The sequence below is a fragment of the Thalassophryne amazonica genome, chromosome 22 (assembly GCF_902500255.1).
Source record: "Thalassophryne amazonica chromosome 22, fThaAma1.1, whole genome shotgun sequence".
NCBI lineage: Eukaryota > Metazoa > Chordata > Actinopteri > Batrachoidiformes > Batrachoididae > Thalassophryne > Thalassophryne amazonica.
In genome coordinates, this window is record NC_047124.1 from 37,779,315 (window position 1) to 37,851,403 (window position 72,089).

Below are 72,089 nucleotides of genomic sequence, written 5' to 3' on the forward strand. Positions count from 1 at the left end.
GAAAGGACTCAGAGCTGATCCTTGGTGTAATCCCACCTCCACCTTGAATGAGTCTGTCATTCCGACTGCGCATCTCACCGCTGTCACACTATTCTTGTACATGTCCTGCACTACCCTAACATACTTCTCTGCCACTCAGACTTCCTCATACAATACCACAACTCTTCTCTTGGCACCCTATCATAAGCTTTTTCTAAGTCCACAAACACACAATGTAACTCTTTCTGTCCTTCTCTGTACTTTTCCAACAGTATTCTCAGAGCAAACATTGCATCTGTAGTGCTCTTTCTGGCATGAAACCATATTGCTGCTCACAGATCTTCACCTGTTTTCTAAGCCTAGCTTCTACTACTCTTTCCCATAACTTCATGCTGTGGCTGATCAGCTTTATGCCTCTGTAGTTACTGCAGCTCTGCACATCACCCTTGTTCTTGAAATAGGAACCAGCACACTTCGTCTCCACTCCTCAGGCATGCTCTCACTTTCCAAGATTTTATTAAACAATCTGGTTACAAACTCTACTGCCATCTCTCCTAGACATTTCCATGCCTCCACTGGAATGTCATCTGGACCAACTGCCTTTCCACTCTTCATCCTCTTCATAGCAGCCCTCACTTCTTCCTTGCTAATCTCTTGTACTTCCTGATTTACTCCCACCACATCATCCAGCCTTTTCTCTCGCTCATTTTCTTTATTCATCACTCTGCAAAATATTCCCCTCCACCTTCTCAGCACACACTCCTCACTTGTCAGCACATTACCATGTGCATCTTTTACCACCCTAACCTGCTGCACATCCTTTCCAGCTCTGTCCCTTTGTCTGGCCAATCGGTACAAGTCCTTTTCTCCTTCCTTACTATTCAACTTCTTGTACAGCTTGCAATATGCCTTTTCCTTTACTTTTGCCACTTCTCTTTTCGCCTTACGCCGCATCTCCTTGTACTCCTGTCTACTTTCTTCATCTCTCCGACTATCCCAAAACTTTTTCGCCACCGTCTTTCTCCTTATGCTTTCCTGGACCTCTTCATTCCACCACCAAGTCTCCTTGTCTTCCTTCCACTGTCCAGATGTCATACCCAGTACTGTCCTAGCTGTCTCCCTCACCACATCTGCAGTACTTTTCCAGTTGTCCAAAATTGCTTCCCCTCCAACCAGTGCTTCTTTCACCTGCTCGCTAAATTTCACACAAGTCTTCCTCCTTCAGCTTCCACCATCTGATCCTTTGTTGAGCTCTCACTCTCTTCTTCTTCTTTACCTCTAAAGTCATCCTACAAACAACCATCATGTGCTGTCTAGTGACACTCTCTCCTGCTACCACCTTACAGTCTGTGATTTCTTTTAGCTTGCATCTCCTATAAAGAATGTAGTCCACCTGTGTGCACCTTATATGTGTCCACTCTTATATGTTACCCTGTGCTCCTCCCTTTTCTTAAAGTAGGTATTCACCACAGCCATTTCCATCCTTTTTGCAAAATCAACTACCATCTGTCCTTCCCCATTCCTATCCTTGATACCATATGTACCCATTACTTCCTCATCACCTCTGTTCCCTTCACCAACATGCCCATTGAAGTCTCGTCCTATCACCACTCTTTCATGATTGGGTTTACTCTCCACCACCTCATCTAACACACTCCAGAAATCTTTTTCTAAAACCTGACTGAAACTCTTCAAATAAACCATTCCTCTGCAGATGATCAGTTAGCTGTTTTACAACTACCCTTTCAAGAATTTTTGAGAGAAAAGGAAGGTTGGAGATTGGCCTATAATTAGCTAAGATAGCTGGGTCAAGTGATGGCTTTTTAAGTAATGGTTTAATTACTGCCACCTTTAAAGCCTGTGGTACATAGCCAACTAATAAAGATAGATTGATCATATTTAAGATCGAAGCATTAAATAATGGTAGGGCTTCCTTGAGCAGCCTGGTAGGAATGGGGTCTAATAGACATGTTGATGGTTTGGAGGAAGTGACTAATGAAAATAACTCAGAACAATCGGAGAGAAAGAGTCTAGCCAAATACTAGCATTACTGAAAGCAGCCGAACATAAAGATATGTCTTTGGGATGGTTATGAATAATTTTTTTCTCTAATAGTTAAAATTTGATTTTCAAAGAAAGTCATGAAGTCATTACTAATACTCGGCTCAATAGAGCTCTGACTCTTTGTCAGCCTGGCTACAGTGCTGAAAAGAAACCTGGGGTTGTTCTTATTTTCTTCAATTAGTGATGAATAGTAAGATGTCCTAGCTTTACGGAGAGCTTTTTATAGAGCAACAGACTCTTTTTCCAGGCTAAATGAAGATCTTCTAAATTAGTGAGCCGCCATTTCCTCTCCAACTTACAGGTTATCTGCTTTAAGCTGCGAGTTTGTGAGTTATACCACGGAGTCAGGCACTTCTGATTTAAGGCTCTCTTTTTCAGAGGAGCTACAGCATCCAAAGTTGTGCTCAATGAGGATGTAAAACTATTGACGAGATAATCCATCTCACAGAGTTTAGGTAGCTACTCTGCACTGTGTTGGTATATGATATTGAAGAACATAAAGAAGGAATCATATCCTTAAACCTAGTTACAGCGCTTTCCGAAAGACTTCTACTGTAATGAAACTTATTCCCCACTGCTGGGTAGTCCATTAAAGTAAATGTAAATGTTATTAAGAAATGATCAGACAGAAGGGGTTTTCAGGGAATACTGTTAAGTCTTCAATTTCTATGCCATATGTCAGAACAAGATCTAAAGTATGGTTAAAGTGGTGGGTGGACTCATTTACATTTTGAGCGAAGCCAACTGAGTCTAATAATAGATAAATGCAGTGTTGAGGCTGTCATTCTCAGCATGTGTGTGGATGTTAAAATCGCTCACTATAATTATCTTATCTGAGCTAAGCACTAAGTCAGACAAAAGGTCTGAAAATTCACAGAGAAACTCACAGTAACGACCAGGTGGACGATAGATAATAACAAATAAAACTGGTTTTTGAGACTTCCAATTTGGATGGACAAGACTAAGAGTCAAGCTTTCAAATGAATTAAAGCTCTGTCTGGGTTTTTGATTAATTAATAAGCTGGAGTGGAAGATTGCTGCTAATCCTCCCCCTCGGCCGTGCTACGAGCATTCTGACAGTTAGTGTGACTCGGGGGTGTTGACTCATTTAAACTAACATATTCATCCTGCTGTAACCAGGTTTCTGTAAGGCAGAATAAATCAATATGTTGATCAATTATTATACCATTTACTAACAGGGACTTAGAAGAGAGAGATCTAATGTTTAATAGACCACATTTAACTGTTTTAGTCTGTGGTGCAGTTGAAGGTGCTATATTATTTTTTATTTTTGAATTTTTATGCTTAAATAGATTTTTGCTGGTTATTGGTGGTCTGGGAGCAGGCACCGTCTCTACGGGGATGGGGTAATGAGGGGATGGCAGGGGGAGAGAAGCTGCAGAGAGGTGTGTAAGACTACAACTCTGCTTCCTGGTCCCAACCCTGGATAGTCATGGTTTGGAGGATTTAAGAAAATTGGCCAGATTTCTAGAAATGAGAGCTGCTCCATCCAAAGTGGGATGGATGCTGTCTCTCCTAACAAGACCAGGTTTTCCCCAGAAGCTTTGCCAATTATCTATGAAGCCCACCTCATTTTTTGGACACCACTGAGACAGCCAGCAATTCAAAGAGAACATGCGGCTAAGTATGTCACTCCCGGTCCGATTGGGGAGGGGCCCAGAGAAAACTACAGAGTTCAACATTGTTTTTGCAAAGTTACACACCGATTCAATGTTAATTTTAGTGACCTCCGATTGGCGTAACCGGGTGTCATTACTGCTGACGTGAATTACAATCTTACCAAATTTACGCTTAGCCAGCAGTTTCAAATTTCCTTCAATGTCGCCTGCTCTGGCCCCGGAAGACAACTGACTATGGTTGCTGGTGTCGTTAACTTCACATTTCTCAAAACAGAGTCGCCAATAACCAGAGTTTGATCCTCGGCGGGTGTGTCGCCGAGTGGGGAAAAACGGTTAGAGATGTGAACGGGTTGGTGGTGTACATGGGGCTTCTGTTTAGGACTACGCTTCCTCCTCACAGTCACCCAGTCGGCCTGCTTTCCCGGCTGCTCGGGATCTGCCAGAGGGAAACTAACGACGGCTAAGATACCTTGGTCCGCACCGACTACAGGGGCCTGGCTAGCTGTAGGATTTTCCAAGGTGCGGAGCCGAGTCTCCAATTCGCTCAGCCTGGCCTCCAAAGCTACGAACAAGCTACACTTATTACAAGTACCATTACTGCTAAAGGAGGCCGAGGAATAACTAAACATTTCACACCCAGAGCAGAGAAGTGCGGGAGAGACAGGAGAAGCTGCCATGCTAAACCGGCTAAGAGCTAATAGCTGCGCTGCGCTAAGCTTTTAGCTTTCAGATGTGTTAAATTCCAATTCCACAGATTCTTGTCCTTACTAAACTTTTCAAAGCATCTTTCTCACCATCTTCTGTGTCCGACGTCGCTCCGTGACACTAACATGCCGCAAAAGTCCTCTTTTTAAAAACTTGATGGCTCTAAACGTTTGTGATGTCAGCATCTTGGAGCAGCCACACAGTGTCACCGTAGCAACCAACCAGTCCCCCTTTACGACAGCTGTCGCAACAGCCAGGCTTTAAATGAGGCATTTTTCTCTGTGGAATTTTTCTCTGCGGATCAGATCAGATCAGATTAGTGTCCTTACTTATAAAACTTGCACGATGTCATAAAAAAAGAACACTTTGGGATAGGGATTTTAAAAACTCAGCGACGCTGACGATTACAGAGTACAACACTAACACCCCCCCAATGAAATCCGCAGAATTCCTTGGATCCGCAGTTTTCACAGCCCTGAAAAACTGTTGGGGTCTAAAGTTCTAAACACATTCTGGTTTCACACACCATTTCTACTCATTACAGAAACTCTGCATAATTTATTACCACCCTTGAAAAATGTCAGCTGCCTATTTTATAAAGACGACCCAATTTAGAGCCTATGGATCCCCATGGACAACACGCTAGTCTGCATTTATTTATTTATGCCTGTATATTAAAATGTCAACATAAAGATGTACCAACAGTTTTGTCCGCGTGCATAATCCCATGTGGGCTAATTAATCCTTGGACTGCCCAGGCCAGTCGGTCTGATCCGCCTGATGTTTCGTCTCCACAGTAAAAAAACAAAAATCTAACAAGGTCAACGTCCACTGGATTCTACGTCATGCTGTAAGGTGATAACTAAGGGAGACCTGTGGTGCAAACCAGCCCTCCTGAGAACCCCCAAGTGTGGTTGCCATCTTCCACAGTGTGTGCGTCCACCTGGTTTCTCTCCCCGTGTGTTCACAGCCCACTGTCGGTCCTCACACACCCATCTGTGGATAATCGTTGGATTAGGTCGAGCGATCGTCTGTGTAGGACTGTCGTTGGCGTAACGCTGCACCCGAGGTCCAGAGTTTTGTTGTGGATGCTGTGTCCTTCAGAGTGGCTGGGCCGTCTCTGACACCGAGGAGAGGTTTGTGGACCTTGACCTCGTGGACGGTGCTGTGATCTTTGTGGACTTAGTGGATTCTCTGGTTTCAGGACTTGAGAAGCTGAGTGAGGAATCAGAGCGTCTGGCTTTGTGATGGTCTTGATCTAGACTTCCTGGACTCGTCCATCAGACGTGTCTCTGTATGTGGTCAAAGTGTTTCAACTTGCAGATATTTACTGATGTTATGTCACCTGTAAAGACCTTATAAGGTCAGGAGGTCAAAGGTCAGAGGTGTTTGGTGATGCCGATACCTTTGCAAGACAACAATGGTCCAAATCTTTCGGGTCCTGGTGCTTCCTGTCTGGTTGTCAGACTTGGACTCCAACCAGTGACCCGAGGTGAGGACTGAATGTCTTTGTTCTCTTTGGGTCCCGCTGGAAGGACTTTGTGTCCAATAAGCAGTTACTTCGTGAGACTCACTGACACTGTGAGGGAACATCAGGCACCACACCGAGTCCATGTGGTGACTTTCTCCAGGACACAGGTGTCTCAGAGACTGGAGCAGGTGCAGATCAGTGGTTGGTTACCGTCCAGGACTCGTAGTGGTTCCATGGTGTGGTGGACACAGTTAAGACCATGAACTCAGAAGTATGAAGAAGAAAGGAACCCTCAACTTAAGCTCTGAATTTTTTTTTTTTATTGAATGAAGAATAAAAACACAAATGAAGTGGCGCTGTGTGGGCGGGGCAGTAAATCAGCGGCATCATGATGCTGCTGCTATAGTGATGACCTCTGACCTTCCAGTCAGCGGATGGACACAGGAAACGTGGATGGAACCGTCTCTGCAACAGGAAACAGTCAGTCAGTCAAACAAACAGCCAGGCGTTCAGCAGCATCAGGTCGCCGTGGAGACGGCGGTACCTCTTCATGGTGACCACAGTGTCCACGGTGTGATCCTCCTCTGCAGGCTGCAGGTCCCTCAGGACAATCTGCACACAAACACACAACAACAAATCTCTACACCGAACCCCATAATGACAAAAAAAGGACATCCGCAATACATCTTTACTCACAGGGAAGCCACATTCACGAGCACCGCCACAATTTTATTTTTTAATTTAAGGTGGGCAGCCACCTGAAATTCATTTTTCTTGAAAGTCGGTTCGATGCTCATCTTAAATTGTTTTTTTTTAACAGATTTTAATTTTGAAAAATTTTAATTTAGGGTGTGCATTTAAAGGACTTGAATTAAAGAAAAGCTTTAAACACCCACCTTAAATGAATAATTTTCAAATTAAAGTTGCTTAAACGCCCCCTAAATTAAATTTTTAAGTTCAAGTCTACGTCTACCCTAAATTAATTTTCCTTAAATGCCCGCTCCAAATTAAATTTTTTTTAATTTAAAGTGGCTTAAACACCCAACCTAAATAAAATTTTCTTTAAAGTCTGTTAAATGTTCCCATAATTAAATCAAAGTCTTTTAATTAAAGTCACTTAAACACCAACCCCAAATTAGATGATGGAATCCCTAAATTCCTGCAATTGAACGTTAACAAACATTGTTCTTAAACCGTTGGACTATTTTTTTCACGCAGTTGTTCACAATGTGGTGATCCTCACCCCATCTTGTGAATGGCTCAGACTTTTGGTGATGCTCCTTTTATACCCAATCATGAGTGTCCTCAGTTCCCAAACGCTTATTGAGTGTTGTTAGAAGGAAAGGTGATGTAACACAGTGGGAAACATACCACTGTCCCAGCTTTTTTGAAACATGTTGCAGGCATCCATTTCAAAATGAGCAAATATTTGCACAAAAAAAATAACGTTTATCAGTTTGAACATTAAATATCTTGTCTTTGTGGTGTATTCAATTGAATATAGGTTGAAGAGGATTTGCAAGTCATTGGATTCTGTTTTTAATTACATTTTACACAACGTCCCAACTTCATTGGAATTGGGGTTGTATTCGGAAACTTGGCAATAAATTTGATTCTGATTTTTATTATTACTGCACTTCGAATATGTGAAAAAGGAAGCGTGATGGCGTGTTTCTGTACCTGAGCGAGTCTCTCCGGCTGCTCAGTAAGAACTCTCTGGTACAGCTCCACACAGAGGGAAGAGAGTTCTCCTCCTCCTCTCAGGATGTGGTGCCGCCGAGCAGGAAGCGGGCTTCCCAAAGGAAGGAGGACAGTGAAGACATCTGCTCCCAGCTCATCCACTTCCTGTGACAGCAGACCAGAGGACAGGCGGTCACCATCTCTACAGGGAGTCAAAAACCAGCTTCAGCCTACACTGAGGGAACTGAGCGGCAGACCTTCACCAGGATGTCAGAGGCTGAAGCATCCACCAAGACGGAGTCTTCTTCAGAGACCAGATCTTCCCTGCTGACCAATAAACCGGCTTCTAGGGCCGCACCCACAGCAATGACCTCATCAGTAGGTGACGAGCTTAAGAGCTCCACGTCCGGAAACATTTCACGAATCATTTGCTGGAGACGAGGGATCCTGGCCGAACCGCCACACAGAACAACCTGAGACACACACCTGATTACTGCTGCTGGATCTGCACAGGTGCTCTCCCCCAAACCAACCACACGCACGCACGCACGCACGCACGCACGCACGCACGCACGCACACACACACACACACACACACACCGACCAAGCAAAGAAACTTTGTCTTTGTCTTCTACAAATGCAGCACTGACAGCTCGAGTCTGCTCCACATACCGTCCTGATGTCAGCCGTGGACAGACCCGCCTCCTCCAGGAGGGGTCTGATGGGCTGCACGCTCCTGCTGAACAGCGGCGAGCACAGCAGCTCAAATCGAGCTCTGCGGAAAGAGAAGGAGACGCTTTACTTATCAGTGCAGCGGAAACATGTTGCGTTACTTCAGCTGCAGGGTTGACGTCCATTAATCCCGCATGTCGGCGAGCAGCAGGGCCTGCTGTCACTCGTAGTTACCTGGCGTGATGGCGAGTGGCAGGGCCTGCTGTCGCTCATAGTTACCTGGCGTGTTGGCGAGTGGCGGGGCCTGAGCTGTTACTGGTTGTTTCCCCTGCGTGTTGGCGAGAGGCGGGGCCTGAGCCGTTACTGGTTGTTTCCCCTGCGTGTTGGCGAGAGGCGGGGCCTGAGCCGTTACTGGTTGTTTCCCCTGCGTGTCGGCAAGCGGCGGGGCCTGAGCCGTTACTGGTTGTTTCCCCTGCGTGTCGGCGAGCGGCGGGGCCTGAGCTGTTACTGGTTGTTGCCCCTACGCGTCGGAGAGCGGTGGGGCATGAGCTGTTACTGGTTGTTGCCCCTACGCGTCGGCGAGCGGCGGAGCATGAGCTGTTACTGGTTGTTGCCCCTACGCGTCGGCGAGCGGCGGGGCCTCAGGTGTTACTGGTGTTACCCCTGCGTGTCGAGGAGCAGCGGGGCCTGAGCTGTTACTGGTTGTTTCCCCTGCGTGTCGGCGAGCGGCGGGGCCTCAGCTGTTACTGGTTGTTTCCCCTGCGTGTTGGCGAGAGGTGGGGCCTGAGCCGTTACTGGTTGTTTCCCCTGCGTGTCGGCAAGCGGCGGGGCCTGAGCCGTTACTGGTTGTTTCCCCTGCGTGTCGGCGAGCGGCGGGGCCTGAGCTGTTACTGGTTGTTGCCCCTACGCGTCGGAGAGCGGTGGGGCATGAGCTGTTACTGGTTGTTGCCCCTACGCGTCGGCGAGCGGTGGGGCATGAGCTGTTACTGGTTGTTGCCCCTACGCGTCGGCGAGCGGCGGGGCCTCAGGTGTTACTGGTTGTTACCCCTGCGTGTCGAGGAGCGGCGGGGCCTGAGCTGTTACTGGTTGTTTCCCCTGCGTGTCGGCGAGCGGCGGGGCCTCAGCTGTTACTGGTTGTTTCCCCTGCGTGTTGGCGAGAGGCGGGGCCTGAGCCGTTACTGGTTGTTTCCCCTGCATGTTGGCGAGAGGCGGGGCCTGAGCCGTTACTGGTTGTTTCCCCTGCATGTCGGCGAACGGCGGGGCCTGAGCCGTTACTGGTTGTTTCCCCTGCGTGTCGGCAAGCGGCGGGGCCTGAGCCGTTACTGGTTGTTTCCCCTGCGTGTCGGCGAGCGGCGGGGCCTGAGCTGTTACTGGTTGTTGCCCCTATGCGTCGGAGAGCGGTGCGGCATGAGCTGTTACTGGTTGTTGCCCCTACGCGTTGGCGAGCGGCGGGGCCTCAGGTGTTACTGGTTGTTACCCCTGCGTGTCGAGGAGCGGCGGGGCCTGAGCTGTTACTGGTTGTTTCCCCTGCGTGTCGGCGAGCGGCGGGGCCTCAGCTGTTACTGGTTGTTACCCCCGCGTGTCAAGGAGCGGCAGGGCCTGAGCTGTTACTGGTTGTTTCCCCTGCGTGTCAGCGAGCAGCGGGGCCTGAGCTGTTACTGGTTGTTGCCCCTGTGTGTTGGCGAGTGGCGGGGCCTGAGCTGTTACTGGTTGTTGCCCCTGCGCTTCGGCGAGCGGCGGGGCATGAGCTGTTACTGATTGTTACCCCTGCGTGTCGGCGAGCAGCGGGGCCTCAGCTGTTACTGGTTGTTACCTCCGCGTGTCGAGGAGCGGCGGGGCCTGAGCTGTTAGTGGTTGTTTCCCCTGCGTGTCGGCGAGCGGCGGGGCCTCAGCTGTTACTGGTTGTTACCCCCGCGTGTCGAGGAGCGGCAGGGTCTGAGCTGTTACTGGTAGTTACCCCTGCGTGTTGGCAAGTGGTGGGGCCTGAGCTGTTACTGGTTGTTTCCCCTGCGTGTTGGCAAGCGGCCGGGCCTCAGCTGTTACTGGTTGTTACCCCCGCGTGTCGAGGAGCGGCGGGGCCTGAGCTGTTATTGGTAGTTACCCCTGCGTGTCGTAAGCAGCGGGGCCTAAACTGTCGCTGGTAGTTACCTGGCGCCTTGGCGAGTGGCGGGGCCTGCTGTCGCTCGTAGTTACTCCTGCATGTTGGCGGGCAGCGGGGCCCGCTGTCACCAGTCATTAACCCCTTGTGTTGGTATGTATGTATGACTCATCTTTTCATGAGGGTTACTGCAGTTTGTTCTTTTCTTAAATCCAGTGATTGTGTTTATGCAGTCCCCTCCCCCTCCCCTAAAGCAGAAGTTCTGCACTTAAGTGTTTCCTGCTCAAGAGTCATGTTCTGTGCTCTGACAGCGTACCTGGACACGGTGCACTCAAAGTCGATGCCGTCGTGGAGCGAGTCAACAAAGCAGTTGGCTGAACCCAGTGAAGACAAGGAGTGTTTGGCCATGTCTGCGCCGTTCATCAGCTTCAGCATGGCACGGGCGTTATCGCTCACATCGTGCCTGAAGGTCCTGATCCACAAACACACACAGACGCACTTCCTGACTGACAGAGGAACACAACAACATTCACAGGACACTACACTTTTGTTCCAAGTCTTGGACTTAGACACCTCTGTACAGTGGACCACCCCTCAGCACCGCCCCAATTCAATTCTATTTATTAATTAAACCTTCCTCTGCCCATGAGCAGCACACAGGAGATGTGATTATGGATTACAGGAAGAAATCTCCAGCAGACCAGACTCAGCAAGGTGACCATCTGCTTTGACCGGACTAATAAATAAACAATTGTGGCGAAACAACCACAAACAGTCCAGAGTTCACAGGGACAGACGGCCGCTGAGGACACGCAGAACTGACAACCCGGCTGAAGCATGCACCAGAAAATCAGTGATCCCACTGACACCAGATCAGTCACTGAAATTGGGACATTCCTGTGTTCTGTGTGGTAGGACGATACATATGATGACAGAAAAACATGATTTTAGTTTATGTTCCATCGTTTATTTTGTGGTGTCACACTCAATCGTATAAGATGCTCTCATGTTGGCCAATTAATCAAACTTCAGTGGGCAGCTTGGACTCAGATCAGAGGAGTGGAAGCAAAAATCTACAGTGAAACCTTCAATCACGTTCATTAAAAAAAATGAAGCTATGTTTTAGTTATAAAAGTTAATGTTAATGTTAATGTTGCTCTGTCAAATATATTTACCATAATAATTGTCTTAGTAATTGAATAATGGCATGGAAGAGAAGAGCACAGATAACTATGCTGAGCGGAGACGTTCATCAGTGCATGAAGGAAGAAGCAGAAAACGGTCTGAGACTGATTGTCTTATGCTATCAATGAATGATGAAAAACCAAGGAACGGACTTTGAGACTGACTGTCATACTATCAAATGATTTCATTCAGTGGACTTTAGCACATCTTGGGACTGTATTTAAGAGGCATGAAAACTGAATGGACTTGCATTTTGTCTTCAGACCTACACTCTGTATGACATCTACCTTTAAGGCTTTAAATAACAAAAAATCTTAGAAACTGAAACCTGTTTCCTCTGGTGTCTCATTTGTTGTTTGTGTCAGAGTGTTTAGGTCATTTTTCTTAAGGTGTGGTCTTAAAGGTGGGCTGCCATGTGTCTTTTACTAAGAAGTGGCTTCTGTCTGGACACTCTACCATACAGGCCTGATTGGTGGATTGCTGCAGAGATGATTGTCCTTCTGGAAGGTTCTTCTCTCTCCACAGAGGAATGCTGGTGCTTTGACAGAGTGACCTTCGGGTTCTTGGTCACCTCCCTGACTAAGGTCCTTCTCCCCTGATCACTCAGTTTAGACAATATGAATTGACTGAAGAAACGCAGCTGTGCCTTGTATATTGTTTTGTAACATGTCTGTGTGCAAATAAATTCAGGAGCAGAGTGGGCGGGCCCTTCAGAACGGACGAGGTTTGACGAAGGGTCGTTCGTTCTCTCCTGATCAGGAAATGAAATTCAGTCTCCAGCGTGATCATTCTTTCTGTTAGGTAACTGAGTTGGTTTTTTTTTTACAGATTTCAACTCTGACAGTCTCATTTCAGATAATAATGAGCCCACTACAGAGAAGAGGTCCAGCGGCTAATTCAGTGGTGTTCAGCCAACAATCTGAAACTGAACACAGGGAAGACCAAGGAGGTCATTGTGGCTTTTAGGAGGGCCAAGAAAACGGACCACGTCCCCCTCCTCATAGGTGGAGAAGTGGTGGAGCGTGTGGATCACATCAAATTTCTGGGCCTCCATATCACATCTGATCTGTCTTGGTCCATGAACACCTCCCATCTGGTGAAGAAGGCGCAACAAAGGCTCTGGCGCGGGTGGTGAGGACAGCACAGGGCATTGCTGGCTGCCCCTCCTAGACTTGGATTCCATTTACAAGGGTCATGTCAAGAAAAGGGCCAAATCTATCGCTGTGGACCCCAGTCACCCGCGCCACAGACTGTGTGTACCACTTCCACCAGGCAAGCAGTACAGAAATATAAGGGTCACTACAAACAGACACAGTTTTTCCCCTAGGGCTGTCAGGGCTATTAGCCCTTGACCCCCCCCCCCCCCCTTGCAGCTTCTCATATATACCCCACCACCCTCTGGAGTTATCGACACACACACACACACACACACACACACACACACACACACACACACACACACACACACACACACACACACACACACACACACACACAGCGACGCCACGTTAACTGAAGAGCTTGAAGGAGGAGGAAACGATTACCGTCTGAACTCGGCGGCCAGGTGCTGAGCCAGGGCCTGAGTGAAGCTCTCGCCGCCGATGCTGTGGTCAGTGTGCGTGTTGAGAACCCGGAACATGCCCCCGTTGACCTGGAGCGTCGTCACACTCAGAGAGGTGCCCCCGAGCTTGTACACCAGGACGTGGCTGCAAACACCATCCAGGTCCAGAACCCGCGGTTACGTCAGCACAGGCGAAACAGAAGGAAAAGGACATGTCACGATCACTGAGACCAAAGTACTCACTCAGCAGCATCATCACCTGACTGAAGATGATCAATATCACCACTGTAACAAATGATCACTGTAACACAGTTCAATTCCATTTGATCTGTTAGCACAACATCATGACGCACGTTCCTCCCAAGATCAGATTCCAACGCTCAGTGAGCTCGGATGGGTGGTCGCTACGGCAACAAGGACCAGCTCAAATTTGCAACAATGGACATCAGCAACAGAAGCACAAAGTGTGAAAAAAACAAAAAAACAAATAAAACTGAGGCTATAAAGTCAAGAATTAATACAGAAACAACACGTTGGAAGGGAGTGGGCGAAGCAGGAATAAAAAAAAAAACGCTGCTCTCATTTTAACTGTGCGCTAGCATATAGACGCTAATTTGCACAATTTGAAAACATGATTTCAAAAATCCAGAAGTCCAACATGAACTGTGGACAGCATAATGTGCAACAACAATGAGATTACGTCCACACTCACATTTCCACAGACAAACAGCAATTAATCCACAATTATTACTTGTTTACCGTAATAATGACACACATCAGAATTAAGACAACACATCTACATTTGACATTGTTTATGTGCACTAAACTTGAAACAGTCCATTTTTCAAATTGAGGCGATGTGAGTGTGTGATAGCCGCTGCAACTGGAGTCGCGCAGCCGCTAGCTTGGGGAGAACGGGGACCTGCCGCAGCTAAAACCAGACAGCCCCCAGAGGGGAAAGGGGTGGCGTGAACGGTGGCTGGGATGGGGTGTGTGATGGGGGACAGGGGGTGAGTTAGAAGGGAAAGTGGAGCATGCTTCAGTCTTTGTCCATGTGTGAGTCTGTCTGTCCTTGTGTACTGCAGTTAGAGAGATGAGGCAGCCAATCTTCCCAAGGCCGTAGAAACTGTTCTGGAGGAAAAACAATGGGCATTTTATCCTTGAGAGGCTGATAAGACTGGCGTGTTTGTGGCTGAGCAGTGAAAAACACTTTTCCAGCTTCACATGAACAAACCAGATCCCAATTATGAAAAATTCCCTGGCCTCTGAAATCTTCACCTTCTCCTGCAAAGTGTGCATTTGCTCCAAGATGTTATCCAATTTGCATCTAAGTTCAAGGGTTAACGCAGTCTGAGAATGCATGCCTTGCCCAACTCATTAATCATGACGGACAAGTGAGGGGTCAAGGTTTTGGCGGCAGCTGTCTTGCCAATCTTCCAGTAGGTCAGGGCAGCACATAAGCCAATAAGTACCAGCCCTCCTACTATGAATCCAAATCTGAATAAATCCTCGACGTCCTCCACAGAGAAAGGCGGAAAGCATGCGACCCGCCAAGTCTCCCAGGCATCGAGAACATAGCCCGCAGGGTAAGTTCCATCCGGGCACGCAGGGTCCCCCGGCCCTGATCTTCTTGTAGAAAATATGGTGTCAATAGAGTTCAGAGACAAGCTGATCAATTCCATTATTAATCCAATATACCGTATTTTCCGGACTATAAGTCGCACTTTTTTACATGTTTTGGCCGGGGGTGCGACCTATACTCCGGTGCGACTTATAAATGAAAAATATACCGGTAGGATCTCAATTAATTTACTGTAACAAAACAATTTTACGTGACAGAGTCGATCTATGTTTTAAAATGGCCACCGGAAAAGGAAATGCAATGCATCATGGGCACTGTAGTATGACGGCCATCCTATAGTTCACGCTGGTCGCGATAACCAATCAGAGAACAGAACTTTGGATGCGTATTCCTCACCCACAGCGTGTGAAGCTGACGAACACGGTGCTTGCTGTTATTCCAGCATGGCGAACAGAACAGCTTCAACCCTTGGATATCAGTGTGAGCAGAGTGTTTAAGTTGACGCTGAGAGCTGCGTGGGAGCACCGGGTGAGCGACGGTGGAGGATTAGCGTGTGCACTTGGAAGGAGCTGGCGTCGATGATTGTGAAAAGCGTTTGAAGCAGACGAACATGGTGTTTATTCCGGGACGGCTAACAAGACAGCTTCAACCCTTGGATATCAGTGTGAGCAGAGCTGACGCTGAGAGCTGCGTGGGAGCACCGGGTGAGCGACGGCGGAGGATTAGCGTCTGCACTTGGAAGGAGCTGTATTGACACCGCTGGGCGGTCATGAGCTGCGCAGGTAGGTGCTGCATGGTTCGGCTCGCAATGTGGTCCGCAAAATACAAACATATCAGTAGGTAAAATGCAGCTCACGAGAGGGCACTCGAGGCTTGTGTGACTGTTCCTGCGACTTCTGACTACCATAGAAAAATAAAAATTTTAACATTACTGATAACTTAACAAGACAACGGAGAAGGCCCGAAAAAATGCCACCAAAAAGAAAATCATACTCTGCAGATTACAAGTTGTGACTGGTGAATTATGCATCCGAAAACGGTAGCCGTCACAATATTATCATCTGAACTTTTCATGTTAACATACCTGTATGTCCATGGGACTTATAGTCCAGTGGACCTTATTTATGGTTTATTTTTCTTTATAATGGATAAAGTGGCTGGTGCGACTTATACTCCGGTGCGACTTATAGTCCGGAAAATACGGTAGTATGAAGAATTCACAGTCTGGTGAAGTAGGGACTTTGAAGGTTGGAGCAGAAAGGAGGAGATGTGACCGCCCTCGCCAGAGTCCACAGCTTAATCCCTTAATCTTGAAAGAGCTGCCACAGAAAGTGTCAGCAACTCTCCTAAATCGCAGACAGCTGTTATCTGGGCGTGACTGGGGCTTTAAATCGCAGACAGCTGTTATCTGGGCGTGACTGGGGCTTTATTTCGCAGACAGCCGTTATCTCGGCGTGACCGGGGCTTTAAATCGCAGACAGCCGTTATCTCGGCGTGACCGGGGCTTTAAATCGCAGACAGCCGTTATCTCGGCGTGACCGGGGCTTTAAATCGCAGACAGCCGTTATTTCGGCGTGACCGGGGCTTTAAATCGCAGACAGCCGTTATTTCGGCCCGGGCTTGGGCTTTAAATCGCAGACAGCCGTTATCTCGGCGTGACCGGGGCTTTAAATCGCAGACAGCCGTTATCTTGGCGTGACCGGGGCTTTAAATCGCAGACAGCCATTATCTGGGCGTGACTGGGCTTTAAATCGCAGACAGCAGTTATTTCGGCGTGACCGGGGCTTTAAATCGCAGACAGCCGTTATCTTGGCGTGACTGGGGCTTTATTTCGCAGACAGCCGTTATCTCGGTGTGACCGGGGCTTTATTTCGCAGACAGCCGTTATCTGGGCGTGACTGGGCTTTAAATCGCAGACAGCCGTTATCTCGGCGTGACCGGGGCTTTAAATCGCAGACAGCAGTTATTTCGGCGTGACCGGGGCTTTAAATCGCAGACAGCCGTTATCTTGGCGTGACTGGGGTTTCAAATCGCAGACAGCCGTTATCTTGGCGTGACCGGGGTTTCAAATCGCAGACAGCCGTTATCTTGGCGTGACCGGGGTTTTAAATCGCAGACAGCCGTTATCTCGGAGTGACCGGGGCTTTATATCGCAGACAGCCGTTATCTCGGAGTGACCGGGGCTTTATATCGCAGACAGCCGTTATCTCGGAGTGACCGGGGCTTTATATCGCAGACAGCCGTTATCTCGGAGTGACCGGGGCTTTAAATCGCAGACAGCCGTTATCTCGGAGTGACCGGGGCTTTATATCGCAGACAGCCGTTATCTCGGAGTGACCGGGGCTTTAAATCGCAGACAGCTTAATCCTTCACAGACGGACTGAAGGGTCATCTTTTCTGTCCCTCACATTCATAGCAGTTCTCACTGTGTACTTGATTTTTACTCAAGGCCGTCAAATATGGCCATCGGGTATTGCGAAGGCTTTGCGTCCATCCGTCCGTCTGTCTGTCCTCAGCATAGGTCCAGTCCTGTTACTGCCAGACTCTTCAAATACACAGGGAACATTCTTTGGACACAGACCTTGGACATGTTCAAATATGGCTAAACTTGACCTATTTTAAGAGGTTAAAAAGTCCCATTCTGTTTCAATCTGTTCCCCTTGTTTTTGAGTGGCGGGTGTGACAGCCAATCAGAGTAGAGCTGCACCATGACATCAGTGGCTGGTTTCTCACTTTGTTTATATCTGGATCACCTCTTCCATGGCCTAAAGTCTATCTGTGGAGCAATTTTTGTCACAATGTGTGCAGTAGTTTTCCTGTAATCTTGCTAACAGACAGACTAAACATCAATGATTTTGTTACGTTCTTGTTGGACGTAATTTAAACAACTGAAAATGATAAAGAACACACAGCCGAGGGCAGTTCAGGATTGTGTTACACTGTGATTTTAACTGCACAGTGAGAGCTGTCAAGAAGTATCTGATGATACTTTCCAGCAGAGCAGAATATTAACAGTGCACAGGAAGTCCACGTGGACGCTCCATCTTAAACCACCTGAATGCCGAAATATTTAAAAGTGTCCAGCTGATCAATCACCTCGTCATTAATGATTATCAGGTCGTGGCCCATCACCTCTATTTGATCTAGGATCAAATATGATGTCCTTCATCTTGTTAACATTGAAAATGAGATGGTGAGAGTCACAGCAGGCTTTAAAAGTGGTGATGTCCTCCTGGTACACAGACGGACAAAGGTCCCCAACAGCAGACTGAAGACACCGTGTCACCTGACAAATCAGCCTGTGCCACGGACAACCTGCTCCTTCTGCAAGAACAGATGAGGGGGACGTACCTTTTGCCAGAGGGACAGTCCTGTCCGAGGTTGTAGGCCAGTAGAGCAGCAGCGGGCTCGTGGATCAGCCTCAGCACGTTGAACCCGCCGGCTTCAGCAGCCTCCCTGCACACGACCACACCGCAGAGAAAGTGATTAACGCTCCTCACCGGAGGAAAAACAAACACCTCCACCAAACAGTTTTTAACTCCTTTAAAACAGTGCTGCAGTGACCACACGGTACCGCCCACAGTACAAACTCACTTACAGGCTCTTTCACGTGGTGCAACCTGAAAACATCTTCACTGTGGAAACAAGCACAACTATTCCTCAAGGACAGTGTTTCCCAAGCCTGGTCTCCGGGATCCGAAGTCCTGCATGTGTGTCCCTGAAATAATCAGATCTGACAGCTGTCCTGATGACCAGGACTAGGACCAGGGGCCTCACGTACAAAGTGGACTTTCTACTAAAACTTGGTGTACACCAAAACCCTGAATATGGCGTAAACACAAATATACTCAGATGTATGAAAGTGTGCGTAGGCATGAATCCACACACGTTCCGTTTGTACATCCCACTGAATGTGGAACCATTTAAATATGCAATTCCATGTAAATAGGCCCTTTGAGCAGAGATTCCCCACGACGTCACGTCAGACAACATGAACACAGGAAAGAAATGATACCAAAGGATGAGTGGAAATGACACACAGGGACAGTTTATTCAGGACGCTGTTAAACGGATTCATCAAGAAACTGGAAACATGTTCATGGGAGCTACAGAGCGCGCGTGTGTATGAGGCTGACACACAGAACAGCACACACACACACACACACACACAGAATAAATAAGTTCTTCGTTCACTGCAGTGCACTTTGGACTTTTTGCTGTTTAATTAAATGTTTGTTAATCAGCAGCCAGTTCTGTTCTGTGTGAGTCTGAGCTCAGCAGTGCCGGACCTGGTTAGTACCTGGATGGGAGACCTCTTCACAGACCACCAGCGCCCGTTTTGACTATCATAAGTTCATTACAAGACACAAACAGCACTGTACTAGTAAACTAGAGCCAAGAAGGAGTTTTCACAGTTAGTTTCAAGATCTCTGTTCAGTTGTAAGGCTGAAATAAAATATCTTATTCCAACAAAATATTAAGCCAATTTTCGGTTGTTCCATTGCAGGTTTTTGTTTTGTTTTTTTTTTGCTTATTACAAGCAAAAAATTCTTGTATTAATTTTGTTTAACTTATTTTTGAAGTGACTGTTTTCCAGTGTAAATCATGACTTTTTTGGACCTTGCACGTTCTTGCAGAGTTCCTGAGTCCGCTGGTTTGCGGGTCAGGAGCTGCAGATCTGTACGAGGACAGTGTGAGCGCCGCTGTAGGCGTGGCTTACCTCAGGGCACGTTTCTGGGCGTGTGCGAACTCAAACGGGACCGTAATGACGGCTTCTCTGACATCGGAGCCCAGAGCAGACTGAGCGGTTTCTGCAAAAAAAGACAGGACGGTCCGTGAGCTTGGACCCCTGCAGCTGTGGGCAGAACTTTACAGACAGTCAGGAGATCTGAACGGTTCCTTTTCTTTAACAGAAAAATCAAGACTCTGACGCCCAAGTTTGATTTTGTGTTTTCCGAAAACGACACATCACAAAAATGTGTTTTAATTCAATTTGTTGGTTTTCTGTTCCAGACCCGCCACCTACAAACACGGTCCACATGGTTCTGATCAGGCTGAGGTCAAAGGCAAAGCACAGTGTGGCCCCAAAGATCACCCCAAGAGTTTTCACGTCACCGTACTAAAGTGAAAACTAAAGTGAAAACATGAATCCAAGGTTAAAGGTCAAACTGCTGCCTGTGTCTCACAGGACCAATGTCCATCACCCCTGTCTCCTCAGAGTTTACTGGACATCCATTTTTCCACTGAAGCTGGGCAGTCCTCTAACGTCCTCATGTGGGTCAGAGTACTGACAGGTCCAACTGACTGTCGGCGTAACAATGAAAAGTAACCCAAAACATCACAGTATCTCCCTGAGGAGTGCCATACAGAGGGAGAAGAGCAGAGTGCCTAAAACAGAACCCTGCGGTACCCCATATTTTAATGGAACAACATTTGAAGTAGTATTATTGTAAAGGATACACAGAGTGACTACGTAAATAAGACTAAAATAGTTGAACCCTGCACACGTGAAGCTAACAGACGAAATGAAGCTGAGCTACACCTGAAATGGGTTTTATCCTGGATGAAGACGTGGAAGACATACAGACGTTTTATTCTTCGCTACAAGAGTCAAGACAGACGTCAGACTACCAGAGCAAGAATTTTAGCTGAGGAAGCTTCTGCGATTTGAAGCGAAACGTCCTCGCGTCAAGCAACCCAGTCCAGTCGAAGATTCAAGCTTCTCTACATGGAAGACAACTACAACTGGACTTTTGTTTCATTGTAGTTCTGTAGGTTTGAAGACTCCTTGTTGCTTTGTGGTGGGACGTCTTGCTGGGGTCTGGGTACGGATCTGGGTCTGCTTGAGTTTTTCCTGACCAGCGTCACCTACATCCTCAGGTTTGCCTGAGGATGTAGGTTGCCTGAGGATGCCTGAGGCGGCTCGTGAACTGAATTCACACAAGCCCAAAGTAAATGAAATAAATCCTCTGGAAATAAACAGCAACAATATCTGGATTAAAGAGTTAAATAAACCTTAGTTGGTTGTAGAAGTTTAACTGAAGCTTCTCTAACCCGCCCCCCGCCTTGCCTCCTCCCAGTGTCCCCACACTGATTTTACACACTGAGACCCCCATTTGCATCGGAAGAGAGTCTACGACTCCTGGATGGCTGCCGGTCCGATGCAGCCGAAGCCACGACCCACTTCCAGCTGGGTGGACCGAGACCGTGTGGAATCAACGTGTCGTCCAAGGACACAGACATTTAGCATGAGCAGGATTCAAACCCAGGTCTATATCAGGACAGGCCGGCTCCTAACCCGCTGAGATACCTACTTCTGCACTGTTTTGTCCGTTCTCAGCTCTGTGAGGGACAGGATTTGTGTCTGTGGTCTTTTTTTGGTTGTATGCGCTTCCAAGACCAAGTGTTCTGATCAGCTGTCACCCAGGACCAAAACAAACGTGTTCCACCCAAAGCCAGTTCAGACCGAGAGCGCCGAAGCAGGAGACACACACACACACACACATGCACACACGTGCGTCCTGTGGAATGTTCTCCCTGCAGAGATAAATTGTGTCAGATTCCGTGGAGACCTGTGTGGGTCCCGTCCCCTGACCTGGACGTCATCACAGCCCACTGCCGTATTATTATTATCATCATGTGTTACATACAAGTTCAGCAAGACAGGAAGAGTTCGGTGCACGTTCAATTACAAGTCCAGTCTGGGAGCGTGCGCGACACCACGTGGATGACGCACTCATGAGACACCGTGCACAAAATAACCCATATCAGACACACGTTCTCTTCTTTAACGGAAAGACTAAAAACGACCTGAGCTCCACCCTGAGACATGGATCCTGCTCCCACTCTGCTAAAGCTGTCTGATCTCTTTGAAATGTTACTGGGAGTAAAGGTCATGGCCACTCATCATCCAACCTTAGACCTTCAAGGGGTGCACTCACGCTGCTAATTTAGTCAACTTGTCTCAAACGTATGAAAAGTTATCGAGACGACAGAATTTTGGACAAACTGTCTCATTTTAATAACAACCCATAAAGTGCAGCGTTTTCTCAGAGTGGGCACTGCGGGTTTTTGGATTAAAAACCCAGCAACTAATTTCACTGATGAATTCGGGAGTGGTCGACCTCCTTGTGGCAGAGCTGAAGACGCGCATGTCTGAGTGTGTTTTCATACCTCTCATCTTGTGGAAGATATGTTTGGCCACGTCTTCTGGTGAGACATAGTTGGTGTGCTCTCCGGCTGTGATTTCATAAAGCGGCTTCCCTCCTCGGTTCACCACCTGGAAGCAGCGTCACCGGTCAGACGACTTCAGCACAGAACCCAAAGCAAACCAAAGCCATGTCAACACAACGGGGCTGTGGGTCACTGCTTTCAAAATTAAATATGCATCATTATTAATCACAGCTGAACACTGCACCTTCAACAATGTGAAGACACAGACAAGTTAAATCAGCAAAGTAACGTGAAATCAACAGAACGGGCACAGATTTTAAACGTACGTACAGGTCAAACCAAGAAAGTAGCGCAATCAATAGAACACACATATATATATATATATATATATATATATATATATATATATATATATAATATATAATATATATATATATATTATATATTATTATATATATTATATATTCACTTTATACATGCTTCCCTTGGGCAGTATTATTAGACGGTATTGCTTAAATTTTCATTGTTACGCAGATGATACCCAGCTTTATCTATCCATGAAGCCAGAGGATACACACCAATTAGCTAAACTGCAGGATTGTCTTACAGACATAAAGACATGGATGACCTCTAATTTCCTGCTTTTAAACTCAGATAAAACTGAAGTTATTGTACTTGGCCCCACAAATCTTGGAAGCATGGTGTCTAACCAGATCGTTACTCTGGATGGCATTTCCCTGATCTCTGGTAATACTGTGAGAAATCTTGGAGTTATTTTTGATCAGGATATGTCATTCAAAGCGCATATTAAACAAATATGTAGGACTGCCTTTTTTCATTTATGCAATATCTCTAAAATCAGAAAGGTCTTGTCTTAGAGTGATGCTGAAAAACTAATTCATGCATTTATTTCCTCTAGGCTGGACATTATTATCAGGTTGTCCTAAAAGTTCCCTAAAAAGCCTTCAGTTGGTTCAGAATGCTGCAGCTAGAGTACTGACAGGGGACTAGCAGGAGAGAGCATATCTCACCCATATTGGCCTCTCTTCATTGGCTTCCTGTTAATTCTAGAATAGAATTTAAAATTCTTCTTCTTACTTATAAGGTTTTGAATAATCAGGTCCCATCTTATCTTAGGGACCTCGTAGTACCATATTACCCCATTAGAGCGCTTCGCTCTCAGACTGCGGGCTTACTTGTAGTTCCTAGGGTTTGTAAGAGTAGAATGGGAGGCAGAGCCTTCAGCTTTCAGGCTCCTCTCCTGTGGAACCAGCTCCCAATTCAGATCAGGGAGACAGATACCCTCTCTACTTTTAAGATTAGGCTTAAAACTTTCCTTTTCGCTAAGGCTTATAGTTAGGGCTGGATCAGGTGACCCTGAACCATCCCTTAGTTATGTTGCTTTAGACGTAGACTGTGGGGGGGTTCCCATGATGCACTGTTTCTTTCTTTTTTTGCTCCGTATGCATCACTCTGCATTTAATCATTAGTGATCGATCTCTGCTCCCCTCCACAGCATGTCTTTTTCCTGGTTCTTTCCCTCAGCCCCAACCAGTCCCAGCAGAAGACTGCCCCTCCCTGAGCCTGGTTCTGCTGGAGGTTTCTTCCTGTTAAAAGGGAGTTTTTCCTTCCCACTGTGGCCAAGTGCTTGCTCATAGGGGGTCGTTTTGACCGTTGGGGTTTTTCATGGTTATTGTATGGCCTTGCCTTGCAATATGGAGCGCCTTGGGGCAGCTGTTTGTTGTGATTTGGCGCTATATAAGAAAAAAGTTGATTGATTGATTGATATATATGTGTGTGTATTTGAACATTTAAACTTAAGTACAAGTGACAAAACATGGTCACGTTTTACCTGGCCAAGGACGTGCCCGCGTTTTACCTGGCCAAGGACGCGCCCGCGTTTTACCTGGCCAAGGACGCGCCCGCGTTTTACCTCGCCTAGGACGTGCCCGTGTTTCACCGGGCTGCAGCGGATGGCCTGTCTGTGGAGGTGGTGACTGATTAGTTTTATCCGTGGATGCAGTTAAATACAGACCAGTCAGGGTTCCCAGACTCAACTTGAGACTCCCAGTGGACTAAAGATTCCATCCATCCATTTTCTTCCGCTTTATGCAGAGTCGGGTTGCAGGGGCAGCGGCTCAAGCAAAGCCAACCTCCTGATCCACACACACCTCCCCCAACTCCTCCGGGGGAACCCCGAGGCGTAGCTTAAAAAGAAGCTGGAGGTCGTAACAGCAACATCACCACTGTGTTCTGCACGTTTATCCAACATGTCATTTAAACCCAACACATGGGTCAAATACAGAAAGAGTCGAGCTGTCACCCCAAAACCAACAGACGGGGCACTCCAACTCCATGCCCTCACAATAAAGAAAAAAAAAAAATAATAAAAAAAAAATATATATATATATATATATATATATATATATTTTCATAATTTACAGTGTGTTTTAACTTAGTGTGCTCTTAATTTGTCATCAGCTTCTAATTTCCCGTTTGTCAGCTGCATCATTTATTTCAGCCACACATTTAAAATAAGTTTAATCACCAGCAATCAGATTTGACAAATCCATCATCAATGAGTTCAGTGACCAAACGTGTCAATAATCAAGGGACAAGTGTCATCGTGAGAATAAGACAAACAGTGGACGTGTTGGGGACAGACTCACCGAGCACTTGTTCTCTGTTTTGTGCATCTGTGTCTGCGGATCGTCAAAGCTGAGACACAAAAAAGACAAATCACAGTTCAAAACTCGTCTTTAATAATGCATTTAAAGGACGTGTCGCATGTTTTTAACATCCCAGTTAATAACACAAGTCTGTCTGCACACACAGGCTCATAGTTAGTGCTCTCTGATGTTCTTTATTGCTCTCGCTGAGCGAGTTAACAGGTGCATTTCCAGAAAACATTTCACTCTGCATTTCTCGGCCTGTGACGTACGTATTAGCAAAACAGAAACATCTGATGGCCGACAGACGGAGCGAACAAATGCAGTTATGTCTGATAACGAAGCTCTGGAGCTTTTCTTTGAAAGTGATGCTCAGATTCCCAGAGGAGACGACACACTTCACCCTGAAACTCTTAACTTCTTCAGAGTCTGTTGGATTTTGGAACCTAAAGTGCGGTGATGCCGCTGTTCGTGCCACAGGATGCTGGTTTACTGCTTCTGTGATCATGATGGATGTGGACTGTCTCCACCACACTGTTTTTACAGGCTGCCTGGACACGCAGATCTATGTCTCATATTGGAAAAACTCAGAAGACGCTGTTTTCAGGAATGTGCCACAGTCCTGACAATCGGACATTATGCACGCGCGATCAGAACCTGAGGGCAAGTGGACCTGGACATTATTCTGTCTGGCCCGCCGTCTGTACCTGAGTACCAGTAGAACCTGAAAATGATTTCTGGCTGTCGAGCCAAGTGAGGACTCGTGGACCTTTAATCAACTGGCTGGCAGCTGTGCGCGCGTGTGCTCGTGATGCGTGTGTGTGTGTAGGGGGCTTCTTTCATGCTGTGGACTTATTATTTGGAAATCTTTTCAACTGGGTGAGTAGCAAGTTCCTATTTGTCTTTTGATTTATGTTACTTTCAATGGAGCTTTCATCCATCCATTTTCTTCCGCTTTATCCGGAGTCGGGTCGCGGGGGCAGCAGCTCAAGCAAAGCCGCCCAGACCTCCCGATCCACACACACCTCCCCCAGTTCCTCCAGGGGAACCCCAAGGCGTTCCCAAGCCAGCCGAGAGATGTAGTCCCTCCAGCATGTCCTGGGTCTTCCCCGGGGCCTCCTCCCATGAAAGTAAAATTTTAGTTGTTAATTTGGATGTGAATGTGTGTGTACATCAGGCTTAATGCACAGCTCAGCTGTTAACTGTGGCTTTGTACATGACGTGAAATGTCATTTCACGTACAGCTGCATGCTGCATGTCAGCTGGCAGGTCGCCATGACATTGTTTTTCACAGGCAGCATGATGACACACACACACACACACACACACACACACACACACACACACACACACACACACACACACACACACACACACACACACACACACACACACACACATTATATCCAGGTTTTCCTATCTACAAAGAATGGAGAGGTCTGTCATTTTTTATCGTAGGTACACTTCAACTGTGAGACAGAATCTAAATGACGATTTTTAAATAATTAATTTGCACTTTATTGCATAAAATAAGTATTTGATCACCTACCAACCAGCAAGAATTCTGTCTCTCACAGACCTGTTAATTTTTCTTTAAGAAGCCCTCTTATTCTGCACTCTTTACCTGTATTAATTGCACCTGTTTGAACTTGTTACCTGTATAAAAGACACCTGTTCACACACTCAATCAATCACACTCCAACCTGTCCACCATAGCCAAGACCAAAGAGCTGTCTAAGGACACCAGGGACAAAACTGTAGACCTGCACAAGGCTGGGATGGACTACAGGACAACAGGCAAGCAGCTTGGTAGAAGACAACAACTGTTATGGCCAGGCATCTGGACTTTCCTGTCTCTGTCTGAGATACAAAAACCTAGAGGTGTCCAGAGTTCATTGGGTGGATACACGTACAGCTAGTTTGGTGGTTCCTGTGGTCAGCAGACAGGGGGCGTAGGAGACCTGTTCCTACCACTACAGTCAGTGATCTCAGTGAACTCAGACTTCGACATTGTTATTTTTTCTGTGGCCTGAGTCGACCCTCCAGCCACGGTGAGTGATGCCAGCTTGACTGGATGATGGGTCACTACGGTCCCATGTGGCTGGCTGTGAGGACTATGGGTCTTCAGATAGAGTCATTTTCCATTCACAGGACACAGCGGTCTAGCCATGAGGCAGACGTCCTGAAAAGGAAAGCAGGTTTGACTTATGGTTTTGATTTTATAAATCTAATTAATCCGGATAGTTTAACTACACTAATGCCAAGTAGGTCATTTGTACAAAGTGAAAATAGAACACATATCTTTTAAATTTAAAATAATGCACTAAATCTGAAGTTTTGAACATTAACACACAGATGCCAAACTGCATTATGGGTAAACTGAGCCACAATTTCAATTCAATTTATTCATTTGATATAGCGCCAAATCACAAGAGAGTCGCCTCAAGGCACTTCACATAAAACAATTCAGAAAACAAAATAAAATGAATTGAAATTAAAATGAATTTGGCTGAATCACAACTTACAAATACAAATTTATTTGTACAAACCAACACACACATTAAGTTTTGTGTTGGTTAAATGAATCAACCAATCAGTGATCGCAGGCTCAGTTTACCCATAATGCAGTTTGGCATTTGTGTGTTAATGTCCAAAACTTCAGAATTAGTGCATTATTTGAAAATGAAAAGGTATGTGTTATATTTTCACTTTGTACAAATGACAAGACTTCACATTAATGTAGTTAAACTACCTGGATTAATTTGGTTTACAAATCAAAACCATAAGTCAAGCCTGCTTTCCTTTTGAGGACTTTGGCCTTACGGCTGGACCACTGTTATGTTGTAAAGGATAATGACTTTTGGGTTTTTTTTCTGTAGCAGCCTGGTGGCCAGGCCCATTCTGCTGGGGTAGAGTTGAGCTCAGCTACTCTTAGCTGCCTCACTGCTGCAAAATACATAGCAGACAGGAGCCAACAGGGTTCAGAAATGTTTTTCACCGTTACTAATTATGTAAAAAAACGTAACCAGTCTAAAAGTTACGGGAACTAAATTTATTGGAAGCTAATTGGTCTGCTGATGGTTTTTGAAGTTAGCTGAAATGCTAATCCACTAACAAACAAGTTAGCTTTGATAACTGGCGGATTAGTGGAACTGTGCCCACGACCGAATCTTCCCACAGTGCCCCCGCAGCAACGCACATAAAGAGGAAAACCGGCAGACATTCCGATGATTTTAGAGCCACACGCTGCTTTAAAAAGAAAAATTTAATTACCAATGACAATAAATGATCCAAAAACTGCAGTTCAATGTTCAGAGACATCAGAACGACCGGTTTCCAGGTTTCACTCAGTCCATAATGTGAGCTGATGTCTGACTTATTTGTGTACTTTCTGAGTGGAATAAAGTTGTTAATGATTCTCCTCAGTTATTTTAAAGGCATAATTCAATGTTTCACATTCAAACTGTCCAGATGTAAGTTTGAAAACAGTTACTGTGTTTTCTGGACTATAAGTCGGCTTTATTTTGATTTCATTAGTTTGGAAGGTCATGCGACTCGTAGGCCAGTGCGACTTACAGTCCGGTGAGACTATCTATGGGTAATTCCTGCACCTCCAGGAATAAGTGTGAAGGCAGGTTTCCAGGGGCGGCACTACAAGATTGTGATTTTTGAGGGGGGAAGGGGGGCTGTACTATTAAATAACATTTAAACAATAAAACTGAAAATTATAGCTGTAGACTGTAATAATAACAGCAGTACAATATTACTGAAATTCTTAAGAGTTTGTTTTGTTTAGTGCTTTGATTCTTGGGAATTAATGATACAGTTCTTATAAAAAAACAAACGTAATTTTTTTTGTGTTAAAAAAAAATCCTGAAAATACGGTAATCTTATTTTTGCTCTGAAAAGACAGCAGAAGGTATCTTCAGACACACAGGAACTCTAAATCCCCCCCGGCAGTCTCCCCTACTAAGTCCTTTGGTGTTCACCAGGGCCACCCAAAAAAACCCGGTCTGGATTGCCCCGTTTAACAGACCCGTGGAGTCTGGAGCCAAAAAGAAAAACCAGAGATGGCAAGTGGCATCATTCAGCTCACCTTCTGCCCAGAACCTGCTTGACCTTGACGACTGTGTTGGCGGCGTTCCGGACGCGTCCCTGCTTGGCTGCTATTCCCACAAGCTGCAAAGAACAAAAGGGATACAGTGTCCTTCATCTGATCAAACTGGACACACAACTAAACTGGGTATGTGGACACTCTGGGTCTCTGATTCACTATTTGTCAAGTTAAGAACAAAGTTATTCAGATGGACATATATTAGTTTAGTTTTTTTTTTTTTTTAACTGTGCCTCGTTGACACAGGCAGAAGCGCTGTGGAGGGATTATATTTCCCAGCTGGTTTAGGTGCGCTTCAGGATCCCACGGAAAGAGTTAGAGGACTTGGCCAAGGATAGGGAAGTGTGGGATGAGCTGCTTGGTCTGCTTTTTACATGCAATTAAGGCCTTAAGGCGAAGGGCAAGTACCTAGGCCCGACAATACAGGAAGTGCTTATGGAATACAGCATAATCAATAGTCCAAGACTTTAGACTCCTGGTGCTGGTTCTGGGACTTTGACTTGAACCACTGTCCTGAAGCCATGACTGGATGTCTTTAGTTCGAGGTTTCTTTGGGTACAGCTGGAATGACTGTGTCAAATGAACCATCAATTAGTGAGACTCGTTTTCAGTTCCTGTTTGCACTGAAGGGGAACATCAGGTCCAACGTTTTGGACGTCAGTACAGAGGACCCCAGCAACTACCAACAGCAAGGGGACACGCTTCAGGTGGGGACGGACCAGGTGCCTGTCAGGATGATTCCCACCCAGGATCTAAGGGAGCTCCATAGTGCGGTGGATTTGCTGCCCGTTTGCTGCTGTCTGACGCTAAAGGGATCAGGTCAGGGAGCGTGGGCTGGTGCCGCACGTCACCACACTACGGAACCACCCTGGGTCCTGGATGACAAACACCCAGGCAGACCAGGGCCGCAGAATAACTTTTTCAGGACGCTGTTATGTTATCAATATATTTTAAATGCAGGTCAGATTTTCTTAATATATATATATGGAACTGTTCATTTGGCGCCACCTTCTGACATTTAGAAAATCCTGCAGAAATGATGTCTCTTTTTGATGATGTCATCTGTTCCGATGTGAGCGTATGAGCTACTCTTGTCACTGTGTCATAAATTTCAAGCGTATTTCTGCCAATAAACACCGTTTAACTTTTGAAACTGACTAGCTTGTAGCGAACATATCTGACTGATGTGACATTACTGCTGTTAACACTTCTGAGCACGACGTTTAGTTTCTCACGTTTACTCCAATCACCATGTAAAGAGAGCAAACCTGAATCCTCTTGTTGTTTGGGGGAGGAGTTTAACTTGACGGTCAACTCCAGCGAGGTCTCAGGGGGGGACACGCACTGTTGTCCCTCACTGAAAATTTGAGGAACTCAAGTAGAAAATTATGGGGTGCAAACCATAAAACTTCCAGCAGCGTAATTATTTGCATGTTTGCACTTTTGCGGTCTCACTGACACACACTTTGGTAATAAAGAACTTTCTGTCAGAAACACTGTTTTCTTGTGATCACAATGATGAGACTCAAATATAAAGTTTACACGTGAATATCAGTAATTTGGAAAATAAGTTGGTCGTTGTGGCAACCCCTCGGTGGTAAGAAAGACTGTCTCCTGATCAAATCCTGGATAAGATGATGGATGCAGGAAAAAACCCATGTCCATCCAGGGTGGATCTGGAGACGTCGGTCTGTGGGTTTGTTTTATGTTGGAATGCCGTTGCCTGCAGACAAACACACGGTCCTTGACACATCCTTAACCTGGTCTGATGCCTGGGAAATCTCATCAGGGTCTGGGGATCTGCTGCAGTTCATCCACCTTCACAGCTGTTGGGTTACAAACCATCACCGTCCTCCACCTGATCCACCGCTCAGGACTTCTTGTTTTACCAGAGTCCCGTTAGCCGTCTGGTGTTCAGGGTTCCCGTTAGGGCTTTATGGTTACCATGGAAGCCACAGGGGCACACAAGGTCCCCACTGTATTCCACCCCAACAGGATACTTGATCCATTACCCAGGTGTCCTGACACGGACGAGGGGCTGGATTTTGACATGCTTATTGAGGCTTCTTAGATTTGATCCGCAACTGCAGTTATGATTGAAGAGGGATTGTTTTGCCTTTAAAAAACAAAGAACTCCACCTCTTATTCTTGCAGCTGGCAGGACTGTGAACAGAGCTGTGTTGCCTCTCCTGAAAGCGTGGATCGGGACGAGATGTTTCTTTTGGCCGCTGTCACTGAGATGACATGTCGCCCCTCTCACACACTATACTGGGAGCCTGTGCGCCTCAGAGAAACCCACACAAGCTCATCCATGTGTTTATAAGTGTGACCACAAAGAGTCAGTAAGAATCTGACAGTGAACAGGTTTGTTTCCAATCTTAATGTGGGCACAAGACCAGCTCATGCCTCAAAACTGAGAAATCCAATATGGCCACAGTCACCATGCCAAAATCTAATTAAGCATTTTTGACTAATAAACAAGATAAACACCTGAATGTACTGTGACTTTATATATAGTGAATACAATGCCATGCTGGAGATTTAAAGTAAAAGAAAACTCAGTGATAAAATGCACCTGGGGAGACGGACTGTGCTATAAACTAACGACTGATGGGTGTAAATGAAAATAAGGAGCTCTTACAACTGAAATATACACCATCGAAAATCAGATGATTTCATTAATGCCACCATTGACACAATTTTAACCAATCAGAAGAAATCCCCCGAATCACTTGTGGAATGCTGTGACGTAGCATGAGCAATGAACGGTAAATACCGTAATTTCTGGACTATAAGCCGCTACTTTTTTCACATGCTTTGAACACTGCGGCTTAAACAACAATGCGGCTAATTTATGGATTTTTACAGGCTTTCTCATAAGTCGAAATATGTCAATCGATGCTGTCCATTAATTGTCTGAAAGCTGCGTCCTCATGTGGTGTAAATTCACACACACAGTAAGTAGAAAGTCTTACCTGTTAGTTGAAGTGGATTCATCAACACTTCCTGCAGAAAACGACATCTGAAAACAATTAAATTCTTGTTGTGGATGAAGTCCCTCTGGCACTTTGTGCTGCAGTCGGGCTCCCGTTAGCTCAGTCAGCTGAGTCCCCCCCGCCGTGTCTTTGCGCAATGAATTGAAAACGTCACAGCACCTTAAAATCTCATTTACCTCAGACACCAGGAGATCCCGCCTGCACAATGATATTATCTCATGATGCACAAAGAAAAAAGTAAAATTACCAGGACTCAGTTTTGCGCGTGGAGCGGATCAGATGCCGCGAGACACCATGTGCACGCTGGATGACGTCCGCCTCAGAAAAACACCATTTACAGTACGTATTTAATTAAAAGTTAAAAAAAAAAATCTTTCTCTCAAACTGATTCCAGAAAGGGCCGAGAGGGTGCAGGTTTTCTTTGCACCCACCTGCTCCAGCAGGTGAGTTGACTGATTAACTGATTCCACCTGCTCACAGTGATGTTAATCAGTGAAATCAGCTGCTGGGGCGTGTGGGGGCAAAGAACACCTGCACCCTCTCGGCCCTTTCTGGAATCAGTTTGAGACCTCTAACATCTGTGCCCCTTCTATACTGCAGGGAGACGCTGGCGGAGTTTTGAACCTCTGTGCCCACGTGACGTCACACATCGCTGTTCTAGCAGACAGTGTGCCCGCCTGCTGGTGGCTTTAGACCAGCCACACAAAAACACTCTTAACTTTAACATAAGTGATCACACAAACCTACATCATCTCATATGGGCTCTCAATATCATAATCTACCAACCCAATCATAAATTATCAGTGGGTTTTTGTTTTTTTAAGATCAAAAAGAGAAGAAAATGCTTAAAACTCATATACAGTCATGGGCAGAATGACTGGTGCTCCTATATTTTATGTACACATTTTAAAATATAGTCAATCCTGCCTAGTCTACCATAGACACCCATGTTAAACTGCTGAACGCTACAGCAGAAATAAAAACGTTTGGTACCAAAACAGTTTTGGTCTCTATCGCTGGTCTCCCTTTCACTGAGGCCCGTCGGTGCTGGATTCTGTAGTGTCAAGTGAATGAGAGTCTACGTCCCGCTCTGGACAAGACACCAGTCCAACACAGGTTACTGCCCAGCTGGGGCTGGTACCCATTTCCAGCTGGGCAGAGGGAGACAATGCAGATTAAGTGTCTGTGTCCAAGGACACAGAGAAGTAGCACAAGTAAGACTTGAACACAGGTTTCCATATTGGCAGGCCGGTTCCTGATCCATTCAGGATCAGGAACCAGCTTCTGTTCCTCTATCCAACCGAAACAGAGGATAGTTCAAACAAAACCTACCTGCTTCAAATTTGCAGTTTAAAACATGAGGATTAGTATTACAGAGGTGGTCTTTAATTCTCCTCGTCTTTAAAACTCCTTTGGTGTTTCTATCTTAAATAAATAAATAAAAAATTCCATGTTTTTGAAATGACTTTTTTCATGAACTAAAACCTCATTGATGGCTACAAGACTAAAGTGCGAATGAACATAGGAGTGTCGTCGTACCTGCTCAGTGTCTCTGTAGGCCACCACAGCTGGAGTCACCCTGTCTCCGGCGTCATTAGCCACCACCTCCGCGCGGCCATCCTGAAGAAAAACAAACACGTTCACTATAAACTGCACTGCATTTACCCTGAGGAACAAAACCGAAGCTAACGTTGATCTTGACGCTTTAAATGAAACACGCCTGAAGCCACAGCTGGAGCAGTGTGTGTGTCTGCATCCTGCTCTGCATTCCAGGACGCTGGGACGGAGCTCAGCTGCAAACAGAAGCACATGATCCGACATTGTGTGGAGATCTGTGCACACATTGGTGGATCCACCTGCTGTGGTTCTTCGTCCAGAACAACAGAGGGATCATCTCATTCATCATCAGAATCCTCACTGTCCGGTTCAGACTCAGACAACACACTGCACACTCCGTTGCTCCAATTAAAAAAACAAAACAAAAAAACCCCAAACAAAAACAGAAGTGCACAACATTCCTAAGACGCCTCATTTTTACAAAAAAAAAAAAAAAAAAAAAAAAAACACCACATTAACCACACACACTAAATATTCCACCAAAGTGTGTGTGTGTGTGTGTGTATATATATATATATATATATATATATATATATATATATATTAGGGCTGGGCAACGTTAACGAGCTAACGTTGCGTTAATTATTGAGGTCATTATCGCAGACAATTTTGTTCCTCCCCTTAACGCTGCGTTTTTTTGTTGTTGTTTTTTTTGCCTTTTATGACTGTTGCTCGTTGCCTTTTATTTTGAAAGCGTCAGTCGGGGGCGAGCTTATGCTGCTGCTTCCTGCTGATAGCTGAGTTCACACAGAAAACGACACGAGGATCAAGAAAAGTACAGGCTATGCAATGCACAACAAAACAAAATGCAGAAAGACGCCGAACTTTTGAAGGGACATTTTCAGTACAAAGTTCTACAGGATCAGGCCCGGATCCAGACCGGTTTGGAATTTGGAATTTTTTTTTACGCATCGTTCGTCATCGGTAAAAAAAAAAAAAAAAAATCTTAAATAATCTCGAATAGCCGAACGTGTCCCCGCGGTGAACACAGCTTTTCGGTGGTTTTCATGTCAACCTATAGTCCGTAAATGATACAGATTTTTCCGAGTTTCAGAGTCATACGGACGTACAAATAAAGTCGGATATTAAGGGTTTGGTCTGTAATAAACCATTTCTGCAGCGCGGCTCCACTTTGAAACCATGAACCATTGAAGCAATGCTTCGATCCAGTAGCTCGTTGGTTCTTTGATTCACTGCTCTTCAGAAACGGCAAGACGCTTCTTAACCCCTCGCAAAGCCATTAAAATATCGTCAGTCACTTTTGTGTGGATTAAAGTCACTAACTGGGACTCTTGTCTTGTTGCTGTCAAGAAACGGGAATCGTCCTCCGTTCCGTTCACACAGCTCGAAACGCTGTCCGGTCGGAATTAATAACTTCAAAATGAATCGCCGCTTTAAATAAAATGACAGCTCTTTCCAAATGTAATACAGACAAGAAACTACAATCGACTAAAACGTTTTTTTTTCCTCCCAAAATGAAACGTGCTGTGTTTTCTTTTCAAATTCCATCCTGACGTGCAGCACAGCAGCTGTAAGCTCAGCTCAGATATATGGAAACACATTCATGCCAATAAAGTCTGAAAGGAAATGCTTTAGACAAAAACTACAGATTTTGTTTATTCCTATTTATGTCCAGAGATCAAGGATTCACCATGTAGAGTTCATTATGTAGAAAGTTTAAGGATCCAGTGACCAAATTCATATTTATTTACTTTAAGACTCAATAAAATGTTCAATTTCAATTCAATTTCAATTCAGTTTAATCGGCTTATAAAGTGCCAAATCACAACAAAATCTAAATATATTAAAACAAATACATCACAGTTGTACACATATCAAATTGTGGTATGTGTACAACTGTGACATATTTGTTTTAGTACATTTAGTCATGGACATGAATATTGTTATTTTGATATGAAACAGGATAACAAATGACCTGCCAGTGGTTTTATATTTGATTTCATTAGTGTGTTTCAGTTGAAATTTACATTTTCAAATTTAGGCAATGTTCATTTACATTTTCAAATAAAACTGTGCTTTTAAGCGGCTTTTGAATTCATTTTTGGGTTTCACATATACCATGCGATTAATCATGATTAATCACAGAAAGTCATTGAGTTAATGCGATTAAGATTTTTTATGTTTGCCCACCCCTTATATATATATACACACACACACTCAACAAAAATATAAACGCAACACTTTTGGTTTTGCTCCCATTTTGTATGAGATGAACTCAAAGATCTAAAACTTTTTCCACATACACAATATCACCATTTCCCTCAAATATTGTTCACAAACCAGTCTAAATCTGTGATAGTGAGCACTTCTCCTTTGCTGAGATAATCCATCCCACCTCACAGGTGTGCCATACCAAGATGCTGATTAGACACCATGATTAGTGCACAGGTGTGCCTTAGACTGCCCACAATAAAAGGCCACTCTGAAAGGTGCAGTTTTATCACACAGCACAATGCCACAGATGTCGCAAGATTTGAGGGAGCATGCAATTGGCATGCTGACAGCAGGAATGTCAACCAGAGCTGTTGCTCGTGTATTGAATGTTCATTTCTCTACCATAAGCCGTCTCCAAAGTCGTTTCAGAGAATTTGGCAGTACATCCAACCAGCCTCACAACCGCAGACCACGTGTAACCACACCAGCCCAGGACCTCCACATCCAGCATGTTCACCTCCAAGATCGTCTGAGACCAGCCACTCGGACAGGTGCTGAAACAATCGGTTTGCATAACCAAAGAATTTCTGCACAAACTGTCAGAAACCGTCTCAGGGAAGCTCATCTGCATGCTCGTCGTCCTCATCGGGGTCTCGACCTGACTCCAGTTCGTCGTCGTAACCGACTTCAGTGGGCAAATGCTCACATTCACTGGCGTTTGGCACGTTGGAGAGGTGTTCTCTTCACGGATGAATCCCGGTTCACACTGTCCAGGGCAGATGGCAGACAGCGTGTGTGGCGTCGTGTGGGTGAGCGGTTTTCTGATGTCAGTGTTGTGGATCGAGTGGCCCATGGTGGCGGTGGGGTTATGGTATGGGCAGGCGTCTGTTATGGACAAAGAACACAGGTGCATTTTATTGATGGCATTTTGAATGCACAGAGATACCGTGATGAGATCCTGAGGCCCATTGTTGTGCCATACATCCAAGAACATCACCTCATGTTGCAGCAAGATAATGCACGGCCCCATGTTGCAAGGATCTGTACACAATTCTTGGAGCTGAAAATGTCCCAGTTCTTGCATGGCCGGCATACTCACCGTACATGTCACCCATTGAGCATGTTTGGGATGCTCTGGACCGGCGTATACGACAGCGTGTACCAGTTCCTGCCAATATCCAGCAACTTCGCACAGCCATTGAAGAGGAGTGGACCAACATTCCACAGGCCACAATTGACAACCTGATCAACTCTATGCGAAGGAGATGTGTTGCACTGCATGAGGCAAATGGTGGTCACACCAGATACTGACTGGTATCCCCCCCAATAAAACAAAACTGCACCTTTCAGAGTGGCCTTTTATTGTGGGCAGTCTAAGGCACACCTGTGCACTAATCATGGTGTCTAATCAGCATCTTGATATAACACACCTGTGAGGTGGGATGGATTATCTCAGCAAAGGAGAAGTGCTCACTATCACAGATTTAGACTGGTTTGTGAACAATATCTGAGGGAAATGGTGATATTGTGTATGTGGAAAAAGTTTTAGATCTTTGAGTTCATCTCATACAAAATGGGAGCAAAACCAAAAGTGTTGCGTTTATATTTTTGTTGAGTGTATATATATCCAACAGAGCATTTAAAAAAATGTCCTGTTGGATATAGATGGTAGAAACGCTCCATTTCCCACAACTGGCCTACTTCTTCATAGGAATACCCCACCTCTTATTTTCTTCTGGACCAAGTTCCATATTTTCAGTGTGCGTTTTATCCACCTGTTGTTGATTTAAATTTTTCTCTGTGACTGCAGACTAAGAAATGGCAGAACAGATAGATAGGGGCATCCCACACATTGAGTATTGTTCAACAGAAACCCATTCAGTGTCTGGATCCCCAACCACCCACAGTGCTACTGCACGTAGCTGAGCTGCCCAGTAATAAAGCCTTAAATTCGGTCGACCTAAACCTCCTTTCTCCTTTGTGGACATGAGCACTTTCAATCTTATTCTGGGTCTGCTGTTTTGCCAGATAAATTGTGAAATTAATTTTTCAAGAGATTGAAATACCTGTCTTGGTAGTGGGATAGGGAGGGACTGAAAGAGGAATAAGTCTTGGCAACACATTCATTCTTACAGGTTCTATTCTACCAAATAAAGACAAAGGGAACAGGTGCCATTTATTTACGTCTTTCTTTAACTCTACAATCATAATTAAGGAGGAGTAACTGTGAGAAAAATACTGAGATATCTAAAACCCTGCTTGGATTGTCCAAAGGTCATCTAGTTGGGAGGGCCAGTCTCCTATGATCATCATGGCTTCTGATTTGGTTATGTTAACCTTGTAACCAGACACCTTACTATACTTGTTTAGATTATCTAAGAGAGCTGGGACAGACACAGGAGGGTTTTCCAAAAATAATAATATATAGTTTATATTAAGGGGGTAGAAAATATAAGTCTTACTTCATCCTACTCCCTTTGAGCAATGTACAGACTCTAAAAGACAAATGTGCCTGATGTATATATGTTTTTAACTTGCTCAAATAAAGAAAATGAAATCGTCTGCAAAAAGTGCCAGCTTATGTTGCATATCACCGTCATCCCGTATCCCAGAATACGGGGGTTGGATCTTATTAATTCAGCTAATGGCTCTATGCTGAGCACCAAGAGGGAGGGTGACGATGCGTCTCCCTGGTGTGTGCCAAACCCCAGGGGAAAAAATTCAGAGCAATGTCCTTTTATTCTAACTTTGGACCTCTGACTTTTACAGAATATTTGTATCCACTTAACAAAAAGTCATTAAAGCCCAAACAGCTAAGCGTCTGTTCCAGAAAAGTCCAGTCAAGGTGATCGAATGCCTTCTCAGCATCTAAAGTGAGGAGCATCGATGGGACATCTCTCCCTGCTGCAGCTGGTTGAAGCTTTAAGGCTCTTCTCATATTCCCAAACTCACAGTACTTTCTATTTGTAACCCTTAATGCTCCCTCTACTTTGTATGTCAGTAGTTCATCTAGCTGAAGGTCCTGTCACACCTTGACGATTTAGCCTGCGTATGCCGACAGCCCCGTTTCCACCCAGTGGTTCGGGTCGGTACTGCACGATGTGGTGTGCATCAGAAACAGAGAAATTTAACATTTTAATTTTCTTTCGTCTTTCTGATCAGGTCATCAGAGACCTGAATAATGAAACGCTGTGATGATTTAAACTTTTAAAGAGCCAGTCAACCGCGATCAGGTGTGATCTGAATGAAGTCGATAATCACCGACAGTGGCGGCACTTTAAATGTTTAAACAGCACATTAATTATGCGTGATCACCCTGATCAATCGATCAGATCATCTGATGATCACACCACAGCGACGGCGCTTTAAAAGCTTAAATCATCACAGCGCTTCTGTGTGGTCAGAGCGCGACACCTGGAGCAGAAAAAAAACAGAGGGACTTTCTTTAAAACGCTGCATTTCCAGCCACGAATTCAAGGATTTTCAGAGGTCATTTTCAAACATCAGGAGCTTTATGTGGATTCATGTCCGTCTGTGATAGTGAATTGGAATGAAACAAACAGGTCAGATTTACTCTGTGTGTGAGTGAAACAGTCTGTCTGCATGAGGACACAGCTTTCAGCCAATCAGTGGCCAGCAATAATGGATGGATTTAGACTTATGAGTAAATTACAAGAAACGTGTGTCAACAATCACATAACTTACCTACAACTGATGTCCCGTATGTGCAGGACGTGCGAGTCACACGCTGGCATGCGTTAAAAATTTTCAGCATGTCCAAAATCTTTTGAGGAGCTCAGCTTATGTTTCAACTTTGTTCTTAAGTTATAAAAAATATAACCTTAACTTACTGGACTTATGGCAGCGTTTTTTAATACGGTTGGCACACGCTAGCTAAAATCGACAAGGTGTGACAGGACCTTTGTGTCTCTTTAAGTGATACAAGTACTTCCTGTTTTTTTTTTAACGGCTGATAATCTATCTGTAGGTTTTTTTATTTCTGTTTCCAATCTGTTTTGTTGGGCTAGCCTCTATTTATGAATGTGGTCTATTAAACATTAGGTCTCTCTCTTCTAAGTCCCTGTTGGTAAATGATATAATAATTGATCAACGTATTGATTTATTCTGCCTTACAGAAACCTGGTTACAGCAGGATGAATATGTTAGTTTAAATGAGTCAACACCCCCGAGTCACACTAACTGTCAGAATGCTCGTAGCACGGGCCGGGGCGGAGGATTAGCAGCAATCTTCCATTCCAGCTTATTAATTAATCAAAAACCCAGACAGAGCTTTAATTCATTTGAAAGCTTGTCTCTTAGTCCATCCAAATTGGAAGTCCCAAAAACCAGTTTTATTTGTTATTATCTATCGTCCACCTGGTCGTTACTGTGAGTTTCTCTGTGAATTTTCAGACTTTTTGTCTGACTTAGTGCTTAGCTCAGATAAGATAATTATAGTGGGCGATTTTAACATCCACACAGATGCTGAGAATGACAGCCTCAACACTGCATTTAATCTATTATTAGATTCTATTGGCTTTGCTCAAAAAGTAAATGAGTCCACCCACCACTTTAATCATATTTTAGATCTTGTTCTGACTTATGGTATGGAAATAGAAGACTTAACAGTATTCCCTGAAAACTCCCTTTTGTCTGATCATTTTTTAATAACATTTACATTTACCCTGATGGACTACCCTGCAGTGGGGAATAAGTTTCATTACACTAGAAGTCTTTCAGAAAGCGCTGTAACTAGGTTTAAGGATATGATTCCTTCTTTATGTTCTCTAATGTCATATACCAACACAGAGCAGAGTAGCTACCTAAACTCTGTAAGGGAGTTAGAGTATCTTGTCAATAGTTTTACATCCTCATTGAAGACAACTTTGGATGCTGTAGCTCCTCTGAAAAAGAGAGCTTTAAATCAGAAGTGTCTGACTCCGTGGTATAACTCACAAACTCGTAGCTTAAAGCTGATAACCCGTAAGTTGGAGAGGAAATGGCGTCTCACTAATTTAGAAGATCTTCACTTAGCCTGGAAAAAGAGTTTGTTGCTCTATAAAAAAGCCCTCCGTAAAGCTAAGACATCTTTCTACTCATCACTAATTGAAGAAAATAAGAACAACCCCAGGTTTCTTTTCAGCACTGTAGCCAGGCTGACAAAGAGTCAGAGCTCTATTGAGCTGAGTATTCCATTAACTTTAACTAGTAATGACTTCATGACTTTCTTTGCTAACAAAATTTTGACTATTAGAGAAAAAATTACTCATAACCATCCCAAAGATGTATTGTTATCTTTGGCTGCTTTCAGTGATGCCGGTATTTGGTTAGACTCTTTCTCTCCGATTGTTCTGTCTGAGTTATTTTCATTAGTTACTTCATCCAAACCATCAACATGTTTATTAGACCCCATTCCTGCCAGGCTGCTCAAGGAAGTCCTACCATTATTCAGTGCTTCAATCTTAAATATGATCAATCTATCTTTGTTAGTTGGTTATGTACCACAGGCCTTTAAGGTGGCAGTAATTAAACCATTACTTAAAAAGCCATCACTTGACCCAGCTATCTTAGCTAATTATAGGCCAATCTCCAACCTTCCTTTTCTCTCAAAAATTCTTGAAAGGGTAGTTGTAAAACAGCTAACTGATCATCTGCAGAGGAATGGTCTATTTGAAGAGTTTCAGTCAGGTTTTAGAATTCATCATAGTACAGAAACAGCATTAGTGAAGGTTACAAATGATCTTCTTATGACCTCGGACAGTGGACTCATCTCTGTGCTTGTTCTGTTAGACCTCAGTGCTGCTTTTGATACTGTTGACCATAAAATTTTATTACAGAGATTAGAGCATGCCATAGGTATTAAAGGCACTGCGCTGCGGTGGTTTGAATCATATTTGTCTAATAGATTACAATTTGTTCATGTAAATGGGGAATCTTCTTCACAGACTAAAGTTAATTATGGAGTTCCACAAGGTTCTGTGCTAGGACCAATTTTATTCACTTTATATATGCTTCCCTTAGGCAGTATTATTAGACGGTATTGCTTAAATTTTCATTGTTACGCAGATGATACCCAGCTTTATCTATCCATGAAGCCAGACGACACACACCAATTAGCTAAACTGCAGGATTGTCTTACAGACATAAAGACATGGATGACCTCTAATTTCCTGCTTTTAAACTCAGATAAAACTGAAGTTATTGTACTTGGCCCCACAAATCTTAGAAACATGGTGTCTAACCAGATCGTTACTCTGGATGGCATTTCCCTGATCTCTAGTAATACTGTGAGAAATCTTGGAGTCATTTTTGATCAGGATATGTCATTCAAAGCGCATATTAAACAAATATGTAGGACTGCCTTTTTGCATTTACGCAATATCTCTAAAATCAGAAAGGTCTTGTCTCAGAGTGATGCTGAAAAATTAATTCATGCATTTATTTCCTCTAGGCTGGACTATTGTAATTCATTATTATCAGGTTGTCCTAAAAGTTCCCTAAAAAGCCTTCAGTTGGTTCAGAATGCTGCAGCTAGAGTACTGACGGGGACTAGCAGGAGAGAGCATATCTCACCCATATTGGCCTCTCTTCATTGGCTTCCTGTTAATTCTAGAATAGAATTTAAAATTCTTCTTCTTACTTATAAGGTTTTGAATAATCAGGTCCCATCTTATCTTAGGGACCTCGTAGTACCATATCACCCCAATAGAGCGCTTTGCTCTCAGACTGCAGGCTTACTTGTAGTTCCTAGGGTTTGTAAGAGTAGAATGGGAGGCAGAGCCTTCAGCTTTCAGGCTCCTCTCCTGTGGAACCAGCTCCCAATTCAGATCAGGGAGATAGACACCCTCTCTACTTTTAAGATTAGGCTTAAAACTTTCCTTTTTGCTAAAGCTTATAGTTAGGGCTGGATCAGGTGACCCTGAACCATCCCTTAGTTATGCTGCTATAGACGTAGACTGCTGGGGGGTTCCCATGATGCACTGTTTCTTTCTCTTTTTGCTCTGTATGCACCACTCTGCATTTAATCATTAGTGATCGATCTCTACTCCCCTCCACAGCATGTCTTTTTCCTGGTTCTTTCCCTCAGCCCCAACCAGTCCCAGCAGAAGACTGCCCCTCCCTGAGCCTGGTTCTGCTGGAGGTTTCTTCCTGTTAAAAGGGAGTTTTTCCTTCCCACTGTCGCCAAGTGCTTGCTCATAGGGGGTCGTTTTGACCGTTGGGGTTTTTCATAATTATTGTATGGCCTTGCCTTACAATATAAAGCGCCTTGGGGCAACTGTTTGTTGTGATTTGGCGCTATATAAGAAAAAAGTTGATTGATTGATTGATTATGATATTATTTATGATATTAGCCCTCATCACTGCTCTGGTTCCCTCCCACGGAGTAGAGATGGAGGCCATGTGGTTATGGTTGGATTTGAGGTTATTGAGAATTTCTTGTGTAATATTTTCATTGTTAAGCAGCAAGATGTTCAATCTCCAATATTTAAACCGTGCAGATGGTCCCATCTTTATTTTCAGTGTGACGGGGCGTGATGTTGACGTTGTTACACTCACTAGTTCTGCTAACATCTGTTCTTCTTCATACCAAAATCAAATCTAGTGTAGAGTGGCAGCTGTGTACCTGTGACACAGAGGGGAAGTCCTTTCCTTTTTTTTTTTTAAAAGCTTCTCCACCCTCAAATCTCTTACACGTGAAATATATACAAAAACAAAAATGCAGCATGATGACAAAACTCTAAACACTGAACAAATAACATTAAACTGGCAAAAATGAACTTCCACATTGTCCAACTGGGCGCTTCAAGTACTTCAAACCTGAACTAATACCAGACCCCGGTGTCAGCTGGGCAGAGGAGGGTGACTGCTCCTCTGTGGGAATCACGTGCTGCCGGCGCCGGCTCCTGGCCGAGCCGCTGCCACACGGTGTGCGAGTAAAGTTCCGTCCAATACAGAAGCAGACTTTATGTTAACATCCTAACAGCTGGGTTTTTTTTTTGGATCCAAATTCAGCATTACTCATCTCCGTTGATAAAAGCCTCAACATCTCCAGCTCGTAGTTCCTCCACCTTCTTTCCTCATCTGCGGCACATCTCGCTCTCCACCTGCTCCCTGACATGAACCCCCAGCTCCTTCGGCCCCGGGACGCCTCCGTGATTGTCGGGGACGTCTTCTGTCCGTTCTCCAGGAAAACTGGTAGCTGTGCGGGTAAACGCGTTTGGCTCAGATGTTTTTCTGCTTCAGTTGTTTGATGACATCCTGCACCTGTGTTCTCCTTTTCTGCAGCTCTGGGCAGTAATGGTGGTCAAAGAATACTGGAGCTTCGTGATAGAGTCTTGGCCCCAGACCTGTCTCAGGACAGCTTCTCTAACTGAAAAGTCCACAGATTTGATCATCAGCGATCTTGGGGTTTGGTGTAGTAATGATCGGTGCGCCCTCTCTACCCGTACATTTACTTTGGGCGTTGGTTTGAGGACTGATTGCAGGAGGTCTTTTACAAACGCCTTCATATCCTCTCCCTCACTCCCACCGGACACTCTGTAGATCCTCAGGTTGTTCCGTCGTGACCTGTAGGTCTTCACACCTGGTTCTCTGTGCAGCAGATACTGTATAGATCTAGCATGTAGCTTATCGGTGTCCTTCGCGACGTTGATACGGCCCTCAGCCTCCGTGGTTCGTTTTGCCCCGCGTGGTTATTTGGTCTTTGAGCTCCTGCGTTGATGTTTCCAGTTTTTCCGGTGACGGCCCGGTCTGGCTGTGACCTTGTACATTTTCTTTTCTCAGTTTCTCCAGTTCAGCTAATATTTTAGCTCCTGAGTCACGTGCTCGTTTCAGCCATGGCGTCACCTGTCAATATTAAAGTTGCCTGCTTCAAATCATCTCCTCTGTACTTTGGGCTGAGTTCCTGCATTTGAACCTTTGCTGCCATATTGAGTTTACAGAGTTTCTGATGTTTTTGTTGGGAAAGTTTAAGTTTCACGGACAGAATTATAGTTTTAGGCCGCCGCCTCCAACATGATGTCACCAGAAGTTCCCCAATACAGTTCCTATTTATTTTTTCACGTCGTTCCGAGTTTGGAGGTTGACCCGTCGGGCCGGACAGCACACAGCTGAGCTGTGGATTATTAAGTTCACTTCAGGGTGATTTTTGTGTAACGTGATTTGTTTCTTGATTTTTAAAGTGATTCAGGCAGCACGTGCAGAGAGAGACTGCAGCCTGTGGAAAAAACAGCCTCATGGGGGCGCTGTGGAGTGCAGCTTAGACCCCCCCCCCCCCCCCCACACACACACACACACACACACACACTTTGTAACCATTTTAAAGACATTTTTGCACGAATCAGATTCTAAAACTGTGAAAAATGACACTGCTGCATATATTATTAAACTTACTGTTTGTACTATTTCAGAATAAATGATTTTCTTCTAAACACAGTAAGTATGTTGTGTGTTATGTTGAGGTTCGGCTCTATAATCAATCAAGGGATGGATCGATGAGTGAGCACATTACGAACATCCTGTGAACCGCCGCTCTAAACAACAAACAACAACAACAAACAACGGAAACACAAAGTTTCACCTTAAACGTGGCCACGCACGCGCTCGTGTACCCGAAATGAACGCCGATCGCCGCCATGCTGCCGCCTGCCAGTCACGTGACCCTCCTCCTCCTCCTCCTTCTTCTGACAGTCGGCAAACAGCATTAAAGCGCATTAGCGCCACCTTGTGCTCGGAGAACTGAACCACTAAACAAACAAAAAACAAAAATACAAACAAAACATGAACAGTCGAACATCTTGTAGACACGTTAGAGACACAAACGCTGATTATTTTCACAAATGAAGAATCTGATGATTCTTTTCTCGATTATTCGGTCAATTCTCAGGTCCATAAAATGGTGAAAAATGTCAAATCTGTGTTTTTTTTTATTTTCAACCCAAAAATATTGAACTAATTGTCTAAGAGAATAAAAAAATAACAAGGAAACCAGAAAATCTTTATATTTAAGAAGCTGAAATCAGAGATTTTGTTCTTATGAAGAACTTACTCAAAACAACAAAGTGAATATGAAAAACAGTTTTGTTGAAGCTGACATGAACAGACTGAACAAACTCATCAGGAGAGCCGGTCTGTCCTGGGGGCGGAGTCTGTGTCAGAGAGGAGGATGCTGAGGAAAGTGCTCAGGATCCGGGACAGCACCTCCCAGCCCTGCATGGCACACTGAGGTCCTGTCAGAGCACCTTCAGCCACAGACTGAGACCACACAGCACCACAGTCTGTGGCAGTCAGACTGTGGAACTCCTCCCCTTTTTTGCAGGACTAATACATAACAGCCCTTACCAAAAAGTAGTATATGCAAGTATGTTTCAAGTATACTTCTAGTTTACTTTTTATATACTTATAAGTACTATTTTTTGGTAAGGGAGAGATCTGCAGAGTTATGTGCAAACATCTTGGGCAAATGTCTTCCAGTGATTTTGCGTAATGTTGTTAGTTGACCTTTATCTTTAAAAGTAATTTAAGAATCACTTAATTCATTGAAGCTTTACTCAAAATACCAACACCAGAACAAAGTGTCAACGATGGTTGTTGTCAACACAAAGTGACAACATGAATCCATCTGGCGAGATGTCATGTGACAAAGAGACTTTATCCAAAGGTCCAAACAGGAGCCCAGAAACATTGATAGGCCCACCAAGGAACCGCCACAATAAAACTAGAGCTCCTCCTTCTTTAAAATGCTACTTGCCACATCAAACTCTGTTCATGTTAGTTTGTAGCCCAGGTGCTAAATAAGCTGTGCTTGTCAGGAGACACTGCTGTCCTTCTGTCTCTACGGCCAAACTTTCAGCCTCCTAAAATATTTATACATTAATACTGGGAGATCAAAGTTTCACACCTTTTTGACATTCGGGAATGTCTGGTTTCCTGAATTTTGGGTTTCAAGTAGGAAGTGTACCAGAAGCTCTGAAATGCTCACCTCACTTGCTAGATGGCGACAAAAGCTGCTCAAATGTGTGGCAACATCTCAGCTGAATTTGAGAAGTTAACTTTTCCTGAAAATAAGACGGACTGACAGCCTAAAGTCAACTGACAGTTGTGTCCCTGAACTTATCTGGTTGTTAAGTGCTGACATAATGCATCACGTGATAAATCTGTTTCCGGGTCTAAAGAGTTTACAATTAAAGTTACGTCTGTTTGATCCTTTTAAGGATCTACAGTTTAAGTTTAGTTTGTGTTTACATTGTGCGCAAACCTCCGTCCCTCCGTTAACTGCATTCGTCTGGTTCTATGGTCAGAACACTTAATAAAACTTTCTGCACAGGTAAAATATACATGTCTGTTTGTTAATAAAAAATTATTTATTACAATAAACAGGACGTTAAAGTGCAAACTTCACTTTCTCCCCGAACGACATGAACAGGAAGCGATCGCAGCTGTTGCGATGTTAATGCTGTTGTCCGTGTGCAGCCCGATCAGAGCATCTCAGTGTTAATGACAGCGCGCCTTTTTTGTTTGGAGCCGGAAGTTGAAAATCACATGATGTGTTACGTCACACTTAACAACCAGATAGACAACCTGCTGGTTTCACTGACACGCCTCTTTTCTCAGTCTGGATTCTTCTACTGTTTCCCATAACATCATCTCTCTGCACATCACCTGTCTTCTGGAAAATCAGAACCAGCACACTCCGTCTCCACTCCTCAGGCGTCCTCTCATTAAACAGTCTGACTGTTACCTCACCAGAACATCTCCAAACCTCCACTGGAAGGTCATTTATAACCAGAGCGCCACCAACACGAGTTTACAATTCCACAAATTTGACCTTGGAACAAATGTTCAAGGTCAAAGTCCTGTTAGAAGTGACTTTTCACAAGATAAATTAGATGTGATCAAATGTCAGGAGGTTTTTGTGGTATCAGGATTTTTTCTTTCAACTTTTTCAGTTTCTGAATTCTTTCTCCGATACTTTTCGCAGGACATTGCTTGTTGAATCGAGACTTTGTCAGTGTGCATGTATGTGTCCTCTGCCTTTAACCATTCGAATTACAGTTAGACACAATCCAACCACTAGGGGGCGGTGTGCAGCCACAGTCCGGCCAGGTGAGTCTCACTGAGATCGAGACCTCTTCTACCAGGGAGACCTGGACATTTAAAGTCTCCAGTCCATCTGACTGCATGTCTTCAGGTGTGGGAGGAAACCCACACAGACACGGGAGACACGCACACCGAGGAAGGAACAGTTTGCTCCATGAGTGATCACGTGACATGGTAACGTACGAATCCAATGGACGTCAACATGGACGGCAGGGGGCGCTGATGCGCAACAACAGCACAGGTGTTGCGGACTGTTTTGTGTCCTTGAACAGCATCCTGACTCCTCCCCCTTCAGGTGACGATGACGCTGCTTCCTGATGACACCTGTTCAGGTAAACCGCTGTTTACTAAACGGGATGTAAACAGGAACTACTATTCGGTGGTGGAAAAACCCGAAGAGTGTAAGTAACGTCGCACCGGGTATTATTAAAAAAAGACAGAATGTCACCGGACTTTCTTCAGAGTTCGTCTGATTTCGGTGTTTTATCCGAACTCCGGCTTTGTCGGAGGTCTTTTGCCACCGGACTCCGTTCATCAGTTCATCAATTTAAAGATTGCTGCCTCGAAATCAGAACTGAGAAATAACTTAAGATAAGAAACGTCATCAGCACATTTTCGTGCAGAGTTCGTCCTTGAAATAAAGCACAAAAAGAGTTTTTATTCGACACAAAATGTAGTTTAGTGAAGTGTCTGATGTCAGTGTCGGCGGATTTAACGGGGCGGTTTGACGTTAAAGTCACAGATTTTACTTTGAAGATCGCTGCTGTTTTCTGCGCTGAATCTTTTCCGATATTTTCCTTGAAGTCCGCACTTTAAGAATCTCTTTGTTTGCTGAGAACTGAAGCCTCTGCTGCTTTAAAATGTCAGTTTCTTGAAGGGAGTCTGGACTCCGGTGATCTGAGCCGGTTCACATTAACCGGTTTATCAAAAATGGAAAACTAACGAAACCCGACCCGGACTGTTTCGACCGATTGATCATTTTGACCACCATTCTGGAGATGGATAAACTCAGATTATTCAGACAGTAATTAATTACTCAGACAGTAAATTACTCAGACAGTAATTAATTATTCAGACAGTAATTAATTATTCAGACAGTAAATTACTCAGACAGTAATTAATTATTCAGACAGTAATTAATTACTCAGACAGTAAATTACTCAGACAGTAATTAATTATTCAGACAGTAATTAATTATTCAGACAGTAATTAATTACTCAGACAGTAAATTACTCAGACAGTAATTAATTATTCAGACAGTAATTAATTACTCAGACAGTAAATTACTCAGACAGTAATTAATTATTCAGACAGTAATTAATTATTCAGACAGTAAATTACTCAGACAGTAATTAATTATTCAGACAGTAATTAATTATTCAGACAGTAATTAATTACTCAGACAGTAAATTACTCAGACAGTAATTAATTACTCAGACAGTAAATTATTCAGACAGTAATTAATTATTCAGACAGTAAATTACTCAGACAGTAATTAATTATTCAGACAGTAATTAATTACTCAGACAGTATAATTACTCAGACAGTAATTAATTACTTCAGACAGTAATAATTATTCAGACAGTAATTAATTATTCAGACAGTAAATTACTCAGACAGTAATTAATTATTCAGACAGTAATTAATTACTCAGACAGTAAATTACTCAGACAGTAATTAATTATTCAGACAGTAATTAATTATTCAGACAGTAATTAATTACTCAGACAGTAAATTACTCAGACAGTAATTAATTATTCAGACAGTAATTAATTACTCAGACAGTAAATTACTCAGACAGTAATTAATTATTCAGACAGTAATTAATTACTCAGACAGTAAATTACTCAGACAGTAATTAATTATTCAGACAGTAATTAATTATTCAGACAGTAATTAATTACTCAGACAGTAATTCATTATTCAGACAGTAATTAATTACTCAGACAGTAATTAATTACTCAGACAGTAGTTCATTATTCAGACAGTAGTTTATTATTCAGACAGTAATTAATTATTCAGACAGTAGTTCATTATTCAGACAGTAGTTCATTATTCAGACAGTAGTTCATTATTCAGACAGTAATTAATTACTCAGACAGTAATTAATTACTCAGACAGTAATTCATTATTCAGACAGTAATTAATTACTCAGACAGTAATTCATTATTCAGACAGTAGTTCATTATTCAGACAGTAATTAATTACTCAGACAGTAATTCATTATTCAGACAGTAGTTCATTATTCAGACAGTAATTAATTATTCAGACAGTAATTAATTATTCAGACAGTAATTAATTACTCAGACAGTAAATTACTCAGACAGTAATTAATTATTCAGACAGTAATTAATTACTCAGACAGTAAATTACTCAGACAGTAATTAATTATTCAGACAGTAATTAATTATTCAGACAGTAATTAATTACTCAGACAGTAATTCATTATTCAGACAGTAATTAATTACTCAGACAGTAATTAATTACTCAGACAGTAGTTCATTATTCAGACAGTAGTTATTATTCAGACAGTAATTAATTATTCAGACAGTAGTTCATTATTCAGACAGTAGTTCATTATTCAGACAGTAGTTCATTATTCAGACAGTAATTAATTACTCAGACAGTAATTAATTACTCAGACAGTAATTCATTATTCAGACAGTAATTAATTACTCAGACAGTAATTCATTATTCAGACAGTAGTTCATTATTCAGACAGTAATTAATTACTCAGACAGTAATTCATTATTCAGACAGTAGTTCATTATTCAGACAGTAGTTCATTATTCAGACAGTAATTAATTATTCAGACAGTAATTCATTATTCAGACAGTAATTAATTACTCAGACAGTAATTCATTATTCAGACAGTAGTTCATTATTCAGACAGTAGTTCATTATTCAGACAGTAATTCATTATTCAGACAGTAGTTCATTATTCAGACAGTAATTAATTATCAGACAGTATTCGTTATTCAGACAGTAATTCATTATTCAGACAGTAGTCATTATTCAGACAGTAATTAATTATTCAGACAGTTAATTCGTTATTCAGACAGTAGTTCATTATTCAGACCAGTAATTAATTATTCATGACAGTAGTTCATATTGCAGACAGTAATTAATTATTTCAGACAGTAATTCGTTATTCAGACAGTAGTTCATTATTCAGACAGTAATTAATTATTCAGACAGTAATTCGTTATTCAGACAGTAGTTCATTATTCAGACAGTAATTCATTATTCAGACAGTAATTCATTATTCAGACAGTAGTTCATTATTCAGACAGTAATTAATTATTCAGAGAGTAGTTCATTATTCAGACAGTAATTAATTATTCAGACAGTAATTAATTATTCAGAGAGTAGTTCATTATTCAGACAGTAATTATTATTCAGACAGTAGTTCATTATTCAGACAGTAATTAATTATTCAGACAGTAATTCATTATTCAGACAGTAGTTCATTATTCAGACAGTAATTAATTATTCAGACAGTAATTAATTATTCAGAGAGTAGTTCATTATTCAGACAGTAATTATTCAGACAGTAGTTCATTATTCAGACAGTAATTAATTATTCAGAGAGTAGTTCATTATTCAGACAGTAATTAATTATTCAGACAGTAATTAATTATTCAGAGAGTAGTTCATTATTCAGACAGTAATTATTATTCAGACAGTAGTTCATTATTCGGACAGTAGTTCATTATTCAGACAGTAATTAATTATTCAGACAGTAGTTCATTATTCAGACAGTAATTAATTATTCAGACAGTAATTAATTATTCAGAGAGTAATTATTCAGACAGTAGTTCATTATTCAGACAGTAATTAATTATTCAGACAGTAGTTCATTATTCAGACAGTAATTAATTATTCAGACAGTAATTAATTATTCAGACAGTAGTTCATTATTCAGACAGTAGTTCATTATTCAGACAGTAATTAATTATTCAGACAGTAGTTCATTATTCAGACAGTAGTTCATTATTCAGACAGTAGTTCATTATTCAGACAGTAATTAATTATTCAGACAGTAGTTCATTATTCAGACAGTAGTTCATTATTCAGACAGTAGTTATTATTCAGACAGTAGTTCATTATTCGGACAGTAGTTCATTATTCAGACAGTAATTAATTATTCAGACAGTAGTTCATTATTCAGACAGTAATTAATTATTCAGACAGTAATTAATTATTCAGAGAGTAATTATTCAGACAGTAGTTCATTATTCAGACAGTAATTAATTATTCAGACAGTAGTTCATTATTCAGACAGTAATTAATTATTCAGACAGTAATTAATTATTCAGACAGTAGTTCATTATTCAGACAGTAGTTCATTATTCAGACAGTAATTAATTATTCAGACAGTAGTTCATTATTCAGACAGTAATTAATTATTCAGACAGTAATTAATTATTCAGACAGTAGTTCATTATTCAGACAGTAGTTCATTATTCAGACAGTAATTATTATTCAGACAGTAGTTCATTATTCGGACAGTAGTTCATTATTCAGACAGTAATTAATTATTCAGACAGTAGTTCATTATTCAGACAGTAATTAATTATTCAGACAGTAATTAATTATTCAGAGAGTAATTATTCAGACAGTAGTTCATTATTCAGACAGTAATTAATTATTCAGACAGTAGTTCATTATTCAGACAGTAATTAATTATTCAGACAGTAATTAATTATTCAGACAGTAGTTCATTATTCAGACAGTAGTTCATTATTCAGACAGTAATTAATTATTCAGACAGTAGTTCATTATTCAGACAGTAATTAATTATTCAGACAGTAATTAATTATTCAGAGAGTAATTATTCAGACAGTAGTTCATTATTCAGACAGTAGTTCATTATTCAGACAGTAATTAATTATTCAGACAGTAGTTCATTATTCAGACAGTAATTAATTATTCAGACAGTAATTAATTATTCAGACAGTAGTTCATTATTCAGACAGTTGTTCATTATTCAGACAGTAGTTCATTATTCAGACAGTAGTTCATTATTCAGACAGTAATTAATTATTCAGAGAGTAGTTCATTATTCAGACAGTAATTATTCAGACAGTAATTAATTATTCAGACAGTAGTTCATTATTCAGACAGTAGTTCATTATTCAGACAGTTGTTCATTATTCAGACAGTTGTTCATTATTCAGACAGTTGTTCATTATTCAGACAGTAATTAATTATTCAGAGAGTAGTTCATTATTCAGACAGTAATTATTATTCAGACAGTAGTTCATTATTCAGACAGTAATTAATTATTCAGACAGTAGTTAATTATTCAGACAGTTGTTCATTATTCAGACAGTAATTAATTATTCAGAGAGTAATTAATTACTCAGACAGTTGTTCATTATTCAGACAGTAGTTCATTATTCAGACAGTAATTAATTACTCAGACAGTAATTAATTATTCAGACAGTAATTCATTACTCAGACAGTAATTCATTACTCAGACAGTAATTAATTATTCAGACAGTAATTAATTATTCAGACAGTAGTTCATTATTCAGACAGTAGTTCATTATTCAGACAGTAATTAATTACTCAGACAGTAATTAATTATTCAGACAGTAATTCATTATTCAGACAGTAATTAATTATTCAGACAGTAGTTCATTATTCAGACAGTAGTTCATTATTCAGACAGTAGTTCATTATTCAGACAGTAATTAATTATTGAGACAGTAATTAATTATTCAGACAGTAGTTCATTATTCAGACAGTAGTTCATTATTCAGACAGTAATTAATTATTCAGACAGTAGTTCATTATTCAGACAGTAATTCATTATTCAGACAGTAATTCATTATTCAGACAGTAGTTCATTATTCAGACAGTAATTAATTATTCAGACAGTAATTAATTATTCAGACAGTAGTTCATTATTCAGACAGTAGTTCATTATTCAGGCAGTAGTTCATTACTCAGACAGTAATTAATTACTCAGACAGTAGTTAATTATTCAGACAGTAATTAATTATTCAGACAGTAGTTCATTATTCAGACAGTAATTAATTACTCAGACAGTAATTAGTTATTCAGACAGTAATTCGTTATTCAGACAGTAGTTCATTATTCAGACAGTAGTTCATTATTCAGACAGTAATTAATTACTCAGACAGTAATTCATTACTCAGACAGTAATTAATTATTCAGACAGTAGTTCATTATTCAGACAGTAATTCATTATTCAGACAGTAATTAATTTGATGGCTTTGGGTGTAGATAGTCAGACTCAGAGAGTCAGACTCAGACGTGCTGCTGTGGCGCTCTGATCGCTCCCCCGTCTTTTATGATGAAATAATGCTGAATTTCTGTGGAAATGATTGTTGTACAAAAGCTTAAGATATCTGTGGCTGAGACAGATGATGACTGGAGGCAGTTTGAAGCAGAAACGGTGAATCACTGCTGACGCACAGAAACGACGCATGTGCAGTGAAGGCAGGGCGGAGCGGTTAGTCGGGGACACCGGGTGTCTGGCAGTTAGTCAGCGAGCAGAGCGGCATGTCTGGCGGTTGGTTAGCGAGTAAGAGCCGCGTGTCTGGCGGTTGGTTGGCGAGTAAGAGCCGCGCGTCTGGCGGTTGGTTGGCGAGTAAGAGCCGCGCGTCTGGCGGTTGGTTGGCGAGCAGAGCCGCGCGTCTGGCGGTTGGTTGGCGAGCAGAGCCGCGCGTCTGGCGGTTGGTTGGCGAGCAGAGCCTGGCGTCTGGCGGTTGGTTGGCGAGCAGAGCCTGGCGTCTGGCGGTTGGTTGGCGAGCAGAGCCGCGCGTCTGGCGGTTGGTTGGCGAGCAGAGCCGCGCGTCTGGCGGTTGGTTGGCGAGCAGAGCCGCGCGCCTGGCGGTTGGTTGGCGAGCAGAGCCTGGCGGTTGGTTGGCGAGCAGAGCCTGGCGGTTGGTTGGCGAGCAGAGCCTGGCGGTTGGTTGGCGAGCAGAGCCTGGCGGTTGGTTGGCGAGCAGAGCCGCGTGTCGGTTGGCGAGCAGAGCCGCGTGTCGGTTGGCGAGCAGAGCCGCGTGTCTGGCGGTTGGTTGGCGAGCAGAGCCGCGTGTCTGGCGGTTGGTTGGCGAGCAGAGCCGCGTGTCTGGCGGTTGGTTGGCGAGCAGAGCCGCGTGTCTGGCAGTTGGTTGGCGAGCAGAGCCTGGCGTCTGGCATTTGGTTGGCGAGCAGAGCCTGGCATCTGGCGGTTGGTTGGTTAGGAGAGCCGCGCGTCTGGCGGTTGGTTGGCGAGCAGAGCCGCGCGTCTGGCGGTTGGTTGGCGAGGAGAGCCGCGTGTCTGGCGGTTGGGTGGCGAGCAGAGCCGCGTGTCTGGCGGTTGGTTGGCGAGCAGAGCCGTGTGTCTGGCGGTTGGTTGGCGAGGAGAGCCGCGTGTCTGGCGGTTGGTTGGCGAGCAGAGCCAGATGGACTTGGTGTTTTCTCTTGGCCTACACGTCACAAATATGCATGTGGAAGACGTCCACCTGAGTGACCACAGCTGTATTTTTTTTCAGGTTGATGTTCCCCCTGAGCCTAGGCCTGTCTCTAAAAGGGCAGAAAGGAGGATCATTACACAAACTACAGCTGACAGATTTTGTGCCTTATTTCATCCCGGTGCTTTTAATGACTGTACGGATGTCAATGATCTTATGCATCATTTTAACTCTCACTGTGCCACATTATTGGACTTGGTGGCCCCTTTCAAAACAAATAATGTCCGTGAGAAGTCATGTCCATGGATAAATGACAGTATCTTGGAGTTAAGAAGACTGTCTGAAAACGGAGCGCTTGTGGAAATCCACGCACCTTGAGGTCCATAGGTTACATCTCAGGGACCTTATTTCCACGTTAAATGATGCATTAAGAGAGGCACGATCTAATTATTTCCATCACCTGATAATGTCCAATAAGGGAAATCCGAAGGTGCTTTTTAACACAGTTAACTCTCTCGTGTCCCATGCTGCCTCTGCAACCTCTGAGTTTTGTAAAGCAGATGGCACAGACCTCTTGGAGTTCTTTGTTGATAAGGTCAGACACATAAAAATGCCTTTACTGACCCCTTGTGGTCTGGCGCAGTCCGGCCTGAACTGCCACTACAGGTCAATGTTGGGTATTTTCCCCTCCAAACATTCTTAAAACCTTTAACAAGACAAACAGAGTCAAGAAACACCAGGGAGACAGAAAGTCAAATATTACGCGCGGAGTGCGGCCAGGCTGTACACCAAGGCTACACTAAAGTCTGGCCTGCTTTTCCGCTCTTTTTATTAAGAGACGCCCTCATCACATAAACAAGAAACTTGTCCTAAGGGTGGGGGTAATGACGCAAGACAAGTTTCTTCCCATAACATAAACGCATACGTCAATAAGTGCAGCTGTAAGGAAGAACACTTCAGGTCAGCACATCTCGTTCGTCTGTTGCAGGTATCAGCTGTTCTGCATCTGCCTGAAGTGTCCTGTCTTCCACACTCCTTCACACTAAACACCACATCACAAACGTCAAAACAAAAATTGAATTCTCAGGATTGCATTAAGACAGGTGCAAAACAGCACATCTCCGTTCTCATGAGAAAGAAGACAAAGCTTTTTCAGCTAAAGCTTCATAGGCTAAGAGTGTGTTAACTCATCACGTCAACAGTTCAAGCTTGAACTGGAGTTGTGAGCTTTTCAGTACAGCATGTTGTGTTCAGCAGAGCACAAACTCCTCCCTGTGAACCAGTAAGCAAGTCTAAAACCATGCGATTTTGCATCACCATGGTACGTAAAGCATCTATTTCAGTGTTTTGAGCTGCTACTATTTTTTTAGTTACATTCATGAACAGACCCAATCGATAATTCAGAGTTTCAATCATTAATTAATTTTTTCCCGCTCCTGTCCATGGGGAACGGATGAATCATGTGCTTATGTTAGTAAGTTTTTGCTACCACCTGTAAATGGTACTCCGGTGTATGATGACATCTATTGGCTTTATGGTTCCAGACTGTACATGAGTCTCCCACCAAATTGGGGTGGTGTGTGTGCACCTACCCAGGTGACTGACCATACATATGTGGTAGGACCTCCACAGAGAAGAATGGCAGCACCAGACGGAGGAGATTGATATACCCAGATGTGTTACCACATGATCACATGTGGGGCTCGGATGTACTAAAGGACCAAAAAATTGTGGTCTGTAGGAGATAAAATAGCACATTCATTGTTCCCCTGGATAGGAGTGGGAAAAATTCATTAATGATTGAAACTCTGAATTATCGATTGGGTCTGTTCATGAATGTAACTAAAAAAATAGTAGCAGCTCAAAACACTGAAATAGATGCTTTAGGTACCATGGTGATGCAAAATCGCATGGTTTTAGACTTGCTTACTGGTTCACAGGGAGGAGTTTGTGCTCTGCTGAACACAACATGCTGTACTGAAAAGCTCACAACTCCAGTTCAAGCTTGAACTGTTGACGTGATGAGTTAACACACTCTTAGCCTATGAAGCTTTAGCTGAAAAAGTAATAAGACAAGTGGTGTAGTCGAATAATACAGAAAAAACGGTTCATTTATACCAGTCGGTAGGAGTGATGTATGGTGGTGGTGTGGTGATAACAGAATCTTTGACAGACTGCCACGAAATGTGTCAGGTTATTGTGCATTAATATCATTATTGTTACCCATGACCCCTGAAGATGTTACGACATATGCAGCCTCTCTTATTCCTGAGGATTGGCAGAAAGGCATAGCCAGACAGAGTAAAAAGAGATTGGAAAGGAGTAGGAAATCCAACATATATTGATGCAATAGGAGTCCCCAGAGGAGTGCCTGACGAGTATAAACTGGTTAATCAAATAGCAGCTGGATTCGAATCTTCCATCTGTTGGTGGTGCTCAATTAATAAAAACGTGGACAGAATAAACTACATCCACTACAATGTACAGAAATTAGGATATTGGACTGAGGAAGGATTTAAGGCTGTCCATTCACAGTTAGAAGCCACGTCCCTTATGGCCTTCCAGAACCGTATTGCTCTGGATATGTTGTTGGCAGAGAAAGGAGGTGTTTGTGCCATGTTCGGAGAACAATGCTGCACATTCATTCCCAACAACACAGCTGCAGACGGCAGTCTCACTCAAGCCATTGACGGGCTGAGGACGTTGAACAGGAAGATGAAAGAGCACAGTGGAGTAAACACCGAAGGCTGGGATTGGTGGCTGGAAGGGATGGGAAAATGGAGGTCTTTGATTTCTTCACTATTAGTGTCTATAGCAGTATTTGCTGCAATTCTAACATTGTGTGGATGTTGTTGTATTCCATGTCTCCGAGGCCTTGTAAATAGAATGATAACCACAGCAATAAGTCCGGGACCAGGAGGGGGTCCAGCATCATATCCACTTCTGGGGACAGATGACGACAAGGAGGACGATGGCTCTCCTGACCTGTACCCAGACCAATGGAAGTATGATGACCCAGACACCGATGATGGTGACAATGATGACATCACCTCTGGGGTGTAAGCCTAGAGAAAACATACCATGATGAACCTCTTAGTGAAAATCTCAAAAAGAAGTGCTAAGCTGAGTGATGCCTACTGTATGTTTTAACAGGCGATAAACAGGAGGGGAATGTTAAAGATTTTGTATATATGTTATCACTGTTAAACGTTTGTACATTTGTCTTCTTTCTCATGAGAACGGTGTTGTGCTGTTTTGCACTTCACCCTGAGAACGTACGTGTTATTCAACCTTGTTTAGCTTTGTCTTCTTTCTCATGAGAACGGTGTTGTGCTGTTTTGCACTTCACCCTGAGAACGTACGTGTTATTCAACCTTGTTTAGCTTTGTCTTCTTTCTCATGAGAAAGAAGACAAATGTACAAACGTTTAACAGTGATAACATATATACAAAATCTTTAACATTCTGGTCGTCTTTCAACCGAGTGTCACTAGAAGACATTGCAGCAGTTGCAACTAAAATGAACCTGACCTCATGCCCATTTGATGTCCTTCCCTCCAAGCTTTTTTTTTTAGATACTTTTGACTCAATCGGGCCATGGGTCATGAAAATGTTCAACATGTCCCTGTCATCCGGTCTCTTTCCGAGCTCATTTAAACATGCTGTGGTGGAACCAAGACTCAAAAAGCCTAACTTGGACCAGTCTGAGCTTAAGAATTTCCGGCCAATATCGAAGCTCCCCTTTCTAGCAAAAATACTGGAAAAAGTGGTCGCAAAACAACTAACATCTTTCCTTGAGATGCACAACATCTATGACACTTTTCAGTCAGGCTTTCGGAAACACCACTCCACCGAGACCGCACTACTGAGAGTGTCTAGTGATATCATGATGGCCGCTGACACAGGAAGATGCACGGTCCTAGTCCTGCTAGACCTGTCCGCAGCCTTCGACACCGTCGACCATAGCATTATGGTCAACCGGCTGCACGATCTGGTAGGGTTGTTGGGGTCCGTGCTGAAGTGGTTTGCCTCATACTTGGAGGAGAGGACCTTTAGTGTGTTGGCTGGCCATAAACTATCGAAAACAGCTGCTTTACAGTATGGTGTCCCGCAAGGTTCTGTTTTGGGGCCACTGCTGTTTCAATTGTATGTCCTTCCCCTCGGCCAGTTGATTCAGGACTTCAGGGATATTTCCTACCACCTGTTTGCGGACGACTTACAACTGTACTGTTCCTTTAAGATTTCAGAAGTCCACAAACTGAACTCTTTATTTGACTGCCTGTCACAGGTGAAGAAGTGGCTTAATGGAAACCGTCTGCAACTGAACTCTGAAAAAACTGAGACACTTATTGTTGCCCCTGACAGTGCTGTTCCTGTTATCAGGAGCCTCCTTGGTGACTTGGGCTTAACAGCAAAAACAAGCCTTAGAAACCTTGGCGTTATTTTTGATGAAGGAATGTCTCTTGCTCAGCACGCAAGCAAGCTTGTGAAGAATTGCTTCTTTCAACTGCGAAATATCGCCAAACTTAAACAGTTGGTGTCACAGAAAGAATTAGAGGAAATTATCCATGCCTTTGTCTCCACGCGGTTGGACTATTGCAACAGCCTGTTTACTTGCCTGGGTAAGAAGGAGATAAATCAGTTGCAGTATGTCCAGAACTCTGCTGCGAGGCTTCTGACCCGCACCAGCAGGAGAACCCATATCACGCCTATCTTGGAATCCCTCCACTGGCTCCCTGTTGCCTCCAGAATTAATTTTAAAATCTTGGTTTTGACTTTCAGAGCATTACATGGTCAGGCTCCTGATTACATTGCTGACTTGATTCAGCCTTACACCTCAGCCCGCAGCCTCAGATCTTTAGGTCAGAACCTGTTGATGGTTCTTCGAACCTCCTTTAAAACTCGAGGAGACCGATTTTTTTAAAGCCGTAGCGCCTCGTCTCTGGAACGAACTCCCTCTGTCCCTGCGATCCCTGGACTCTGTTGAGATGTTCAAAAAGCAACTAAAGACTCTACTTTTTAAACAGGCTTTTCATGGCCAATAATCTTTTAGTACTGAGTGTTTTACTGTATATTTTTATTGTTTTACCTTGTAAAGCGCTTTGTGACCCCTGTCTGTGAAAGGCGCTATATAAATAAAGTTTACTTACTTACTTACTAGATGTCTGGCGGTTGGTTGGCGAGCAGAGCCGCGTGTCTGGCGGTTGGTTGGCGAGCAGAGCCGCGTGTCTGGTGGTCCAAACTGTGCCTCTGGTCCCTGAAATCTCCACCAGAGAGTGAAACAAGCAGGAAGTAATCATCAGAACTTTAGCTCACCATATAATCATAAGAACAACATTTGAATGCACTAATTCTGATTTGTTTCATATAGTTTTATTTGTAAACATAATGAGGGTAACTTTTAAATGTATTAGTTTTGAATATCTTGAAAACCTTTTTGTGGAAAAAGGTTGATTCTTTCTGCCCCCTGAGGACAGAAAGAATCAACCTTTTTATCCAGGAAATACGGTGGGTGACTGAGAGGTTTTCAGGCCGTTCCAGACAAAGTAGGGTGTGGTTCTCTGTCTTCTGCATTATGAGAAACTGACATTCCTCAGCTTTGCACGTATTGGAGAAAAGTTGTGCACACAGACAGCAAACTGGAACTGAGCTGGAACAGATCATTCATGCTTTTATTTCTTTGTTTCATTCATGCTTTTATTTTTATATGACTGTAATTCGCTGTTCCCCAGCCTCAGTAGGTCTTTGCTGGACTGCCTACAAACGGTCCAGAATGTGGCTGTAAGGCTCCTTACAAGGTCTTCTGAGTGGCTTGATGTAACACCCGTTCTGTCCTCTTTGCATCGGCTCCCAGTTCAGTTCAGACTGCAACTTTAAAATGCTGGTGCTGACTTTTAGAGCTCTGCACGCTCAAACGCCACTTTACATCAGTCAGCTCTTGCACCTGTATGTGATAACCAGGTCTCTGAGGTCCTCTGACCAGAACCTGTTCATGGTACCAAGGTCAAAGCTGAAGACCAAAGGAGACTGTGTGTTTGAGGTCGTGGCTCCCAAACTGTGGACTGCACTGCCACTACACCTACAATCCGTGGACTCTGTTAGACCTTTTAACGAGGAGCTTAAGACCTATTTGTACAGACTTGCTTTTAACTAGTTTTATATTATTGCTGCTTTTAGTTTCTCTGTTTTTATTTCTGTGTTCTTAAATTCCTCTACAGGACTTTGTGATTTTTATCTTGAAAGGTGCTGCACAAATAAACTTTATTTACTTACTTACTAACTAAACAGCCCCCGTCTGCGGTCAGAAACAACCAGAGCGTCCACACCATGTGCCACCAGGGCACAGACGTAGACAACACAAAGTGCGCTCAGCCATTTTTCACTGACGGTAAACAATCCAAGCTTGACAGAGCAGAGTCTGTGGAGGATCACGTTGCCGGCCAACAGGCTGACGTTCCCTCACAATGCCCGTAGGACTCCTCGTCTCCCAAAGTAACCTTTAGTGAGACTTCGTTGTTCCACAGATCCTCTGAAGACACCTTTGGTTATTGGTTGGTGTCCAGGTCTGGCTGAGGTGTTCCTCTGAGGTATGCCCAAGTCCTGTTCAGGTCCAGCTGGTTCACTGAGGGGACCGGTCAGTCCAAACAGGAAGTCCAGACGTTTCCCAAACCAAGAGTCTGTAAAGAATCAGTCAGAGAAGCAACTCGGAGGTCGGTTGTTGTTTTGTCAAAGATCCAGTCAAACTATATTCTGTTTACTGTAAAATAAAACCTCTCAGTGATCGATCCATAATGAAAGTGATTGATTGAGTTCAGCAGCGGTTTGTTTCTATTTGATGGACAGACGTCAGCTGGAGTTTTGTTCTTCAAAACAAAGAGAAAATTGCAGCAATGCTTCTTTTTTTTACCTTGTATTGACTTTTTTCAGTATGAGTGAATCAAAGACTCAGCTGGTCAGCGCCATCTGTCTGCAAGATGTGCAACTGCAAGAAAAATCCAACAGCCAACAGGATGACAAGAAAAACCAGGACAAAGGTGAGTCAGCACGACGCTTCTGGTTTGAACTATACGTCATTAAATGCAGCTGTTTTCCAGCGGATCAGGGAGAAGGTTTTCCTCACAGCCCCTCACCTGAGCAGGTGAGTTCACCAATCAACAGGTCTTTGAGTTCAGCGGAAGAGGTTGTCCCCATTCCGGGGACAGCGTCAGGTGTGGAGTCTGACTGGGGCGGTCCACCTGTCAAATGGTGATGCAGGTGTCCTCAGAGGGGACAGAAACCTCCTGTGGAGCTGAAGGACAAAAGCTGGCTTGATCTTGATTTTCAGACGGTGACAGCAGGACCTCACCGTCCTTCTGACTTTGTGGGATTTAAGCAGGAGGTGTCAGAAAAGTGACCACAGGGATACCTGGCTTGTGGTGGCTAAGCGTTCATAGCGATGTCACTTTTTGATCCTTCAATGCCGACTTTTCCTGTCATCATGAAGCAGAATTCATCAAGCGTTGGATTGCTCACCCACCACACGCGCGAGTCAATGCATGGCACAAAAGCCCCGTGAGGTAACGAAAGTGAGAGGTGTGCAGTCATAATCCCACAGATGACTTTGTACCATTGGCTCCTCAGCCTAGCACATACATCAGATTGTGAAGAAATTCACGTTTTGCAAAACCTGCGTTCACATTTCAGGAGATATTTTTTCAGTATTCACATTTTACAATCTACAGTTTGCAGCTGATTCATGTTTTGGTGGTTAACAGAGTGTCAGCAAAATTCATGCTGAAGCAGCTGCAGCCCAAATTCTCAGTCAGACGTCCCGCCTCAAGTCGTCTTGTCCTGTTAAAGTCAGATGGAGGTGCAGTTCACATCTGCACTCTTTGACTTGGTGTCTAATGTGCACTGTACATGATTAAAAAAATTACCAGATGTGGAAGAAGGTTCCCTTCACCTCTCCGCCAAACGACACCTCATGCTGCGTTTGTTTCCGTGGGATAAAATAATTTCTGATACTTTTTGGATGCACCTCATATGCATGGTTGGCAACAGATTATGCAAGTCAAATTTGGGCCTAACATCACATATGACATCACCGATCCAGCACCAGCACAGTCTCCACAAACATAAGGAGAATGTCACAAACACACACACACTGTGCCGTATGCTCGTCTGGGTTTTTGCTGTTTTATGCTTGTCTGTGTGTCTGCCGTTTGTTTGTTTTTTTGTTTTGTTTTTTTACACTCGTCTGGGTGTTTGGCATTTTTTTTACACTCGTCTGGGTTTTTGGCGTTTTACGCTCGTCTGGGTGTTTGGCATTTTGTTAGACTCGTCTGGGTGTTTGGCGTTTTACACTCGTCTGTGTGTTTGGCATTTTTTTACGCTCGTCTGGGTTTTTGGCATTTTTTTACGTTCGTCTGGGTTTTTGGCATTTTACGCTCGTCTGGGTGTTTGGCATTTTTTTACACTCGTCTGGGTGTTTGGCGTTTTACACTAGTCTGGGTGTTTGGCGTTTTACTGTTGGGTATTTTCTCCTCCAAACATTTTTTAAAACCTTTAACAAGACAAACAGAGTCAAGAAACACCAGTGAGACAGAAAGTCAAATATTACGCGCGGAGTGCGGCCAGGCTGTACACCAAGGCTACACTAAAGTCTGGCCTGCTTTTCCGCTCTTTTTATTAAGAGACGCCCTCATCACATAAACAAGAAACTTGTCCTAAGGGTGGGGGTAATGACGCAAGACAAGTTTCTTCCCATAACATAAACGCATACGTCAAGTGCAGCTGTAAGGAAGAACACTTCAGGTCAGCACATCTCGTTCGTCTGTTGCAGGTATCAGCTGTTCTGCATCTGCCTGAAGTGTCCTGTCTTCCACACTCCTTCACACTAAACACCACATCACAATAGTCAAAATTCAACCTTCAGTTCTTTTACTCCCAGTCGTTAGCGGCTACGAAAACAAAGTTATGTTATAACAATAAGTACATCCAGTCCTTCATTCCCAGTTCAGATTGACCCCAGAGTGCTAAAACAAAATTGAATTCTCAGGATTGCATTAAGACAGGTGCAAAACAGCACAACACCGTTCTCATGAGAAAGAAGACAAAGCTACAAATGTTTAACAGTGATAACATATATATATATATATATAAAATCCTTAACATTACACTCGTCTTGGTGTCTGGCATTTTTTTTTTACACTCGTCTGGGTGTCTGGCATTTTTTTACACTCGTCTGGGTGTTTGGCGTTTTACGCTCGTCTGGGTGTTTGGCGTTTTACGCTCGTCTGGGTGTTTGGCGTTTTACGCTCGTCTGGGTGTTTGGCGTTTTACGCTCGTCTGGGTGTTTGGCGATTTTTACGCTCGTCTGGGTGTTTGGCGTTTTACGCTCGTCTGGGTGTTTGGCGTTTTACGCTCGTCTGGGTGTTTGGCGTTTTACGCTCGTCTGGGTGTTTGGCGTTTTACGCTCGTCTGGGTGTTTGGCGTTTTTTTTTACACTCGTCTGGGTGTTTGGCGTTTTACGCTCGTCTGGGTGTTTGGCGATTTTTACGCTCGTCTGGGTGTTTGGCGATTTTTACGCTCGTCTGGGTGTTTGGTGTTTTATGCTCGTCTGGGTGTTTGGTGTTTTATGCTCGTCTGTGTGTTTGGCGTTTTTTTTACGCTCATCTGTGTGTTTGGCATTTTTTACGCTCGTCTGGGTTTTTGGCATTTTACGCTCGTCTGGGTGTTTGGCATTTTTTTACACTCGTCTGGGTGTTTGGCATTTTTTTACGCTCGTCTGGGTTTTTGGCGATTTTTACGCTCGTCTGGGTGTTTGGCGATTTTTACGCTCGTCTGGGTGTTTGGCGTTTTTTTTACGCTCGTCTGGGTGTTTGGTGTTTTACGCTCGTCTGTGTGTTTGGCGTTTTTTTACGCTCATCTGTGTGTTTGGCATTTTTTACGCTCGTCTGGGTTTTTGGCGTTTTATGCTCATCTGGGTGTTTGGCATTTTTTTACACTCGTCTGGGTTTTTGGCGTTTTACGCTCGTCTGGGTGTTTGGCATTTTGTTAGACTCGTCTGGGTGTTTGGCGTTTTACACTCGTCTGTGTGTTTGGCATTTTTTTACGCTCGTCTGGGTTTTTGGCATTTTTTTACGTTCGTCTGGGTTTTTGGCATTTTTTTACACTCGTCTGGGTGTTTGGCATTTTTTTACACTAGTCTGGGTGTTTGGCGTTTTACACTAGTCTGGGTGTTTGGCGTTTTACACTCGTCTTGGTGTCTGGCATTTTTTTTTACACTCGTCTGGGTGTCTGGCATTTTTTTACACTCGTCTGGGTGTTTGGCGTTTTACGCTCGTCTGGGTGTTTGGCGTTTTACGCTCGTCTGGGTGTTTGGCGTTTTACGCTCGTCTGGGTGTTTGGCGTTTTACGCTCGTCTGGGTGTTTGGCGTTTTACGCTCGTCTGGGTGTTTGGCGTTTTACGCTCGTCTGGGTGTTTGGCGATTTTTACGCTCGTCTGGGTGTTTGGCGTTTTACGCTCGTCTGGGTGTTTGGCGTTTTACGCTCGTCTGGGTGTTTGGCGTTTTACGCTCGTCTGGGTGTTTGGCGTTTTTTTTTACACTCGTCTGGGTGTTTGGCGTTTTACGCTCGTCTGGGTGTTTGGCGATTTTACGCTCGTCTGGGTGTTTGGCGATTTTTACGCTCGTCTGGGTGTTTGGCGATTTTTACGCTCGTCTGGGTGTTTGGTGTTTTATGCTCGTCTGGGTGTTTGGTGTTTTATGCTCGTCTGTGTGTTTGGCGTTTTTTTACGCTCGTCTGTGTGTTTGGCATTTTTTACGCTCGTCTGGGTTTTTGGCATTTTACGCTCGTCTGGGTGTTTGGCATTTTTTTACACTCGTCTGGGTGTTTGGCATTTTTTTACACTCGTCTGGGTTTTTGGCGATTTTTACACTCGTCTGGGTGTTTGGCGATTTTTACGCTCGTCTGGGTGTTTGGCGTTTTTTTACGCTCGTCTGGGTGTTTGGTGTTTTACGCTCGTCTGTGTGTTTGGCGTTTTTTTACGCTCATCTGTGTGTTTGGCATTTTTTACGCTCGTCTGGGTTTTTGGCGTTTTATGCTCGTCTGGGTGTTTGGCATTTTTTTACACTCGTCTGGGTTTTTGGTGTTTTACGCTCGTCTGGGTTTGGGTGGCAAAGGTTCGTTATAATTTTTGAAAACATCCATGTATGTAGATGATATTTTAGTTTGACTCCCAGCTGTGTTGGAGTTAGCTGTTGAAGTTGATAACTCTAACTCCCACACTTCCTGACTCCTTGGCCTCCTATATGTATTCCAATGTTTATGTTTTATGTCTCATGCAAAGAAAGTATGGTTTAAGCACAAATTGTGGAAGAGCTCCAGTGACCACTGTAGTTGTTATAAAGATGGACTTGAATGTCCCCTTTAAAATGATACCAAACACAGTATTTTTACACTTTGAAAACTATCCTGAGCATGAGCCTAAACCAGGATATGTACCTAGGGGGAAGTGAACTTAAACAGCTGATAACTCTGACTCAGGACGGGTTATAGGATATCTTCTGCAGACATGGATCAGTGACCTGGTCTGATGTCTGGTCTGTAAACGTGTGGTTCAGACAGCAGAGTGACTCATTGGGAGCACGTTGACAGCCAGCACAAATAAATGTTCTTGCTGCTGGTCTGTTGTGGGATGTGAGTGACTGATGGGTTATATCAGGGTCGGGGTCAGTTTTTGTAAGAAACAAAAGGTGACGTGGTTTAAAAATGTTTAAACCGTGTTTTCATGTGGTGACAGTGATACAGTGGTACACAGTGGAGGACGCAGTAGAGACCATCGGCTTTGGACGCTTCCACATCCTGCTGTTCTTTGTCATGGGGAGCACAGCTGTAAGAGTCCAACACGAGTCACAGAACCAACAGAACCAGAACCTGCACATGCTCACGGAGAACCCACATGGCTTCATTTATCTTTCAGATCGTGGAGGCCATGGAGATCATGCTGTTGGCTGTTATCTCTGCCGAGATCCGCTGTGAATGGCGTCTTCAAGACTGGCAGGTGGCGCTCGTCTCCATGGTCAGTACCTGAAACAGTACGTTTGGTGTGGTGTATCTGCAGCAGTGATGGATGATGTTTGTCCCCTCAGATGGTGTTCCTGGGCTTCATGGTGTGCGGCGTTCTTGGCGGATATGTTGCTGACAGATATGGACGCTGGAAGGTCAGTGGAGTTCAGGTTTTGGGTGTGGTGAAGTGGGTGGGTCCGTCATAGTGCCATCTCACTGACAACACAACTACAACAATGTCTTTGAATCATTCAACATCATGGGTCTGGTTTCTCACCTTATTGATGAACGTGAGTCAGTGAGCAAAGCCACAGCTTATTTTCACATCTGCCCCCATGACCATATTGGCATGCGTACACACCCTAACTGCAGGGACGGATGTACATGAACCAGTGAACTTAAGTTTATCAGAACAAACATGACATTTTGTGGGTTGATACGGTCTGCTGTCAGAGTAAAGGTAAGGATCATCGTCAGGTAAACACAGACGATGACGTGCAGCAGCTCCGCCCCTCTGATGCTTCATGGTGGTCTCGCATGCTGAGCCACGCCCCCTGCTGTGCTGCCACACTGAGGTTGGTCTGACACCAGGTCCTGTTGTCCAGCGACCGCTGAGTCTCCCTGTTCTCACACGGATGCCCTGCAGCCGGTGTGTCCCGGTGGTTAGCACTGTTACCTCACAGTGAGAAGGTTCCAGCTTCTCTTCCCACCCGGCCCTGTCTGTGTGAAGGTTGTATGTTCGCCCCAGGTTCACATGGGTTCCCTCCAGGTGCTCCAGCTTCTCCAAACACCTGCACGTTGTGTGAACTAGCAACTTTAAGTTGTCCGTAGGTGTGAGTGTGTGTGTCTCCATGTGGCCCTGCGACAGCCTGGTGTCCTGTCCAGGGTGAACCTCTCACCCCGTGACTGCTCGAATAAGCACCGCCCCCCTGTGAACCTTGATTGGAGTAAGCAGGTATCGAAAATGGATTAATGACTGAAAAATCCAGTTGGTCTGTCTGTGACTGGCTGACTGTATTCAGGTGGTGTTTGGTGGCTTCGTGTGGAGTGCCTACTTCTCGCTGCTCACCTCGTTTGCTCCAACATACGGATGGTTCATCTTTCTGCGCAGCATGGTGGGCTGCGGTGTTGCCGGCGTGTCACAGGGGTGAGTATGCACGCATACACACAGAGATGTGCACCCCTGTGCACACACACGTACACAGAGACACGTGTGCTGACAGGGTTCTCGTCTGATGCCCAGGTTTGTGTTGAAGGCGGAGTTCATCCCTGCGAAGTACAGATCCTACCTTCTGCCTCTGGCCTCTGTGAGTCCCCGCACACGCCACACAGATCCTCTGCACTCACTGTGTGACCATACACAGCCTCACACTGTCCAAACACCACCATCAAAGTACAACAAAGACAGCCAGTAAACACACAGGGCAAAAACCAGAATTAAACCATAAACTGTGAGGTTGAGCTGAAGGAGTAAAGATTTGTTCTAAATGTTTATTTTTTTATTTTAAAAGATCCAAAATGAGGTGACATTCAAAATGATTCTAGAAATCCACCATAGACTCTTCTTACATGAGCCCAGCAGGATGGAAATGATTCTGATGACCTCCAGTTCTTCACTCTTATGACTCTTTGCAGCTAAAGGTGTTGTCTCACTGTGATTAACAGAGCAAATCGATTATTTATGTATTTCAATATTTTGTTTGGTATTAAAATTGTGTAATCTGTCGGTTTACAGTGGATTTGGGTTTCTGATAGAGAGTGAGAATCTGTCTCACTCAGGGATCATGGTGTCATTTTGTCCCTGCGTTCTTCCTCTGATAGCATTTCCTCACTGTGCCATCATTCAGTGTGGCAGCAACAGTGAGGACAGCAAACAACTCTGTGGTGCCTTCTCACGAAGAAAATCTGCCAGGTGCTGTCTTTTTCTTTGAACAGCACTGCTGCATGTTGCCAAGTTAGGAACTGTCCTCTCTCTCCTGGTGCTGAATTGACACCTTGTGCCAGAGCTTTGGCCAATCAAGAGCCCAGTCTGAAGCATTGGACAGCCACAGGAAATGAACGCATGAGTATCATAATAGACTCAGACTCACTTTATTGTCACTCGACCCTTACAGGCAGAACGAAATGCAGTTTCTCCAGGTCTTTGTGTAGTTAACTGGGGCAGTTTAACCTAACCATTGTAAACTTTTGCAATGTACAATATGCGCACCCCTGTGGCCATAGAATATATATACAAGGCACAGGGTCAGCAGCAGCAGCAGTGTTAGAGTATTAAGAAGGTTACAATGTGCATGTAGTGCAATGTTCACAGTTTGGTGGTGGATGTTGAACTGTTCAACAGTCTGACAGCATTCGGGTAGAAGCTGTTTTTCAGTCTGGATGTTTTTGCCCGGATGCTGCACAGCCTCCTTCCAGAGGGAAGGGGTGTGAACAGACTGTGCGCAGGGTGGGTGGAGTCTCAGAGGATGCAGGTGGCTTTGTTTCTACATCTGGAGATGTAGATGTCCCCAATGGGTGGTAAGCTGCATCCGATGGTCCTCTGTGCAGACTTCACCACCTGCTGCAGCGTCTTCTCCGCCACCGTGCCTCCAACATACCACACAGGGAGGCAACAGGACAGGACACTCTCCACTGCACAGCTGTAGAAGGCCCTGAGGACCTCTGTGTTCAGTCCAGCCCTTCGCAATTTCCTCAAAAATAGAGGCGTTGGTGGGCTTTCTTGATGAGGAGGAGTCCTCCTGATGGAGGAAATACTCTCCACCGCTGCTCTGTTGATGTAGAGGGGGGAGGGGTGGTGGGGGCTGACCTGCCGAAGTCAACAACTATCTCCTTGGTCTTCTGGGTGTTGAGGATGAGGTTGTTGTCTCCGCACCACCGTGGCAGGTTCTCCACTTCTCGCCTGTACGCTGTCTCGTCCCGTTGGTTAATGAGCCCGATCACTGCTGTATCGTCTGCAAACTTAACAACAAGATTGTTCTTGTGCTGGACTCTGCAGTCGAAGGTCATCAATGTGTACAGCAGTGGACTGAGCACACAACCCTGGGGTGAGCCAGTGATGATGGTGGAGGATGAGGTGGTGTTGATCCTGACACTCTGTGGCCTCCCAGTCAGGAAGTCCAGGATCCAGTTGCACAGTGCTGAGGGGGCTCCTAGTTCAGCCAGCTTGGACACCAGTTTCTGTGGGATGATGGTGTTGAACGCAGAAGTGAAGTCCAGGAACAGAAGCCTCGCATAGAAGTCCTTGTTCTCTGTGTGGGAGAGGGCCTGATGCACCATGGTGGAGACGGCATCAGCTGTGGACCGGTTTTGCCTGTACACGTACTGCTGCTCATCTACAGTCACATCGATGGTCTGCTTCAGGCGCCTCATCACCAACCTCTCAAAGCACTTTGTGGTGATGGGGGTGAGTGCAGTAGGCCTGTAGTCATTGAGGCAGAATGGTGCAGAGGTCTTTGGCACAGGGATGATCCTTGATGTCTTGAGGCACGGCGGACCTCTGGCTTGGGACAGAGAGGTGTTGAATATATATCTGACAGTTGGTGTGCACAGTCTTTTAGGACCCTCCCTGGTAGTCCGTTAGGACCCAGGGCCTTTCGGGGGTTGATCCTCTGTAGCACGTTCCTCACCTCAGTTGTAGTGATGTTGCTGACTGGGGGGTCTTTGGGGGAAGGAGGGACTCAGGAGGGGGTGGTGGTGTTGGACGCCTCAAAATGTGCATAAAAGGCATTCAGAGTGTCTGGGAGCGCTGGGTCTGCAGAGCACTGTGCTACATTGTTTTTGTAGTCTTTAATGCATTTGATGCCCCTCCACATGCTCCGTGGGTCGTTGGATTGGAGGTGGCCTTGAACCTTGATGGCATTTGTGGACTTAGCTCTTTTTATTCCCGCTGACAGGTTCCTTCTGGCTGCTTTGAGTGCTGTTGCATCGCTGTCTTTGAATGCAGTATCACAGCTTTTCAACAGGGATCGCACCTCACTGACCTCACAGGAGGTGAGGTCAGTGAGGTGCGCTCCCTGCCGAGCGTTGCCTTTAGGTCCGGGTGAATTTGGACATGTTGGCCATTGTTGTTTAGCTCACGCAAATCTTTGAAGCTGTATTTTATGCTCTCTGTGTTACTCAGAACATTGAGCTGCTAAACCTGCTAAGACTACTATATTTGCTAAGGACTACACCGGGAGCTAGAGAAGCCGCTGTGTCACTGCATGCTGCTATCTTGAAAAAAAAAGTAACAAACAAGTAGATCACACAAAGGTAAACAAACATGCAGACAGAGGGAAAGCTCTCCGTCTGATGTTTGGTCAAAGTTTTGAGCATACACAAAACTTTCCAACAGACTTGCTGGACATCAGCTGACAAGGAACATAATTATCAAGTGGGAAAAGGACTTTTGCAGGACAAAAACGAACACAAATGCATATCCAAAATTTGTAGCTATTCCTCCTTGACCCGTCAAGGTGTGTCAGGCGTTTGAAAGGACTCCACCCTGGTGGAATATATCTGGATGGTCCCTAACCCTTATCTCAGCCTGATGAAGCCATTTGGATGTGTGGTGAAACCTTTCCCAGCTAAAGTGGATGACTGAGAACCGACAGAGTTGCTCCTCATCTTGACCCACTATTTTTGCATGGTTTTGATGTTTCTTTGTGTGATGCTTCAGATCTTCTGGATGACTGGTTCCATGCTCATCATTATTCTGGGCATGCTTGTTGTTCCCACTCTGGGGTGGAGGTGGATGATTAGGATCTCTGTTGCTCCCAGCGTCATCCTCATCTTCCTGTTTAAGGTGGAGACATCCCAGCTCACTTCTTCTGTGACTCCATCGTGGTCACCACAATGACTCCTAATCCTCCGGTGTTTCAAATTTGTTTGTTCCAGTTTATACCTGAGTCGGCACGCTACAATGTGTCTGCAGGAAACATCCAGGCAGCCGTCAAAACCCTGTCCAGGATTGCCAAGTTGAACAGATCATCTCTTCCTGCAGGACAGCTAGTGGAACCCATGGAGGTATGTGCAGAAATATTTTTGGTTCAGTGTTCGACTCCCAGGTCTGAGCATATGACACGAGATGTGATTTACAAAGGAGGACTCGATGTAAATATGTGACACATCGGCCCGTCTTTCCATCCAGTATA

The 72,089-nt window shown here is 44.1% G+C and overlaps 2 protein-coding genes across 6 annotated transcripts in view; one reads left to right on the forward strand and one right to left on the reverse strand.

The window, feature by feature from the left end:
- Positions 1–6,141: 6,141 nt before the first annotated feature.
- hspa14 (heat shock protein 14) lies at positions 6,142–45,084 on the reverse strand. Its single transcript, XM_034163640.1, has 14 exons — positions 44,962–45,084; positions 33,129–33,209; positions 28,576–28,658; positions 24,480–24,528; positions 21,811–21,916; positions 19,358–19,448; positions 17,989–18,093; positions 13,039–13,200; positions 10,626–10,781; positions 8,212–8,314; positions 7,797–8,012; positions 7,540–7,704; positions 6,404–6,471; positions 6,142–6,324 (listed from the first exon to the last, which is right to left on the reverse strand). The coding sequence occupies exons 1-14, from the start codon at positions 45,016–45,018 to the stop codon at positions 6,246–6,248; spliced, it is 1,521 nt and encodes a 506-aa protein (XP_034019531.1). The 5' UTR covers positions 45,019–45,084; the 3' UTR covers positions 6,142–6,245.
- A 2,697-nt stretch (positions 45,085–47,781) lies between these two features.
- The window catches only part of svopl (SVOP-like), a 54,829-nt gene continuing 30,521 nt past the window's right edge, over positions 47,782–72,089 (forward strand). For 2 of the 5 annotated variants that reach the window (XM_034163706.1, XM_034163710.1), the window contains exons 1-9: positions 47,802–47,881; positions 61,837–61,943; positions 66,692–66,783; positions 66,872–66,970; positions 67,041–67,112; positions 67,980–68,104; positions 68,201–68,264; positions 71,615–71,740; positions 71,833–71,961. In XM_034163706.1, coding sequence (XP_034019597.1) covers positions 61,838–61,943; positions 66,692–66,783; positions 66,872–66,970; positions 67,041–67,112; positions 67,980–68,104; positions 68,201–68,264; positions 71,615–71,740; positions 71,833–71,961 — 813 coding nt within the window. In that variant the 5' untranslated portion in view covers positions 47,802–47,881; position 61,837. Of the gene's footprint in view, positions 47,882–61,575; positions 61,620–61,836; positions 61,944–66,691; positions 66,784–66,871; positions 66,971–67,040; positions 67,113–67,979; positions 68,105–68,200; positions 68,265–71,614; positions 71,741–71,832; positions 71,962–72,089 lie in introns of those variants that run through there. The other 3 variants (XM_034163708.1, XM_034163707.1, XM_034163709.1) reach the window with 3 other exon arrangements.

Bases quoted from the DNA above. Each gene is read 5' to 3' on its own strand.
- hspa14 (XM_034163640.1), bottom strand. From the start codon at position 45,018: ATGGCGGCGATCGGCGTTCATTTCGGGTACACGAGCGCGTGCGTGGCC. The intron at 18,094-19,357 runs GTAAGCCACGCC...GGTCGTGTGCAG, and splicing joins GCCCAGAAACGTGCCCTGAG to GGAGGCTGCTGAAGCCGGCG. The intron at 10,782-13,038 runs GTAATCGTTTCC...TTTGTGGATCAG, and splicing joins CTGGCCGCCGAGTTCAGACG to GACCTTCAGGCACGATGTGA.